The sequence below is a fragment of the Chenopodium album genome, chromosome 13 (assembly GCF_948465745.1).
Source record: "Chenopodium album chromosome 13, dcCheAlbu1.1, whole genome shotgun sequence".
Lineage (NCBI taxonomy): Eukaryota > Viridiplantae > Streptophyta > Magnoliopsida > Caryophyllales > Amaranthaceae > Chenopodium > Chenopodium album.
In genome coordinates, this window is record NC_137846.1 from 19,831,106 (window position 1) to 19,903,194 (window position 72,089).

General features: G+C 37.1%; 3 protein-coding genes, 1 long non-coding RNA gene and 1 pseudogene across 7 annotated transcripts; 4 read left to right on the plus strand and 1 right to left on the minus strand.

Annotated features, from left to right (window-relative positions):
* The first annotated feature begins 17,437 nt into the window (after positions 1-17,437).
* Positions 17,438-18,316, plus strand: LOC145575352 (uncharacterized). The gene has a single exon (XM_081633233.1). The coding sequence runs from the start codon at positions 17,438-17,440 to the stop codon at positions 18,314-18,316; it is 879 nt and encodes a 292-aa protein (XP_081489359.1).
* Positions 18,317-18,528: 212 nt separating this feature from the next.
* On the plus strand, positions 18,529-19,827 carry LOC145575353 (uncharacterized). Its single transcript, XM_081633234.1, has 2 exons — positions 18,529-18,686; positions 18,906-19,827. The coding sequence occupies exons 1-2, from the start codon at positions 18,529-18,531 to the stop codon at positions 19,825-19,827; spliced, it is 1,080 nt and encodes a 359-aa protein (XP_081489360.1).
* Positions 19,828-19,833: 6 nt separating this feature from the next.
* LOC145575354 (CRM-domain containing factor CFM3, chloroplastic/mitochondrial-like) lies at positions 19,834-28,355 on the plus strand (annotated as a pseudogene). Its single transcript, XR_014098264.1, has 9 exons — positions 19,834-19,938; positions 24,778-25,655; positions 25,919-26,368; positions 26,460-26,820; positions 26,938-27,098; positions 27,174-27,455; positions 27,534-27,600; positions 27,699-27,791; positions 28,254-28,355. The product of XR_014098264.1 is annotated as a CRM-domain containing factor CFM3, chloroplastic/mitochondrial-like (transcript).
* A 945-nt stretch (positions 28,356-29,300) lies between these two features.
* LOC145576474 (uncharacterized) lies at positions 29,301-33,123 on the minus strand. Its single transcript, XM_081634231.1, has 5 exons — positions 32,966-33,123; positions 31,797-31,868; positions 30,974-31,140; positions 30,119-30,230; positions 29,301-29,832 (listed from the first exon to the last, which is right to left on the minus strand). Exons 1-5 carry the CDS (start codon positions 33,002-33,004, stop codon positions 29,614-29,616), a joined length of 609 nt encoding a protein of 202 aa, XP_081490357.1. The 5' UTR covers positions 33,005-33,123; the 3' UTR covers positions 29,301-29,613.
* A 31,780-nt stretch (positions 33,124-64,903) lies between these two features.
* On the plus strand, positions 64,904-68,211 carry LOC145576473 (uncharacterized). Of its 3 annotated transcripts, none has more exons than XR_014098399.1 (4): positions 64,904-65,173; positions 65,558-65,771; positions 66,758-66,907; positions 67,465-68,211. It is a non-coding gene; the product is annotated as an uncharacterized LOC145576473 (long non-coding RNA). The 3 variants fall into 3 exon arrangements; XR_014098398.1 differs by having other exon boundaries at positions 65,558-65,702; XR_014098400.1 differs by having other exon boundaries at positions 65,558-65,702; positions 67,604-68,211.
* Positions 68,212-72,089: the final 3,878 nt, after the last annotated feature.

Below are 72,089 nucleotides of genomic sequence, written 5' to 3' on the forward strand. Positions count from 1 at the left end.
GTTTCAAAATATTATTGATAACCTCGCTTACATAGCAAAAACAAACGAGGAAGATTCCCAAAAAAATTAAATAAGTTAGATTGCTTAAAGAAACGAGTAGATAAACATGACAAAAGATGCAAATGGTCTACATTAATTAAAGTATAAAGTCAGGTCTACAATTGTACAACTTAAAGGTGAGGTTACCTCCATGTTCATACAATTGGAAAAGATGATCGATCGATCTTCACTACATGCTAAGGAAAACTACGTACGCTATCGTTTGGATACTAAGCCAGGAAACTAAGAAAGCTAAGAAGAAAGCTTAGAATTGATTTGCCGATGTCTTTCATGCGGTCCTCTTGCCCCTATTTATAGACAAATTAGAGCGGTTATGGCTGACTCCCATAATTTTTTACAATTACTTCTTTATGACGCCAACTCTCTTTGAAAATTAGATTGTCTACTTTTGTCTCCAAACCGGTCCTTTTTCATATTGGGTCGTTTATTATGTCCAGCCCATCTTTAATTGTTATCACCGGCTGATGACTCAAACCTTTTACTGACTCTAAAATTTATTTCACTCGGTCAATTGGGTTAAAGTAAAGGAAAAGTCAAGAAAAATCAAAATTTTAATTTTTGGGTGTAAGGTGTAACAAGTATACAGGACAATTTTCCTTAAAATTATCATCAATTACAATCAAAACATTTAAAATCAAGTTTATATTCAAGACTACGTTATTTAGGCCTTGTTTGGTAAAGAGATTTTTAAAGAGCTTTTAGCTTATTTTGCCCAATTAAAGATTTAACCAAATAAAAAAGCTAATTTATGTGTTTGGTAAATATCTTATTAAAAGAGTTTTTTGGGCTCAAAAGGCTCTTTTAGAAAAGGCTTCCTATAAGAGCTTTTTAAAATTAGTTTATTTAACAAACTTTTTTGCTCTTAAATACACTAAAACAGCTAACAATTAACATCTATTTACCAAATACTTTTACACAATTAGCTAATTATAACCAGCTAGTCAAATAAGCTGATACAATTAGCTATGTCAACCAGCTACCAGTTAATTACCAAACAGGACCTTAAACAAGCATTTCATGCATAAAAAAAGATTATAATAAAAATAAAAATATAAGGATTGACATCCCTTGAAACAAATAAATAGACAACGATTAACATGATTTTTGTTATTTTTTGAAACCGGATTAACATGAATTAAGAGCTCAATATCATTAGTTTATTACATTCAACATTTGTAGTAACGCGGTTAGAGTTTCTCTCCCGATTCAAGAGATCTTGGCTCTCTAAACACCAAAAAAAGGTAGTAAAAAAAAACAATAATATAGTTCAAGAACGTCCAATCACCTCCAATATCTGGTCATGACCCGCTTTGATATTTGTATTACACGTTCGGAATACAATAATAGTCGCCCCAGAAAACCCATTGCTGTCTACAAGTAAAACCTTCACAACAAGGGACGCTATCACAAGGATCATGATAAAAACCACACTCTTGCAATTCTCTGCGTTGCCCTTCTTGAGTAATCAATGCACTTGGTATACCCATCACACCTGCACATAAATACATAATACATGATCAACAATAATGGGAAATGATTATTTAGTTAGAAATTCAAATTTTCATTATTAGTATTACTGATCATCTACTAGTTATAAAGTGTCATGCTTGTGAACTCGAATCATGGATGATAAGTAGATTGTGGAATATATATATATATATATATATATATAGAGGTTTCAAAACCCAAAAATAACCATTAGTTTTGAGCTGTAACCGATTCAATTTGATCCGAAAAATTCAAGACCCAAACCCGATATATAACCAAACTGAACTACCCCCGAATCCGAATTTGACCCGAGTCGAACTTGACTCGTCACCAATTTGACCTGACTTTAACTCAACCCGAGACCGATTTGACCCGGTCTTCAAACCGAATTGATTTGACCCAACCTAAACTCAAGTCGAACCAAAATTGACTCGACAGTTACCCGATTTTATCTGATATATTAACCCGACCTGATTTTGACTTGACAGGATTTCAAACCAACCATAATTATAAACCCAATCTATTATTTACCTTTTTTTACTTAAACATATATTAATGACACGATAAGGAAAAAGGACACATGAATGACCTGATATCGACCCTGTAATAAGATTTAAAAAATAAAAAACAAAAACTCAATAATTACACTACTTTTAACAATGCACCTATTTGATTATTCAATTTGGTCAACCCAATCAAAATTCAGCCAAACATGAAAAGTATGTGAATCATAATTGATCGAATACTGAATCAACCTTAGTAATCAAATCGAACTTAATAGAATCGAAATCAACCAAACAGGAACCAACTGGATCCAAAGTCATCCGACCCGAAATTAACTTGGTCAAATCCGCTTTGAACTCGATCCAAATATATCCAAACCGAATATGAATCAATTTGAAATTGATCTGACCCAAACCAGATCTAGACCTAACGGATCTTGACTCGATCCGACCCGAGGCGGGTTAAAAGGGTACTTTTGAACTGAATATACCCGACCCAAACAGATCCAACCCGTCATTGATCAACCCAAATTCTATCCGGTTATCTGATAATAAAAGTACGAAAGTATAATTTGTTTAACTAAATAATATTTGACCTTGTTTATCCGATATATACATCTACTTCATCTAGTCAATCAACTCATCATAAAAGTATGCCCTCTAATAGTGGCGGAGCCACGATTTTAATTTTCACCTGAGGGGCCGAACTACGGAGGCCAGACAATATTTAACAATAAAAGATAAAATGTTACTTTAAGTTAAAAACCATTTTTGACAAAAAAAGGACCTAGATTGAAATTATAGTTGAGTTTGATATCCGAGAATTAAAGTCAAATCGTACGTGTACTCCCTCTGTCTCATATTATAATTCCTATTTTCCTATTTGGTAGACCTAAAATATTGTTTCTGTTTTTAGTTTAAGATAGTATATAAAGATCATTATATACTTATTTTTTAGCTTTAGACTTTAGATAGCTGATCAGTCCCTTTTTCATCTTTCAAAGTAGGAGAGCATAATTTTATTAACTAAATAATACAAGGCCTTATTCTCTTCGCATAAATTAAGACTAAACCAAACTGATACAACTGAAATACAAAAGTTTACCTGAAGAATGAAGCAGAAGAGTTCCTAAAAGCACGAGCTTGAAAAACATGATTGAAGCTCTTTCCATGAGTTTACTTTGTTGACTAAATTACTAGACAGCGGAAACCTTTATTTTATTATAGTGCCGATTGGATTGGTGTCTGTTATTCTAAAAATCATTCATATTTATAACACTCAAACAAACCATTGGATCACTTGAATTGACATGGGATAATAATAAACAAAGTATAATTTAAATTAAAAGTTAGATCAAGTCGTTCCTTAAAGTCTTTAATTATAAGTTAGATCAAGTCGTGCAGTCGTTAGATCAAGTTGTGCAGTCGTGGCACGTTCCTTCATCAAGCCTGCATAATTGATAATTTCACTTGAAATACAATAAAAACATCAAATACACAAATAAAAAGTATTAGAGCACATATTAGATAGATAGATGTCACCCTCTCTAACTATATCTTTTTTTTCATTTACAAAAATTACTTTTTTTTTTTTTTTTTAATTTTGAAAGTAAATTCAATTCATTAATAAAAAGTCACTAGCATGGTACCCGTGCGATGCACGGCTTACAAATTTAATACTTATATTCATTTAACAAAATTTTAAGATAAAACGATTTAATGAGTAATAATGAATTTACTTACATAGGTGTCTTAATCATACATTTTACACCACTCAAAATAATGATATACCACTTTATAATGGGGGATTTTTCTATGTAGCTAGAGTTACTCAATCAGAGGTTACTAGAGTTACTCCTAACCGAGTAACCCTTGACCGATTAACCCCAGACCGAACCCCACAAGTATCCCCTGACCTTCGAGTAAACCCTGATCGAGTAAACCCTCAAGTAACCTCTGACCGAGTAACCTCTCAAGTAAGCCCTGACCGAGTAACCCCTCAAGTAACCTCTTATTGAGTAAGCCCTGACCAAAACCCTCAAATAACCCTTGACCGGATATACTCTCGATTAACCCCTAACTGAGTAACCCCTCAAGTATGTAACCCCTAAGTGAGTAACCGCTGATCGAACCCATCAAATAACCCCTGACTATACCCCTCAAGTAACCCCTGACCACGTAACCCGAGTAACCCCTAACCGAATCACTAGTAGAAAAAAGCAAAAACGCACCCCTTAATTGCCACCGGTTCAGTCCAAACCGGTGGCAAAAATAGGCTAAAAAATGGGTGGGCAAATGAACCAGGAATAATGGCACCGGTTCAGTTCAAACTGGTGGCAAAAACATATATGTGAACCGGTGGGTTTGTTATTTAAAAAAAAAAACTGCTTTTTTATTCTCCCCCAACCCTAACTCTCCTCTCTTTCTCTCTCCTCTCCTCCTCTTTCTCTCTCCTGCTCTCCCCTACTCTCCCTGTCTCCTGTTCTCCCTTCTCTTTCTCATCTTGATCTCCTTCTCCCTCGTCTCCTTCTCCTTCTCCTTCATTCAAAGGCCATCACGAAGACCACCACGAACACATGCAACACCGAATTTTCCACCACCACCAAGACCACCACGAACACATGCATGAGCAAGGTTAGGGTTTAATTTTTGGGTTTAATCCAAAATTATTCGAGGTTAAGGTATAATTTCTTGATTTTTCTGGGTTTAATTTCTTGATTTTTCTGGGTTTAATTAATTGATTTTTCTGGGTTTAATTAATTGATTTTGGTATTTTTTGAGTTTTTTTAAATCGATTTTAATTCGATTTTTTTTTCTTTTAATCGATTTTTATTCGATTTTTTTTATTTTAATCGATTTGAATTCGATTTTAATTATGGGTTTTTTTTTCTGAGCTCTTGAATTCGATTTCAATTTCTAGTTTTTTTTTCGAGTTCTTGAATTCGATTTGAATTTCTGGTTTGTTTTTTTTTCTGGGTTTTTAACTAATTTTTGGGTTTTAGTTTTTATTTTTGTGGGTTTATTTGTGGGTTTTTCTGGATTTTTTTTTTCTTTTTCTTTTATTTTTGAGTTTTTAACTAATTTTTGGGTTTTTAACTAATTTTTGGGTTTATTTGTGGGTTTAATCGATTTTATTTTTTTTTCTGGGTTTTTAACTAATTTTTGGGTTTTTAACTAATTCGATTTGGTATTTTTTGTTTTTTATCCCCATTCACTAGGAACGGTTATGTTCAAGTATTTCTAATTAACACCTAATCTAGGTTGAAGTAAAGGTGAAAAGGTAACACTAATCAACTACCTAAACCAAGAACCAAACAAACATAAGAAACACTAGGGAATGGGGATCAACATGCATTCATAAAAATAAAGATAATTAGGGAATCAAGCAATCCAAGCAATGCAAAGACAAGTAGTAGGAGCAATTAGGAGCATCCAATTAATCATCCTCTTACTCTCTAACCTAGATTTCTCTAGTGCTAAGCAGTAAGAAGAAACATAATTAATTACTCAACCAATTATGATCAAATTGATATCAAGTGGTCATGTCAATCAATCCAATCATGCAATCAATGTTAGCATCATGGTTACACTAGTAGAAAAAATAAAAAAGGCACCCCCTAATGGCCATCGGTTCAGTCCAAACCGGTGGTAAAAATGGCCTTAAAAATTGGTGGGAAGCTGAACCAGGATGTATGGTACTGGTTCACTTCAAACCGGTGGCAAAAACATAAAGCCCACCGGTTTGAACGAACCGGTGCCATTAAATATTAAAAAAAAACCGGCCCATTTAACCCCCCAACCCTAATATATTCTCTATTATTTCTCTCAGTTGTTTCTCTCTCCTCTCCTCCTCTTTCTCTCTCCTCTCCTCCTCTTTCTCGATCTCCTTCTCGATCCCCTTCTCCTCCTTCTATTTCTCTTTCTCGATCTCCTTCTCCCTCATCTCCTTCTCCCTAGTGTCCTCCTCCTTTCTTTCATTCGAAGACCACCAACATGCAACATCGTCCTCCTCCTTCTCGATTTCAATTTTGATTGTTTTTTTTTTATTTTGATTTTTCTTTTCGATTTCTGGTTTTTTTTAATTCGATTTTAATAGATTTTTTTTTTCGATTTTGTTTTTTTTCGATTTCTGGGTATTTTTTTTCGATTTCAATTTTAATTTTTCTGGGCTTTATGTTAATTGATTTTTTTGGTTAATTGATTTTTCTGGGCTTTATGTTAATTGATTTTTCTGGGTTTCTTCGAAATTTTTTTTGGTTTTATCCACCAAGAACACATGCATGAGCAAGATAGGGTTTAATCGATTTTTGTTTTTATTTTAATCAATTTTTTTTAATCGATTTTAATTCGATTTTTTTTATTTTAATCAATTTTTTTTATTTTAATTAATTTTAATTCATTTTTTTTGGGTTTTTAACTTATTTTCGATTTTCTGGTTTGTTTTAATCGATGTTTTAACTTATTTTAATTCGATTTTTTTTATTTTCTGGGATTTTTAACTTATTTTAATCGTTTTTTTTTTTATTTTAATCGATTTTTTGTTATTTTAACTTATCAAGAATATTGATTTAGATGTTGTATGGGGTTTTTTTGATTGTGATGTTGTAATTTTTTTTTTGATTTATATCGTAGTTTTTTTTTATTATTATTATTATTTATATGTTGTAATAGATCAATTTTATAGATCTATATTGTAATTTTTTTTTATTATATACTGTAAATTTTCGATTATATTGAATGATATTCGATTTATATTTTGTTGTTCATATTTATTTTAGTCAATTTAATTTTTAAGTAAAAAAAGACAAAAAAAAAAAATAAAAAAAAAAAAAAAATTGATTTTTTGGGTTTTTTTGGCACCAGTTAACCGGTGCCAAAAACTTTGAACTAATTTTTTGTGGGCTTTTATGGCACCGGTTAACCGGTGCCAATTCCGACTTTTGCCACCGGTTCAAACCGGTGGCCTTTTCATCCACTAATTGGCACCCCCCACATTGGCACCAGTTCAAAACCGGAGGCATTGAGGGGTTTTGAACCGGTGCCAATTTAATTTTTTCACCTAGTGTTAGCTACTCCAATCAAACTTAACAACATGCAAACCTCTATGAATCAATTTAATTAAAACACAAGAACTACTCAAATTCCCAAATCAATCTCAATCCATCAATCATACAAGTTTACCCAATCCCTAGCAAGCAACTACTCACTATAATCCATCATCAAAACAACAAGAAAGTAAAATCATCAAACATCAACAAATATTGGAGAACAACTACACTAATCAAAGATCAAACATCAAATCCGAATCAAACAATTAAATTAAACAAAGCAATAAAGAGGAGAGAGAGTGAGAAATGCTCATTGATTGATTATGGAGATCTTCAATACAATTGCCACCTTGAATTTTCAATCTCTCAAACCACCATTGAAATCCCTCACTTTAATTTCTCTCTCTAAAACTACTCCTAAACTAGAGAGAGAAACGCGAGGTGCTCGCGGCCACACCGGTGGTGGCAATCTACTAGTTTTGGTGCACGCGAGCCCGCGCCCCCGGCAGGCAGACCCGCCCCCGCGGCTGCTGGCCCGAGCCCGCGGTACTTGGACTGCTGCAGTGCGCTGGCTGCTCGGGGATGCGGCCATGGTGCGCGTGCTTGGCTCCGAGCTTGCTTGCTTGGCTTCCCGAACTTGGCTCCGTTGACTTCCTTGGATGCGCTTGAGCTTCCTCCTCGATAATTGAATCTCGGGAAACTCGATACACCTACAAAACAAGTCAAAGAAACGGAGAAGCGAGAGAAATAGCTGAGAAATGAATAAAATAATAAGAAAACCATTAAAAGCACGCATTTCGCTAAACATACACACAAGCATGTAAATCAAGCATTATTACCTAAAAACACGACACAAAAGACTAAAAACGAGCATAAAACTACGAAGAAAACCTACCCTAAGAGTGCCATAAATGGCACTCATTAAATTCCCCCAAGTTAAAATTTTGCTCGTCCTCGAGCAAAACAAAATCAAACCCAAGGGAAAATTGATGAAATTATTCAAATCAAGAAAAGAAGAGGGGATATGAGAATATACAATAACTCACTTTCGTAGGAAACACGATCAATTATAGCAACTGAAGACAAGCCATTTAAGCCCCTAGATCGCCCTAGAGAATGAGTGATTCTCTCGTAAAGGTTTCCTAAGAGATTATCCCATAACTCTCATAAACAATACAAACAAGGAAAATCATGAAAAGGAAATGTAAAGAAAAAACAAATGCTCTTGTATGGGCTTTTGCAAATGGACAAGCACACATGGATGCAATTCTTTCTAAGAAAATAAGGGAGTGTACGTTTCAAGATATCCAAGGTTGATTGAAACATAGAATATGCTAAGCGTAGAGAATTGGTAGACACAATTCACCTTCGTCCCAAACAATCTTACCGCGTTCTTCCTACTAGTTTCAAATCCACCTCTAGTGAGTGTAGACACCCATTTGTGTCTCCCCAAAACCAAACCCAGTGATGAATGCCTTTCACGTCGAATGGTCATCGAATGAAGTGAAAGTGTGAAAAGTCTAGTGTTGCGGTAGTTTTTATTTAAAATCCTTCTTTTTGTTTTCGAAACCTGCTCTATTTATGAAAATATCCAGTCCAATTTAGTTTGGTCCATGATAAAGGTCAAATAATAGTGTATTTGGATAGGGCTCGAAAAGATCTTTCCAACGATATATTATAAGCCCAATTCCGATGAATAATGAGGAAGTTATGGCTAAAATACTAAATTGGGCCCGATTTGGTTCTTACATGCGGCCCAATGATCTAGAGGAGGGCCTATTATTAATTATCATTCCTAAAGCAATTAGGATTGATTATAGTTTTCCATAATTATCTATAAGGTTCTCTTAAATCCTAATGGAATTAGGATTGATAATTATGTTTTAAAGAGTTTTACTTGGAATAAAATAAGTGTTTTTGTGAAAACACAATTTTAACCTTAAACACGGATTTTACGACTTAATCATATTAAGAAGTGGATTCCGCGTGGAAAACTTGTGGATTTTCTAACACAGCGCCTGGCGCTAAACCTGTCGCCTAGCGCTGGAGTGCAGCACCTGGCGTTGGTCCTGTCGCCTGGCGCTGATCCTGTCGTCTGGTGACAGGATGTGTTTTATTTCGTTTGGAACTTGATCTCTTTTCTATTGGTTTCCGGACTATTTTTTCTATAAATAGGGTCCTTGGACCTCCGTTTTCAATAATCAACAACTCCCATCAATTCTCTCTATTTTTCTCTCTCTTGAGCAATATAGCTTTCCTTCTCTCTCTCTTTCTAAACCAACCCTTTTACAATTACAATTCCGCATTCACAAGATCTAGACACACCTAGCCAAGTTCGAAGTTGCCTTCACCCCAGACGTGAAAGGTTGATAATTTCTGAGGGTTTGGTCCCAAATCCAGTCTAAACTTTTTAACTCTTTAATTCAATTACTTGATTTAATTCTTTAATTATTATTGCTCTTGAAGTTTACTAACGCGTGTATTTTGTTATTAGAAATAGGCACGAGGCTTCAAAGTAAGTAATTAACTTACTTCCTATTATTTCGATGTAGAAAGCATGCTTAGATTTGATTAATTCCTAGTATCATGTTAGGATGTCTTTATTGCTTTCTAGAACCATGTTTAGGGTTGCCTTTTATTCTTTCTAATGTCATATTAGTACCATGTTAGGTTTAACGCTTTGATATTTATTGTTTAGCGACATTCTAGGGTTTGTTATTAATCATGTTAGTATCATGTGTAGGATCTTGCTATTAATATTATGCTCTATTGAAATTATGATTATAACTGTTATGCTTGTTATAATTATCTATAATATTATGTTTCTTGATACCTTATTGTTGTTATTTCTTGATCACGCCTTTTCTGCGGGTTTAAAGGGAATTTGTACTTGAAATCACGCCTAATAAGATAATTAATAATTTGGTTTAGGCTAATATGATTTTAATTCAAGTGATCGCCAATAATAGTTTTATTAGTGCATTAATGATCAAACAACATAGATTAAACAGGTTTAGGATTAATATAATGATTGCATGTTAGTCAAAAAGCGCACATGAATACGAGCAGTATAAAGTAGAGGCCTATTTTATAGGGCGGGCTCTTTCTCTTTTAGATTGAATTCGTACCCTCATCCCCGAACATCTAGTCATGGTTCCAGTCTTATTGGAGTTGACGATCTCATGGATCGTTAAGGGGTGTAACCTTCACCTTGTGAACAGTTTACAAGTTCTTAAAACTTGTTGGCGACTCTTTTGCTCTCGTTTCCTTCCCTTTGGAAGCCACCATGCTTAAGTGTATGATTACAGTGGGGTTCAAGTTTGGGATAATGCTTGAAATATTCCCTATAGTTTTTGGCGACTCCGCTGGGGAGGATTTCTATTTTAATTCCTAAAATTTATTTTGGCAATGATTTAGAATGAGCGGATGAGACTCGAAAAGTTCTAAGTATTTCATGTGCGTAATTTTGATTAACATTATTGACATATGCATAAAAAAGGAAGATGCTAGACCCGTTAGACAAAGGAAAAGGGTGCTTAACCCTTCCATGCAAGAGGTTATGCGGAAGGAAGTGGCTAAGCTTTTTGATGCGGGAATTATCAACCCAATTGCTCATAGTGATTGGGTATCTCCCGTACAAGTTGTGCCGAAAAAGGGTGGCATGGCGGTAGTGAAAAATGATCATGATCAACTAGTTCCTACTAGGCTTGTTACCGGTTGGCGCATGTGTATTGACTATCGCCAACTCAACACAAGTACATGCAAAGATCATTTTCCATTACCGTTCATTGATCAAATGTTGGAAAGGCTTACAAAACATTCATTCTATTGTTTCTTTGACAGTTACTCGGGATTTTTCCAAATCCTGATTGACCCCAAGGATTAAGAGAAGACGACTTTCACATGTCCCTATGGTACCTATGCGTATCGTAAGATGCCTTTCGGGCTTTGTAATACCCCTGCAACGTTCCAACGTTGCATGATGTCAATCTTTAGTGATATGATTGAGGATGAGATAGAAGTTTTCATGGATGACTTCTCCGTTGGAGGAGCCACCTGTGAAGATTGTCTATCCAATTTATCTCGTTGCTTTGAAAGATGTGAGAGGGCTAACCTCGTGTTGAATCGGGAGAAGTGCCATTTTATGGTAGGAAGTGGGATTATTCTTGGGCACAAAATCTCCCATGCCGGCATCAAGGTATATAGAGCCAAGGTAGAGGTCATTGAGAAACTTCCTCCCCCCACCAATGTGAGGGAAGTGAGATCCTTTCTTGGCCATGCCGGGTTCTATCGGCATTTCATAAAAGATTTTTCGTTGATTGCCAAACCTCTCACATCCCTCTTGCAACAAGATAAGTAATTTGTATTTGATGATGCTTACCAAGAGTCTTTTCGTAGGTTGAAAGAAGCACTTTGCACCGCCCCTATTGTCTAAGGACCGGATTGGTCTCTCCCATTTGAACTCATGTCCAATGCAAGCAACGAGGCTATTGGATCGGTTCTTGGGCAACGAAAGGATGGGAAAATTCATGTCATACACTATTTGTCTAAAACTCTCAATGATGCTCAATGGAATTACACAACTACCGAGAAGGAGTTCTTAGTGGTTAGAACCTACCTCATTGGTTCTAAGACAATTGTGTATACCGACCACTCGGCTCTCAAATATTTGATAAGCAAGAAGAAAGCTAAACCAAGATTGTTGAGATGGGTTTTAGTTCTTCAAGATTTTGACTATGAAATGAGAAACAAGAAGGGGGGCGAAAATGTGGTGGCGGATCACCTTTCAAGGTTAGGTGGTGCAAGGTTTCAAGATGATGGTTTGCCAATAGAGGATGCCCTAAGAAATGATATGCTATATGCCCATGAGGTGAAAATGGAGTCGTGGTATGCGGATATAGTGAATTATTTGGCTTGTAGTGCCATACCTCCGGATTTCACTTCACAACAACGTCGAAGACTCAAGCATGAGGCCAAGAGATATATTTGGGATGATCCTATTTTGTTGAAGAGAGGGGTCGATGGTTTGTAGAGGAGATGCATCCCCAACGATGAGGTTCAAAATGGTCTCCATATGTGTCACTCTTCTTCTTGTGGTGGGCATATGAGTGCCCAAAAGACCGCCACCAAGGTTTTGCAATCTATGCTCTTTTGGCCTTCTCTATTCAAGGATGCTTGGCAATTTGTCAAAACTTGTGATAGATGTCAACGGATGGGGAATATTTCTAGGAAGGATGAAATGCCGTAAAACCCCATCCTTGAGCTTGAAATTTTTGATGTGTGGGCTATAGATTTCATGGGCCCTTTCATTTCTTTGCATGGAAACAAGTATATTTTAGTTGTCGTTAACTATGTGTCTAAGTGGGCGGAGGCCGTGGCTTCCCCTACAAACGATTCTAAGGTGGTTGTTAATCTTTTCAAAAAGGTGATTTTTCCGAGATTTGGTGTCCCAAAGGCCATAATTAGTGATGGGGGGTTACATTTAAAGAATCACACCTTTGCTAGACTTCTTGATAGATATGGTGTATCTCATAAGCGAGGGCTCGCTTACCACCCTCAAACGAGTGGTCAAGCGGAGATCACCAATAGGGAGCTCAAAGTGATTTTGGAAAAGACGGTAACGAGAACAAGGAAAGATTGGTCATCAAATCTCATTGACTCCTTATGGGCGTATAGGACCGCTTTCAAGACTCCAATAGGGACTACTCCCTACAAGCTTGTCTATGGGAAGAATTGCCACTTGCTCGTAGAGATGGAGCATCGAACTCATTGGGCTATCAAGCAAATCAACTTTGACCTCCATAGTGCGGGTGAGCAAAGACTTCTTGAGCTACATGAATTATAAGAGTTGAGGATGAATGCCTATGATAGTGCAAGCATGTACAAGGCAAGGACCAAAGCTTGGCACGATGCTCAAATTGTCAAAAAGGATTTTGTTGAAGGCCAAAAGGTCCTCCTCTACAACTCTCGTTTGAAGCTTTTCCCGGGTAAGCTTAGATCGCGATGGAGTGGTCCATTCATCATCATAAGAGTGTTTCCCTATGGCTCTTTCGAGATCTCTAATGATGAGTACCCCCGGTTCAAAATTAATGGTCATCGTCTCAAGCCTTACTATGAAGGGCATTCCATTGATAAGCCAATCACATGTTCACTTCTTGATGTGCATCATCAATTTGATCCTCCTTGATTAGTTCAAGGAGCGTCGAGCTAACGACGTAAACCAAAAGCGCTTTCGGGAGGCAACCCGTGTTTCTAACCCTTTTTGTTCTTGTAATCTATTTCCTTCTTCTTATTTTTCTTTGGGAAGTCTTACCTTTGTTCTTTTGATTGATAGGTATTTGGATTGTTTGGTTGTGACTTTTTGATTTCAAAGATGAGAGATGAAGATTAGAATTCAAGGTCTCTTGAAGTCCCTTGCGCGGGCGCGCATCCCTGTGAGAACCCGCGCACAGGTAAAGCTCAAGAAAACAAATCGAGGCAGAAGGTTTTGTGCGCCCTCTACGCGACCTGTGTGTAGGCGCGCAAGGATGAGGAGCGCGGGCGCGCAGCTCTGTGAGGACCCGCGCACGGAAGATGGATAATTTCATAATCAAAACAGAAGGTTTTGCACGACCTATGTGTGACCTGTGCGCGGGCGCGCAGATCGCGTGCGCAGGCGCGCATCGCAAGGTTTATCGGGGATTAATCTTTTTTTTTTCCCCAATGTTCCTTCATTTCTCCATCCCCATTTTCGAACTCTCTTCTCTCTCCTCACAAACTGAAACCCTAACTCATCAAATTCACTCATAACTCACAAATTACCTTAATTTTCCATCAAATCCATCACATTTCTTCATTTTTCTCACAAAATTCATCACTTTCTCTCTCCAAAATACCCAATTTTCCACCATTTTCGTGGTTGAGCAAGGTTGGTCGACGGTGGTGGTCGTGGGTGTTCTTGGTGGTGTTCTAGCTTCTTCTTGGTGGTATAACTCTAAACTTTGTTACTTTGTTGCTTAATTTCATTAGATTATGCAAAGTTTTTGAGTTATTAAGCATGATTTAGCTTAAGTGAATTTTGTGTGATTTTGGGTATCATTGTTAATGATTGTTGGATTTTGGTGTGATATTATGTGATTTTGGAGTATTGTTGTTGGAATTAATTGTGTTGATGTTATTCCCATAGAAGTTGCTTGGGTAATTTGATATTGTTGTTGCCATGCTTTAATCTTTAAGATAGAATTATATGATTTTGTGCATTGTTGTTAGTACTAGGTGTTCTTTGGGATATTATTGTGTGGTTGGTTGTTGCTATTAACCTCTTTGCAGATTGTTAATCGGAAGCTCAATTTGTTGTTGTTGTGGTTCAACTTTGGTTGGTTTGGAGTGTTGAGTTCCTTCTTTGGTTTTGGTCATTGGTGTGTTCCTTGGGATATTTGTGTTGTTGTGGTCAAAATGAGCAAGAGGAAGAGTAGAAAGGAACCCCGGTTGGTGATTGAGGAACCTCAAACCCATTCTCAAAATCAAACACAACCACCCATCTCTTTTCCTCCCATTAAATTCATCAACAAACAACATTCGCCCATCCACCAAGACCACATGAACCGCAAACCAAATCCCACAAGGCATTATCATCAATGCAACATGAGAGCTTTGGGGATAGATGACGATCTTAGGTACCTCCTTGAAAACCTCGGAATGAGTGAGTTTATCAAACATCACTACCGAACTTACAAAGAGCTTACCTACGAATTCCTCGCTTCATTTGAAAAAGAACCTCTTGGGAACAACGAATTCCAAATCTCCTTCCAACTTTTCAACACCCACCATATCATGAACCTTCGTAAGCTCAATGAATCGTTGGACTTTGATCCTGACGCAAATCTTCTTGCCCCATCCTCAGAGCTCTTCTCCGAGTATGATGCGTTCCGTTGGTGGCAAACAATTGCTGATATTGACGAGTTCAGTACTCGGTATTCGGTAGCGAGCCAAATCATCCACCTTGCTCTCCGTATTCTTCACCGCATCTTGGGGTATGCGGTGTTTAGCAAGCAAGACTTGAGCAAGCTCTCGCATGAAGAGCTCTTTACTCTTTGGGTCGCCACTAAGGAGGGGTTGAGAGGGCGGCTCAACATGGGCTTTTGGTTTGTTTTATGTTGCGAAGCGATCAAGTCCGGCAACAAAACAGGTGAGATCGCTCTTGGTGGGATGATCACAAGAATTGCTAAAAATCTTGGGTATGAGCGCTTCTTTCCCGCTTGTACTCAAGTTGGGAGTGATAAGGACCTCTTCGTTGACATCAAGCACATGAGAAAGGCGGCATTCATTCAACCAACCTCCGATGTCAACAACTTCCATGATTGGTGTGTCGGGCGCGAGCACCATTGGATTGCCTAACCCTAGCCGCACATCTTTGGGGCGGAATGTGTGGAAGGTTCCACAAGATAATGGTGTGTTGCCCAATGCCTTGGGCGGCGCGCGAAACTTGATAGTGGAAGGGGAACAACAATAACAACAACAACAACAACAATATCAGCAACATCAACATCAACAAGGCATGAGTAGCCTTGAGCAACAAATGATGGGCATGCAACTTGGCATGCAAAGCTTGCTTGAGAACCAACAAGGTATGTTTTTGCAAACTTAAGCTCTTTATGGTGCGACCGTGGAGAGAGGTGAGGTCACCCTCCCGGTCAATTATCCTTATTGGCCACCTCAACAAGGCCCGATCCCTCAATAGGAGGGATCATAACCTACTTGGCCCTATTGGCAAGGGCCTTCCTCCCAAGGCACCCCTTGGGTAGACTACCCGACAGAGATCGGGTACGATTATCGTGCCCTGGGAGGGAGTGATTTCGGGGTGACCCCAACTACCCACAAGTTGATCCTTCGCACCCCGCCCTTCTTCAGCTTTCCCCTCCCTTTGACCCGTTGCCTCAATGCCAACAAGACCTCTTTTGAGGTCACTATGGTTGGCCCTCGGGTTATACCGGTGGTTGGGACCCTCATGGCGTTCCACCGGACGGGTTTTCTTATGATTCGGTAGGGGGTGGGAATGATGATGATGATGGTGGTGCCAGCCCTAGTGGCCACTAGCTTGCCCCTCTTGTTTATTTTTTCCCCCTTTACCCCCATTCCCTTTGTTTTTTGTGTCACACCGAGGACGGTGCTTTGTTTTAGTGTGGGGGGGGGGGGGGGGATTTACGTGACAAAGGGATGTTTCGTGTGGTGTGGGGGGAAAGCTTGGTACCATACAAGTGTGGGGGGATTTCATTTTAGGTGGTAGAGTTTGCATGATTTGGTTGGTTCTAGCATGTATTGATGTTGGTTGTTGTTTCTCTTGATTTTGATGATGATTTTTATTATTTTGATGAGATTTTGATAATGAGCTATCAATGTTGATTTGACAAGTTTTAAGTGTTTGTGTAAAGGAAGATGCTCCCAAGAAAAGAATCTAAATTCCCGATAATCCAAACTCCCTTGATTCAAACTTTGTAGATAGCATTTTGTTTCTTCTTTTCCTTTTTGTTTATAACTTTAGTATTTTCCTCTGTCTACTAACTTCTTATTTAGTTGTAGTTTCTTTTGTCTTGGCTCGCTTTTCATATAGCTTGAACAGGCCCGGCTTATAACCGGTTTTTCCTCACACATGTAACAGGGCCCCCAAAAATCAGGGACCCATAATTTAAAAAAAAAAAATCGCTGACATATATATTAAAAAAAAAAATATCTACTTTACCCTTTCATCATCTTCCCCGTAAAACCTCCATTTCCAAACCAATACCCAAAAAATCTTCCTATCCAAAATTCAATCTTTGACTTTTGCCTTTTGATTTCCCAAACAAAATTAAATTCACTCAATAATTATCTCTCCTAAACGGCTAATTTGCCTAATTATCTCCCATTCACTTAATTTTTTTCTCTATTTTTTAGGCAAAATTGAAGAGCAATTTATACTCTTATAAGAATAATGACGATTCAATTGATATTAATGGCCAAATTTTTATTTATTTATACCAATTTCAAGATCAAGCAATACCCACAAAATATTACAATCTTCAGTTTTCTTTCAATTTTAAATCAATTCAAAAGGAGGAAAAAACGTAATTGGAAGCACTCAAAGTCTGGCGAATTGTTCTTGTTCGGTGGATCTGGAGTAGTGGAGTGCTTGATTAAAGATCAGGTTGTATCTATCTATATATATATATATATTTTGTTATTTTAATTTATGCATAAATTTTTTTATTTCTGAAATATAAATTGTTGTTTTTTTAATTATGGCTCCTAAATTTAGAAAATATGATTCTGGTTGTGAAAAACGTAAAAAAAAAAAACAACAAAAAAAAAAAAAAAAAAAGAATGGAAGAATTGACTCAATCTCAAAGGGGAGCTCTTGATAAGTTTATTATAAAAGAACCCCAAGTTTCAGTTGAAAATAATTTAAATAGTAATGATGATATGAATGATTCAATTTTGAATGATGGTACTTTGAATGATAATACTGTTGGTATTGATGATGATGGTGTGCCTTTAAATAAGAATAATGCTACTACTAAGAATGATAATGTTGAAAATGACAATATTTTTGAAAATGATCCGGTTGATCCAACTGGAAACATTGATGATATTAATGTTGATTTTAATAATATTGGTGTCAATGATAATGTAAGGCAAACTGGTCAATCTGAAAAAAATTTCACGCTTGATATATTTGATCCGAGAAATTGGGATGCTCTTGATTCTAATATGATTGATGTTTTGGTAGCCAAAGGTCCAAAAAGAGATTTATCCATTGATAAAGGCCCTAAAGGTAGATTTAATAAACGTTTTTCAGCAACTTTATATAATAGAGTGTTATCAAATGGAGAAAAGTGTGATAGAGACTGGCTTGTTTATTCAAAAGATCTTGATAAAGTTTTCTGTTTTTGTTGTAAAATGTTCAAAAAAGGACCTGGAAAAGGCCAATTAACTAATGAAGGATTTGGGGATTGGCCACGTGCAAGTATAAGATTAAGAGAGCATGAGACTATTATGGAACATTTTAAGAACATGGCTATTTGGTATGAATTGCGATTAAGGTTGCAAAAGAATGAGACTATTGATAAAGTTGCTCAAAAACAAATTGAAAAAGAAAAAGATCATTGGAAAAAGGTGTTGTTTAGAATTGTTGCTGTTGTGAAATTTCTTGCTAAACATAATTTGGTATTTCGTGGTACTATAGTAATGGTAATTTCTTAGGCTTGATTGAAATGCTAGCAGAGTTTGATCCATTTATTCAAGAGCATGTTCAACGTATTACTAATGATGATATCCATGTTCGTTACAAAATGAGTTAATACTTTTGCTTAGTTCTGCTATAAGATCTGAAATCATTAAAAAAAAAAATAAAACAAGCAAAGTATTTTTCAGTGATACTTGATTGTACTCTTGACGTGAGTCATAAAGAGCAAATGTCTTTAATTATAAGATATGTTGATGTTTCTTCAAAACCTGTTATTATTGAGGAGTCTTTTTTGGGTTTTTTAAATGTGAATGATACAAGTGGTCAAGGACTTTTTGATGTTTTACAAAAGGAGTTGAATGATCTTGGTCTTGACATAGATAATGTGTGAGGTCAAGGTTATGATAATGGAGCAAATATGAAAGGAAAACATCAAGGTGTACAAAAGAGACTTCTAGATATAAATCCTAGAGCATTTTATACTCCTTGTCGTTGTCATAGCCTTAACTTATTGATATGTGATATGGCTAATACTTGTAGTAAAGCTAGGGATTTTTTTGGAGTCATACAATGAATTTACACGATATTTGCACATTCTACTAAAAGGTGGACAATCTTAAAAGATAATGTTAAAGGATTGACTCCTAAATCATTATCATCCACTCGGTGGGAAAGTCGTGTTGAAAGTGTTAAAGCAATAAGATTTCAAATGGTTGATATACGAGAAGCTTTGTTACAAGTAGGAGATATAACAGAGCTTGACTCTAAAACTAGAAGTGAAGCTAAATCTTTAGAGCTTGGTGATTTTGAGTTTTTAGTGGCAATAATTATTTGGTATGAAATTTTAGCTGATGTTAATTTGGTTAGTAAGAATTTACAATCAAATGATATGCTAATTGATGTTGCTATTGAAAAGATAAAGAAGTTGACTTCTTTTTTTGAGCAATATAGAGAGACAGGTTTTAATAATGCTATGGACAGTGCTAGGGAGATTGCTTTAGAGCTTAATATTGATCCTGTTTTTCCACAAAGACGTGAAATTCGAAGAAAACGTTTTTTTGATGAGGATACTAATAATGATTCATCTATTTCACAAACACCTGTAGAGTCTTTTAGAGTTGATTATTTTTTGTACATTGTTGATCAAGCCATTGTGTCTCTTAAGAAGAGATTTGAGCAATTTCAAGAATATGAAAACATTTTTGGCTTCCTATTTATTGCTTACAATCTGCAGTCACTTGATGATGCTAGTTTAAAGTTTTGTTGTTCTCAATTTGAAGGTGTACTTAAGAATAATAATGAACAATGTGATGTTGATGGTAATAAATTGTTTACTGAGTTAAGGTTACTTAAGGAATTCTTGCCTCAAGGAAACATGGGACCATTAGATATTTTAAAGTTTTTGAAAGATCATGATTTTTTTCCCAATGCAATCATTGCTTATAGAATTTTGTTGACTATTCCGGTGACTGTTGTATCTGCAGAAAGAAGTTTTTCAAAATTGAAGTTGTTGAAGTCATATATGTGATCGACGATGACACATGAAAGACTCAATGGGTTGGCGTTGATGACAATTGAGAATGAAGTTTTGGAGAAAATTGACTATGAAGATATAATTGAGGATTTTGCTTCAAAGAATGTTAGAAGGATGACACTATTTAAATAAAAATGTTTTTGTTATTTGTTCTTTTATTGAATTATTAGTAAACTTAGTAATATGAATATTTTGGGTTTATAATATTTAGTACTGTACTAAAAAAAAGTCTTTTATAATAATAATATTTTTAACCTTTTATAAATAGTTTTAAGGGCCCAATTTTTATAATTAGAACAGGGCCACCACATTGCCGGAGGCGGCCCTGAGCTTGAAGAATGGAGACAAAGGAAGCTAAGGAGCAACACGAGCTCCCTCGGTGAGATTGTATAATTTTCTTGTCTTCCTATTCAAGCGGCGTTTGGTGAGACCTTTTCTCTCTTTTATTTTCTTTTCTGTGCATAGTTAGTTAGAATAGGATGGAGTTGATTATTCAAGGTTGTATGCATTTGATTCTACGGAATCTGGTGATCGTTGGTATGATGCCGAACGATCTTTGTTTGTCGATTGGGAATTAAATGTTTACTTGCCTCCTATCACTTTTATTCTCCTTCCTTATTATTAAAAAAAAAATTGAAAAAATGAAAAAAGATTTGCCCTTTTGTTCAAGACAAACCACGAAAACATTAGTTGTTTCATCTTCATCTTGAGCGTAATAAAAGTTAACTTGTGTGTTTGAATGTCTTTCTTCCTAAGTGTTAAAAGTTCGCACGCTTTGGGATTGCCATTGGTTGAATCTAGGATAGGTCCATGCTAAGGTAGTTGTTTAGAACTCGTAAGGCCCATCGAACCTAATTTCACTTGTTTGTGGTAAGAAGGTGTTGCTCTCATTATGGGATTTGAAGCCTTAGAGGTCGTTTTTGCAACCCGATGTGAGTTTCATTGTTCAAGCCTCCAACATATCCTTGTATGAGCGGCGTAGGATCCTTACCAAGGCATGTTTAGATCTAGAAAACGGGGTCTATCTCCCAAGATCGCGGCCGAACTAACTTAGGGATGACAAAGAACATTCTTCATTCGGTGACTATTTTTATTTTCTAGGCTTAGTTTTTATTTTATTATGTCTTGTATTTTTGTTTGCATTTGCCCTTTTGCTTCCCATGTTGAGCCTTTCCCCTCCTTGATTTTACCACATTACAAGCCCATGGCCTTTTGTTTTACTTTCACCCTTAGTATCGTGAAACTCAAGTCGAGGAAGTTTATGGAAGTTTTGATTTGAAATGTGGAAGGTGATGGTTCTAAATGGAAGGTGAAATAGTGATGATGTAAATATTTGTTCAAACAAAAGCAAGTGCATATCCTAGAAAAAGCCGTCCATAGTTATAAAAGGCAAGGACATTGGAATAAAGAAAAAAAAAAAGGGAGAGAGAGAAAATTTGCAAAATGAAAAAAGAGAGAATAAAGAGTTGTTGAATGAGGAAAGTGAAAGTTCAAAATGTTTGGCATTGTACTTCAAGTTTGTGGCAATATAATTTGAAATTGGTAGTTGTTTGATTTTAGAAAGGAGGCTTGATCACCCTTTGTTTCACGATTAGGCTAAGCACCAATTTCCAAATTTTACGACACCTTTACCCCCCTAGCCAACGCTACAACCCTCTCAATGTTCTTTTGACCTAAGTGGTTGAGTCTATAGTTGGTGGAGGGAGTTATATTTCAAGTATAGAGAAGAAGCATGACTTGGTAAGATGTTGGGTTCCCCTACTTTATATTGTCTTATCTTTGTTCCGGCTCCTTTGTGGAGTCATGAGATGCTACCTCTAAGGGTGGATTTGAATCTAGATGAGGGAACGTGGTAAGAATGTATGGAATGCGGGGGGAGTGGAGCATGTTAGAGTTCTCTATGCTTAGCATGAGTTATCCTTCAATCAACCATTGGCATCCCCTTGCGTGCTTACTTTCACTATTTAGGAAGCTTGGCATCCACTTATGCTTGTTGACCTTAAAAGCTTGATTTGATTATGATTTGCATGAGCTTTTTATTTCATCTTCTTGTGTTCTTATTTTGTTGGTTTGTCTTGGATGCTTTTTGTTAGCTTTGTCTTCTTTTAGCTCTCTTTGCTTGAGGACAAGCAAGAGGCAAGTGTGAGGGAAGTTGATGAGTGGCATTTATGCCACGATTAAGAGCTCATTCTAATGGGTTTTCCCCATACTTGTAGCTTGTTTGTACCCCTTTTTCTTACCTTTAGTTTTCCTTTCTTTTGACCGTCGTCTTTCCTAGTTTTACCCCTTTTGTGTATTTTCTAATTTGGTTTTGTTGTTTGTGTTCTGTAGGAACCATGATGTTGAAAGAAGGAAGCCTTGGGCCAAGGAGATAGTGCTGCGCGCCAGCTTGAGAGAGCGCGCATGGTCCATGCGCGGGCGCGCAGCTCTGTGAGAAGGCGGTCAAAAACGGGGAATTCAAGGGGCTGAGCAGAACGGTTTTACGCGACCACCACGCGGCCACTGCGCTGGCGCGTGTCAAGTACTGTGCGGGCGCGCAGCCCTGTCAGAACCCGCGCAGCCAAAGCTCGAGAAGTAAAGCCAAACCAGAGAGTTTTGCGCGCCTGTTGTGCGACTACTGTGCGGGCGCGCAACACTAGTGCGCTGGCGCGCAACATTTGTGTGCGGGCGCGCATCTGAGGGTTTCACTTTTCCGTACCCACGAATTTGCAGGCGCACGGCATTCTGAGAAGGCGCGCATGATACCTGCGCAGGCGCGCAGTATCGACTGTGCGGGCGCGCACCGCTTGGTTTTAGTTTTTACTCCGCGTTTTTGCTTCTTTTTATTCCTTTTTAGGAGGACCTATATATATGGTCCATACTCTCTTTTGGGAGGTAATTAGATTAACTTAGTTTTAATTTTCTGATTTTTAGCTTAATCTAGAGAGAGAAACCTTCTTAGTTTTCATTTGGTAGATAGAGAAAGTGTGGATTTCTCCATTGATGAGTTTGGATTTTGAAGAAGGAACTCATTCAACCTTTTGTAGATCTTCAACTTCAATTAATGAGCAATTCCTTACTCTTTTAGAAACTCTTCTTCTCTTTGTATTCCCCCTGAGGAACTCAAGCACGATCCATACATTGTACGCTGGGAACCATCTTCGATAATGATCGAATCTGTTCTCAACAATCTTCATGCTTCATGGCTTGTTCATGCACATCTTAATACACATATAAGCTAGATAATCATCATTTTTTCACAATCATCAAAACCTTACAACATCCTACTTCTGAAAAAGTTTTATCTAAGTACTAAAAGCTTGTCTATTAGTTGAAGTTTGTTTATGATTAGGATTCAATTAATAAACTATTCATTGACTAGTTGTTCAAGGACACTATAACCTATTAAATGAGTCGTGCCTAGTTTATCTTTCAGATAAACAAAAATTTCTTTATCTGGGGGTATGAGCGTCTTTTCATGTACTAGTTAAGGGATATATGCGTAATTTGCTAAATGCAAGTTGCAAGCAATAATTGTACATATATTAAAGTATTAAATAAATAACCACGCTTTTTGAATATATTTACAGAAATTGCCACCAGATTAACGAATTTGTTAATCTGACAAATAAACTTGTATTTGCCCCTATTAAATGAACTGAGACTAAACAAATATCTAAGTTTAGTTGAAAGCTTCGGTTAGTGTTGGGGCTAGCAATCTAGCATATGTTTTACGAACATGAACTTGTAACATACGAAGTAGTATAATAATTTGCATGAGATATTCATCATGTACTATAATTAAAAAATATTACTCCTTCCGTTTCACTTTGTTAATCCCATATAGAATCAATCACAAAAAATAAGAGAATGAATAATATTTGGAATCTTACATTTTAGTACAAAAAATTGCTTAATTAGTTCTATCTTGTTAAATGTTCTATTTTTTTTCTTTGGAAAACATCAATTACAATGCTTGTTTAACATGAGGAATATCAATCAAATGCCATGTCATTAATCCACTAATGGGATTGATGACCAATCAAAATATTTAATTACAGCCATGTCATCAATCCACTAATGGGATTAGTAATTATAAGATCGAATTAGGAAAATAAAATAAAATAAAAAAAGAATAGATTCAATATGGGTAGATTATTTTGAAACGTCCAAAATAGTATTTGAGACTAACATTATGAAACAAAGGGAGTATTGTTTTTAGAGCTGACAAAAGTTAACACGATATGAATTGAACACGAAAAACCGGGGTAATGCTAATAATTTACCACCCATCTAATTAAACAGCCACTGGTCAATATGACACATTTAATAAAACCTGAAGAATCAATAAATGTGGGTTAACACGACATGACACATCTAATAAAACGAGAAGAATTAGTGTTAGGATTACTCAACTGCCTTATCTTTGATACGAATACAAAAACAATACACGACACATTTTCCAGCCTTATAACTAGTTTAGTCACCAAAATAACTAGGTTTTGTGTTTGTTCGCAATTTAGCATCTCAAAGTCTCACTCAAACTCAGTGTGTTTAGTTAGGTGATTGGATCGATTGTCATAAGCCATTAAGCCCCGAACACCCTTTACTCTTTATCAAAGTTATCACCGATAGGCAAGACTACCACCGCAAAATCAAATACCTGCCCATGTTGCTTTGTGCCCACAACCCCATCCTTTATCACCAATAGACGACAAGAGCGCACCGCACGACACGATATCAAAACACTCGCATTATATGTCATTCGAGACCGCATCTAGGTACCGGGTCAGCCCAAGCCCATATGCGATCTCTCCAACTTCATCTTCTTCCTTTCTCTCTCCTAAACCCCTTCACACCAATTTCCCTCTCTTCCTCAATTCTTTCAACTTCAAACTTCACTGTTCACAGAACAGTACAATTCTACTAGAAACCCAGAAATCCCAACCTCTTAACACTTACTAGAAGAAAAGGAAGCCAAAACCAAGCTTTTCTTATCAAATTCGTGATAAATGGTCTGTCAAACCTGTTTCTCATACCCAGAAATTTCCATGGCAGATTCAGCAACAACAAGATGAAGAAGATGAGGAAGAAGAAGAAGAACACCCACCTTCAATTTCATCGTCAGAATTTGTGGGAAATCATCATAAGGAGGTAGAATCAATTGCTGGGGTTGCTCAAACTCTTAAATTTGATGTTAATTTCAATAATAGAAGCAAAATTGAGGAACCCATTTCTGATTTTAGTAGAAAATTTGATAAAAAGTTGAGTAATAAAGCTAATAATCATGTTAATATCGAACTGGGTAATGTTTCGATTTCATCTTCAATTGCTGAGAAAAAGGAATTGACAAAAACTGAGTTAATTAGTGGGAATTTAGTGAATAATTTAGCTCCTGAGAAAGTAGTTGAATTCAAGGAAAATGTTGAGAAAAATGCTGCAACTGTTAGGTTGCAGAAAGATAGTAGTAGTAAAGTAAAATCATCAAGCAGAAACTATGATGATGTTAATGGTGGCGATTTTCGGAAAGTTAAGGCTGTTAGTGAGAATGATGTTAAAGAGAAAACTAGAAAAGGTTAGATAGGTTGCCATGGGTACCTGATCCTGAGAAAGCTGATGAAGATAGGCGGTCGAAGAGCAAGACCTGGTTAGCCGAGAAATCGATTCCGGAATATGAACTTAATAGATTGAGGATGAAAGTGAGGATAAAAGTTGGGGCAGCAAGTGTTACACAAGCCTTGGTGGATGCCATTCATGACAAATGGAAGATTGATGAAGTTATGAAACTCAAATTCGAAGGGCAGTCTACGGTTAATATGAAAAGGATGCATGAGGTTCTTGAGGTCAGATTGCTTTTCTGTATATTTGTTCTTGATTCCAGTATTTTCATTCATGTTTGTAGACTAAAATTTTAAATATGGCATGATTATGCATAGGATAGCTGCTTGTAGTTTTTCATTATATTTATGCTTCTAATAAATGTTTTCATAATTTCATTGTTAAGTTGTATACTCATGCTTCATATTTGAATGTGTGATGTAGTTGGTTTAGGCTTTTCGAGTGTTTGAGTATGTAAATTTAAGATATGTTTCATATTATTTGCTAGAGTAAAACAGGAGGCTTGGTGATATGGAGATCAGGTAGTTCCGTGGTGCTATGGAGATCAGGTAGTTCCGTGGTGCTATTTAGGGGATTGACCTGAAAAAACTAGACTGTGTACAAACATATAAGGAAGTGAAGAAAGTAGATTTAGATGTTTCAAATCATCCAGAAAAACGCGTTCCTGATTCTGCGAGAGTTCAAAGGAAACTGTCTGAAGAAGAGTCGATGGAGATAAGTGAGCTCAACAATCTGTTGGATGAGTTGGGTCCACGATTTGTCGACTGGTCTGGCCCTCCTCCATTGCCTGTTGATGCAGATTTGCTTCCAGCAGTAGTTCCTGGCTATAAAACTCCATTCAGACTTCTTCCTTATGGTGTACGGCCTTGTTTAAAAGATTCGCAAACAACTGAAAACTGTAGGATTGCAAGGAACACCCATCCACATTTTGCTTTGGGTATGTCAGAAATGATTACAGTGTTCACAATATAGATTATAAAATCTTACTGACTCAATTGAAAGCGATATTATTCAATTGATTGTGGTAGGGAGGAGCAGAGATCTCCAAGGTCTGGCTGCTGCTATGGTAAAGTTATGGGAGAAAAGTGCTATAGCCAAAATTGCCATTAAACATGGTATCTTAAATACTTCCAATGAGAGAATGGCTTGGGAGCTGAAGGTAAGACTTATCTTGTTTGTTTGCTTGGTGAATTGCCATTAGCTTTGGTTAACTCAAACTCTAAAAACTACAAGGTTCCTATGGTCGCGGGGACTCTTGCAGAGACTGTTGCTGCAACCTGTCGTTGGGGAAAGCAAGTAGACGATGAAGATGTGGAGAAAATGATAAAAGATTCAGCTCTTTCTAGACATGCTTCACTGGTTAATTATCATAAAAAGAAATTAGCTATCGTAAGTTTTTGTTACTTTATAAAGTATCTCACAACTCGATTTCAAAGATATAATGAGCTGTTTAGCCCTCTCAAAAATGCTCTCTGATTCACCATTTCTCGTCTTAATTGCTTGCAGGCAAATCAGAAGCTCAAGAAGGCTGAGAAGGCATTGGAAAAGGTGCAAGGATATCTAGAACCAGAAGAGCTCCCTAAAGGTTTAGAAACGAGAACTGATGAGGAGAGATTAGTATTCCGTAAAATTGGCTTAAGCATGAAGCCTTTCTTGCTTGTGGGTAAGCATGTGAACTTAATTCTTAGGATATATATGCATCCTAAAGAACTACTTACAAAAGCTGCTTCTTTTACTGGGAGGCGAGAAGTTTTTGATGGAACCATAGAGAACATACATCTGCACTGGAAATTCAGGGAGTTGGTGAAGGTAATTGTGAGGGGCAAAAATTTTGGACAAGTTAAACATCTTGCAATATCGTTGGAGGCAGAGAGTGGTGGTTTGCTTGTATCAATAGATAAAACTACTAGAGGCTATGCAATCATTCTATATCGAGGAAAGAACTATCGGCAACCTCTTCGGTTGAGGCCTAGGAATCTACTGACAAGAAGGCAAGCATTAGCTCGGTCAATCGAACTGCAGACGTGAGGTGAGCTCTGGTGATCTGTCTTTTATCATTTTGACATATTGAAAACATTCCTCTTACATTTGTTGTACTGACTCACACAGGGACTGAAGCATCATATATCGAGTTTACAGGAACAGATGGAGTTGCTGAAGTCTGAAATAGTATGTATTCTTATTTATACGTATTATATACATATATTTTATTGCATCTTTGAAATAAAGTTTTAAGGTTGACCCACTTTTTTTATATAATTTTGCAGGAAGATATGAGAAATGGAAAAGAGATTGATGATATGGCGTTTTATAAAAAATTGGACGATACTTCTATTCCTTCTGATGATGAGATGGAAGAGGTAAGACTAAGAGGGGTTTTGTATGCTTGTACAAACACTATAGGATAATTTTGGCACTTATACAGTGTCTTGATAGGGGGGATTTGGAGGGAAGGGAAAGAGAAGGAGATTGAATGATGCATTTTCACTTAGACATAATATGGGGAAGAGTAGAATATTTTCCTTTCCGTTTAATAAACTAAATCCATTTAAAAGCTCGAAAGATTTGGAAGGATATAAATGTCCAACTCTCTCTGCCCTCACTTCAATTCTCTATCCTGTCTTTCCCTTCCTTCAATGGTTGCTAAGAACACTAAACATACATATCATTAGTGTGGGAGGTAATAAGGCATTCAAGCACAATTTTGGGTTGGAAAAGACTAAGAGTTGAGTGCTGACTTTTGGAATGGATGGGATCTTGCCCAAGGGATCCTAACGTCACTGAGTTCTTGCTGATTAATTATTCAATTTTCTTAATTGTAGGATGAAGATGAAGAGGCCTACTTGCAAACATATGACTGTGGAGATGAAAATGGTGCTTTCATAGATGCCGAGTCGTCTTAAGATGATGATTTAGAAGCATAGAAGTTACCAGAGTAATTATCCAGATGTATGAAACCTACCAATGTACTCTGTATATTATATCTAAGATATATACAAAAATTAACTTAAAGCAGTTCCATTCCTTTGGTATGACAATCATCATTCATTCATTTATTAGCAACTGTGTGCGTCACAACATCGGGACGAGTTTTAAAGAAGACTTTCCATGAATAGTTGTTTAAGCTATAAACAAAAATTCAAAGCTTTATACGAAGTATAATCCTGTAACGAACTATTTTCAGTCTTAAAAGCTAAAACTATTGCTTGTGCAGTTATAATGAAACCTGTCTTTATCACAGAAATATGACATGCTGGTACCAGCTACCAAGTGAACTATGAGCTTAAAATCGCTGCGGAATAACTATGTTTTCTTAAAATGTGTTGCTGGATTATACAGCCAAAGCTCATCACCATTACAGCCTTTTTTTCTCTGGCTTCCGCATGTAGTTTACGTTTATGGAAGCAAAGTAAGCCATTGTTAAATTGCTCCTGAAGTTTTAATGACAGAGTACTACCACAGATGATTGATTCTGCCTGATTTCACAATTTTAATGGTTGCATCAGAAAATTTAACTTCATTATTTATTCATAATTTATTCCAACATGTACCCAGCAGTCAGCAAGTACTGAACATTCTTGATGTCAACCCAACCAGAGTTAGCAGGCTAGGTCCTTTGGGAAAAGGGGGGAAAGGGTAAGGAAATCCCCACCCCAAAGTACTGCTAATGGAGAGGTGAGATGTTGGTAGTTGGTGCCATTGAAAAATCAATTGTCATGATAGTTTACAATGTAAAACTAGCAGGTAAATATCTGTAGAAGACATATTAGTTGGTGCATGTTGCGATCACTAAATAATACAGTGCGAGGAATCCTGAAATGTCCGAATTTGCAGGACCCTCTGTAAGACCTTAGCAGAAAAGGAAGCAGTTAAACTTGAAACATTGAACGGGTTGAAATCATCAATCAGACAGAAAATTAGTCCACTTAATGAACATCAATGGGACCTGTTATTACCATTGTTGTCCAGCTAATACAAGTCTTTGATTTGGGGCATCATTTTTAGAAAATAGTACATAGCAATCAATACAAGTAGAAATGAGAACAAAAACAAAGCAAAATTTCTTCTAATGCCACACAAACCACAGAGCGGTTATTATCCCTCCTTTCACGAGTGAAACCCATGATTGTGGCATTCAAAATATACATCAGTCTATTAATTAATAAATAACATGCCACAGAATCACGCACTCACTTCTGCCTTTTCTTCTTCCTTCTTTCCATTTTTGCTCATTGTGTTAACACCTTGTTGCTCTGTCTTCTTTTGGGCACGAATCAAAGCTCTTCTAGCACGGGGCCTCATTTCTCGCACTTGTCTAGGAGGCATAATGTATGGCTCAAGGGGTTTATCAGCAAATGGGTGTTCATCGCCAGTAAATATCCTAAGTTTACGGTCTCTATCCTGCATCCATTAGAGTCAAAAGTAAGCAGGTTTTTATAATTGATTCCTTCACAGATCAGCAAAATGGTTGATATTAGCTGTACCATACAAAATAGGCATCATGTCACAGAATATAACTAGTACGAATAGAATACAAGGCAAATACGAAGTAATAAGAAGGTAAACAATAGAACATACAAAACTAGAAGGGAAAGTGTAACAACTGTGAGAAAATAAACAACTGTAACATAAGATCTCCCTATGGACTTCATAAAATAAGTGTTTAGGCTCAAGAAGTAATACTTACATCACGTAATTTATTTCTAGGAAGCATGCGCAGGACAGCTTTACGAATAACTTCAGTAGGATCCTTGGACATCTGATCCTTCAAACTTCTTTCCTTGAGGTGACCCACATGCCTATAAAACCAATATAGACAAGCATAAGCATAAAAGGTTCCAAAAAAAAAAAACGCAAGTACATCAGTAAAGCATAAAATCAGACAAACTCTGATCTCAAATTCCCCACTTTGCAGACCAATTTAGCAAACATCTAACACCCATCTTCATTTTCCCTTCTTGCATCCTATACAACCTCCATAGAAACACACCCCCCACGCCCCCCCAAAAAAAAAAAAGTTTGAACTTTGAAACTATATCTATACGATCACTATTACAAAGTAATCTACTAAACTTGCAAGACAAAGCATCAGACAAAGTCATTGCCATCTACAAAACTTTCTACGTTAAGCAAGTAACACTTCTGAAAAGAATTCATCACCCAGCATAGTGTAATAGAGTGAACTTCTGACTTAGTATTTTCTGATTTAAAGACTAATTAAGAGATAAAAGCTTGAGACTTTGATTAATAATGGCAGAAATTTGGGTACAAAAGTGATAGATTAATAGCTTTAGGCTATTACTCTCTTGATAACTTTAGATTATCACTCTCCTAGTAACTTGAGGTTACTACTCTCAACATTTTTCCTCATAATATACTATCTCTATTTAACATTTTTCCTCATAATATACTATCTCTATTTATACTAAGGTCAAGGACTACTAACCTAAAAGTACTAGACTTCCCAAATTGCCCTTTCTAATGTTAGTCTATTACACATAGTATCCATCATATTCATACCCAAGTTGTCCAAGGAGCTTACCCAGTGTGCCATCGATAATATTTATCAGTAAGTTTCCTCCCTGTAACGCAGATGTCTTTAGCATTGAGGACAATGCACATATCTCCATCATCACGATTAGGAGCATATGTAGGTTTATCTTTCCCTTGGATCACAGTAGAAATTTGAGATGCTAACCTCCCAAGAACCTAAGCAAAAGCAACAGAATAGTTACAGAAAAACCAACACAAATTCATAATACAAGACAGCACTGAGCTAAAACAATAATGTAAGCCAACATGGAGTATTAAAAGATAGTAGATCTGAGCTTCCTTCAAAATTGGAGGAAGGGAGCCTGAAGATGGTTAAGCAAGATAGATACAATAGAGGAAAACTAAGCAGATCAATTGATGAATCATCTATTGTTTTCAAGGGTCCGACTCAAATTATAGATCTTACCCATACTTTCTATTTGTTTGAAGTATGACTATTAAATATTTTTTTTTTCAAAGATGCTGAAACTGATACTAGTATGTTTATAAATAAGGATCCAACAACAAACATAACTTTCACCTAAATATATAAGATTGCCAAGCTAACCTCGACAAAGTGCACATTCAATAGGAATCAATATAAAAATAGTACATAAGTAACACCCTCATACTCCGTCACATAAAACTCAATAACCTTATATTACTTTCCACTATAGATTACTAATATAGATGATCAAATTCATGCAACAAGAAAGAATGAAAATAATGCATAGTTTTTCAATTATCCATATGAGGCAAATTCATTTTCTGTAGATATGCAGAGGGTACAGCATTGGGGGGGCATCATAAAATGGGACAAAATAGATCGTCACCTGGCCTTTGGCATCAAATACCCTCCAACGCAAACCATCCAAATCAATATGCCTCAAGCCAGCAAGGGCTCTCTGCAAAAAGAAAAAACACGGTATGTCAGCAAATGCAAATAAGTTGACTATACTACTCGAATCTGCATGGTAAATCAGAAACAACAGGGAACTGTCTCGATGAAGACGATAAAGAAAATCATCCCTTCAATACATTGGAAATGCAAATCAGTCTAATAGTGAACAAGCAAGGACTTTTTAAACACATTCAAACAAGATAGCCAAACACAAAATCAGCTAAGAAATTCCAGGAACAATATATGCCTACCAAACTCTAGTCTAAAATATTTTGTGTATGAATAAAGCATGAAAGTACTTTGAATTAAAATAGGCCCAGACTTTGCATAACTACATGACTTGAACATCCAAATATAACCAGATACAACTGGGAATTTTCTCGATGAAGGCTATAAATACAACTTATCTCCTCAAAACATTGCAAATGCAATCAGTCCATTACTGAATGATCCCAAATTCTTAAACACAATCAAGCAAGACACATAGCTAAACACAGCATCCACTACCAAATTCCAAGAGAAGATATGCCTACTAAACTATGGTTTCGAAAAGTTCCTATCAGCATGACAGTACTTTGAAAGAAAACAAGCCCTGACTCTGCAGATAATTGGATGCTGAAGTTTAATCGCAAAGCCTACAAATGACTCCTCAATCGACACAAATGTCGCATCAATGATCAACATTATGTTTCGACAACCGATTAGCTTTCTCCATATCCTCATTCGCTAATCACCAAGAAATTCAACAAAAGCCATTCCCAAATCAATTCAAAAAGCTACCTAATTTACCAAAACACATGAATTTCTAAGCCTTACCCTCTTTTTCATAGTTCAAGTAGTACAACTAACAATCATCAACCAAAGCAATGATACATCTAATTACACCACAGTTCTTTTGGGCATTTTCACAAACACATTGCGCGCATTCAATAGTGGGTCGTTTCAACTTTCAAGTACCAAAAAACAACATGGGTACTTAAATTTTACCCAGAAATCATAAAGGGCACCCCAAAAATCCCAGAATTGGAAGTTATAATTTACAAATTGAAGCAAATGATAAGTAAAAGTAAAAATCAGAGGGAATAGCAGAGATTAGATTACCTTCATGTTGCTATTGAAGGCTCCTGTAACCATCTTCATATTGAATGCAAAGGTAAGAACAGATCTTGAACGAAATACAATAAGGAGGAGAAAGCAAGCTGGTTGAAGAATGGAAGGTTGCTGCTTTGAGAGGACTGTTAATTTGTTAAACCCTTGAAGAGAAAGAGAGAAGTAGCAGTAAGGGAGAATTAGCCTGATATTCCGTATTAATTTTTATACGAGTATTTAATTTAATAAATACTTCGTATATACAATTTTCTACTTCATATAGTATTTTTTCCCAATAGACGGGAGTTAAACTAAAATACGGTCCCTCAACTTTGCCATTAGTAACATATTTGGTCCCTCATCTATGAAATGAGGCAAAAAGGTCTCTCAACCTACAAATTCTTAAATGGATCTGGTTCACACTAATTTATTGTGGACCACTAACAATAGAGACAATATAATTGTTTTATTAATAAATAAAAAGTTACTATATTAAAAAAAAAAAGTTACTATATTAAAATAAAGGTTAGTGTGACATTAAAAGTTATAAGAGGTTAATTTTTTAATGAAATTTTTAATATAATGGTCAATATGAATAATAAAGACCACTATGTTAAAATTAGGTCACTATTAATATAATGTTGTATTTTAAGTTCATAATAACATTAAGGTCACACAAATTTTAAAAAAGGTTACTATGTTAAAAATAAGGTTATTATATTAAAATTAGGGGTTACTATGTTGAATATAATGTCAATTATATGTGTATAAACCTTAGATCCACAATAATATTATTGTGGACCAGGTCCACGCAAGATTTTCTGCTCTCAACCACCCTTGCCTCACCATTTCTGGTCAGTGTCAAGTTTAGGGATGTCAATGTCAACTAAGCCAAAGTTCAAGGACTTCCAGCGATGAGTCAGCAAAGTTTAGGAACTATACTTATTTTTTTCAAGTAAAAGTTTAGGGACTTGTTAGATCATATTTAATTGATTAAATTAAATACAAACAAAAGTTTTTATTTTTTATTTTTATTTTTATTTTTGAAAGAATATAAACAAAAGCTTAGGAATTCATAAAGTGAGTTTTTTTAACCAAATATTTATAAAGTAAGTTGGCAAGAATAAAAATTGCTAATTAAATTTGATAATCATGATATATTTTATATTTTTTTTTTATCATTCCTTTACTTCCTACCATTTTTTAGTAATCAAATTTTATACAATATATCCCACCTAAACTCATTAACCACACATCCTCAAATCCTAACTCCTAACCCCTTGTATATTTCACACACCAAAATGAATTTAAATAAAAATAAATAAAACCAAAAAATATAATGTGTTTTCGAAGTGAGTAAGACAAACCCAAACTTTGTAATATAAAACTAAATAAATTTATGAAACTAGAATAAAAATAATACCACCCCACTTTTCTCATTAATTGACAATTTATTTTTACATGAGTTTATGTTCTCAAAGGTTTTCAATTTTTTGGGTTTTTGTGTGTCAATTTCAAGGTTTTTTTTCTATTTGTTTTGTGTTCTAAATGATTTTCAATTTTTTTGGGTTTTATGTGAGACAATTTTAAGGGTTTTCCTTTTTTTCTTCTTTTTTCTTGTGTTAATTTCTAGGAGAAAATAATAATTTCCTTAGATCATTAACTAAATGTGTTTAACTGAAGTAAATGACGACGACCATACATTCACACGCTTAAATTATCTCACTTATATATTTTTAAAAAGTAAATAATTTTTACTAAAATTAAATTGGTTTAGTTAAAATGAAATTAGTTTTATTGAACTGAATTACACTTAGGGGTTAAAACTTATAATCACTCTTGTATGGCTTAAGGTCCCTAAACTTTGGCTTATAATAATTACATTAGCCACCTCACCATATAATTGTCCCTAAACTTTCATTTCTAATTTAATTAATGCCAACTCATCAGCTAAAGGTCCCTAAACTTTGCATTTAAAATCATTAAATTTATTGCCACATGTGCACCAAGGTCCCTAAAGTATGCTTAGTCAGATATTTTGTACTTGAAAAGTGAGTCATTGGTGGTTGAGGGATTATTTTGCCTCATTTGAAAGTTGAGGGACTAAAATGCTACAAATACCAAAGTTCAAGGACCGTATTTTAGCTTAACTCCAGTAGACGCTGTAGACCTCAGGGCTCAGGCCTTAGCTGATCATGGGCGAGGTGGCCCGAGAGCCTATTTTGTACACCTAGGGTCATTTTCTCATTCAATCAACAAATGAGTAAAAATATTATTTGCTCATTAAATGAGCAAATAACCTCGGGTGTATGGTAAACCAGGTATATATAACAAATTCTACCAGGGACAAGGGCAAGTGATGTGAATTGATCCCCAGATCTTTGAAATCGATAAGGATAATAATAATAGAGTTTTTGGGTCATGTTCGGGTAGGATCAAAGTCATTTTCCTATTTATTCCAATTATCCTTTTTTTTGGTTTGTGAAGGGATAGAAAACAATTTTCCTAGTTTTTTTTTTTTTGGGTGCAGACGAAAGGCTAGGCCCCAAATAAGAAACTAAAAAATAAAAACAGAAAAACTAAGGTGGAAAAAACCGTGGCACAGCCATACCCACCACATCATTATGTAAAATACGACCTAAAGCTAAAGGGGGGATTTGAATCAACTCAAATTTGTTATTCTGATTAAGTCCTTGGTTGGCTTGCCAATCCGCAGCTTGGTTCGCTTCACGATAAGTACGCTTTACTTCAACTTCCCACTCTGGCCTTCGGATTAGATTCTTGCAATGCTGGACATCGTGAAAGCATTCCCCTTGATAATCACTTGTATTATTAAGGATTTGAGATATTGCTTGATTGTCTAGTTGAATTTACAACTTACTTACATTCATTCTTTTCGCAAGCTCTAGCCCATATTCAATCGCAAGAACCTCTGCCTTGAAAGCACAACAACTTCCAAGCTTCAAAAAGTAAGCATACTTTAGCCTTCCAGTTTCATCTCTTATTAATCCCCCTCTCCCAGCTGGTCCAAGGGACCCCTTTGCTGCACCGTCTGAGTTGAGGGATAGCCAGCCACTTGGAGGAGCACACCATTTGATGTAATTTTCCCTTCGAGCAGTAGGGGCCTGAGATGTGCTTGTAACATCATCACCTAACACCCTCCAAACTTCTTCAAATTTTCCTAGTGGTAAAACATTACAAGTGTTTTCTTAATAATGTAAAAAATATCACTATTATGCATTAAACTAACTTTAATTTCCATTTTATTAAATTTAATATTTGAACTATCAAGCACGGGTACTATACTAATTTTATTTTATAAAACAAGAGAAGCTACATTTTTCTCCATCCTCCTCTCCGACTTTTTACTTTTCACTCATCCATTCTCACATTTTCACTCCTATTTTTTATTTCTTTATAACTAATTAACTATTTTTGTAAGGAATCAAACAAAAGAAAACTAAACAATTGTGGTTTTCCTTGTAATAGAATTTTCGTGAGAAACTAAACCTAAATTTTTTGACATTCGTGTTTAGAAATGTAAAACAAGGTAAATGAAGATATTGATTGAAATAATTTTACTACCGAAAATTTGTTATGTTATTAGATTTATACCTCCCGTGCGTTTACTCTTTCTAATTATTTCCTTAAGTAACATGGTAAAAAGTTGTGTTGCAAGTGAATTTTTTTTTTTATTTTAAAAATGCAAATGTTATTTAAACATAAAGGAAGTGTATTTTACGCACCCAAAACAAAAGTATTTTGGGTGCTTTTGTCCCTAGGGAGAGTTACGTCACCAAGACTAGTCTGGCGCGGTCCGTATTTACAAAACACGGAGACTCTGGTTGGTTGGAGCTCCGCCTCCAACGATTAAGTTAGAACGCGCTGGAGAGAGTGAAAAGTGCGGAAAGGTAAAAGTGAGATCTTCTTGGATTACGAGATCAGGTGTTTTCTCTGATGAGAGAATGTAGGGTAGGCTGTAATAAAATGAATTGTAGATGTCCCCAAAATGGGGGGAATCTCCCTATTTATAGGGTCATTGGTAAATGTGCCCCTCATTAGGTCACTCTGACCTAATTCTGATGGGCTACGCCGAATTACAGCTTTCTTGGGATTTGGGCCCTGAAGGTCGCCTTTTCTCCTGAAATCTAGGAACGCCACGTGTCAGATGGGGGATAGGTCCAGTTTGGGCAAATTCGGGGCTGAGATGTGTCGTCATCTAATTGGCCCACATGGCTTGGGTAAAAATTACCCAAAACATTTGCCCCTCACAGATGTGACGTGGCATGCCACGTGGCATCTGTGACACGTGTCACTCTGCCACTGGTTGAATTTTAACTGTGAAATTTAACTTTTCACATTCTGGGGAAATTACGGAAATGCCCTTGTATTTACCCCTCTATAAATACAGGTTTTACCCTTCTCATTTTTAGACGCTTCCAAAAAGTTTTTAGAGAGTGAAAGTCAAAGAGTTCTGAGAGAGAAACTCTGACCAACGTTTGTGTGTAAACAAACGGTTTTCGCTTTCCGCTCGTCTGCTCAGCCGGTCAGAAACCGCTTGTGCTATATACAAGCAAAATCACCTTCAACCCGCTTGCTACAGCCGGTCAACGCTTAACCCTTTCTAGAGTCAAATCTAAAGGTACCGTCTCTACCCCCTTCAACTCATTCTTACTTTTTCCGTTTTTATACTTTCATTCAATAAATGGACTCATCACCAACACACAAGACACATCTTAGGTTAGTAGTCAGTCGGTCTCCTAGTACGACTGAGTCTGGGACTGGGGGTGCCGGCTCAAGGTGTATGGAGCAATTTTGTACATCCCCTAAACCGACCGTCTCTATGTCTGTGCAGGACACAATGACTAGAACCAACAAACAGCCACCAGACGGTGAAGGAGAGACGGTACATTGGAAGTACCGTCTGATGAAGTGACCCCGGTTGAGGGGGAAGAGATGCAAGTTGACTCGGGGGAATACTCCTCGTCTGGAATCCCCAAGACCCCAAGTGACGGGATCTTATATGAGACCGAGGGTAGAGACGGCGAAGAGGCCGTCTCCCATGATGAACTTGGAGATTTTGATTCCAAAGATAGAGACGGGGAGAAAGTTGCGTCTTCCTTAGGGTTAGATGGTGAAGAGGTCTCCCAAGAGAGAGACAGGGCAAGCACCACCTCTAGGTCTAGCTCTGAGGACAGCAGTGATGCCCCCCCTTTAATTTCCCCGCTTGAGGATAGTGAGGTTAAGGAGAGAAAGAATTGGAGTGAGAAAGCAGATCCCTTCAAAATTCACGTCTTTGCTAAAGAAAGAGTGAAGGGTATAAAATCCAGGTGCCACCTGAGTTGGGCACCATTGCCTGGAAGGATGACCAAGAAAATTCCAACAGTTACTTCGGCTACTATAAGGCGGCATTTTTGGCTGGTCTCCGGTTCCCCTTGCATGATCTTGTGAAAGCCATCTTGCGGGGGTATGACTTGGGTGTCTGGAAGTTGTCCCCAAATTCCTGGGTTAAAATTTTGGGGTATGTCGCCGCTTGTGAGATGCAGGGTCTGCACCCCCGCTGGGAGGCATTCGCTCACATGCACTATCTTAGCCGCAACCCAGGCTATTGGAGGGCGTGGTATACTTTGACCACCTATCCCCAGTATTAGATGACATTAGACAAACCGTCAAAGTGGGACAACTGGAAGCACTGGTTCTATCTGGTTTCTACCCCCACACGGCGTGAGAACTATAAGCTCCATTGATACAATAAAAAACCTGACCTTCTAGGTCAAAAGTGCAAGTTCCCCGCCATCCCGGATGAGGACTATGAAAAGATCATAGAGGCGGGGTTCTTCGAACTCACAACGGACACCCTCTCAACCGGGGAGTTAATAAGTGTCCCAAAAAACTGGATCCCGAAACATGACTGGTTGAGGGATGAGGCGTTCTTATCTACCTGTGGACTAAGCACGATGTTCACAAAGCATAGGTTTTTTACTAAAGGCAAGCTCATTGGCCCTATCGGTTGCCTCCATTTTCCATAACACAAAGTCCCCAACTTTCAAGGGTTGTTTGTGTACTCTTTTGTTGTAGGCACGGGTCATTCTCAGACGGTAAATCTCATGACGCAAGGCAGCATTGCCCCTGCGTTCTGGGAGTGAATCCAATGCTAGCCGCATGGCCTCCCAGTTTGCCTCTTTATCGTATAGCATGACTTGTAGAGTTGGCTCATAATGTTCGATGGGCAAGACGGCTTCAGCCCATAAACCACCGGCTCTTTCTATTTTCTTTTTGATAGGGTTTCACCGGTTGCCCCTTTTTCAGTTGTCTGGATGACCCATAGGATGTGAATCAATTCTTCAGCCCATAAACCACCGGCTCTTTCTATTTTCTTTTTGATGCCGTATGAGATGAGTTTGTTGAAGGCTTCAACTTGGCCGCTGGCTTGGGGTCGGCCAACCGATGAAAAACAATGTGAGATCCCTTGATCTTCCAACCAAGTCTTGAGTTGAGGCATTTCAAATTGAGGGCCATTATCAAACACCATAGACACAGGTACCTTAAATCGGGTGATGATGTTCTTTCAAATGAAAGAGATGACATCCTTAGTCTTGATGTTCTTGACCGCCTCTGCCTCCACCCACTTGGTGAATGATCTACAGCCACCAGAATATATCGTTTTCCGCCTGGTGTAGGCGTGTAAGGACCCAAAATGTCCATGCCCCATTTAGCAAACGGGACTGGGTTGTGAATTGCTGTCAGGTCAGTTGCTGGTTGATGAATGAGTTTTCCAAATCTTTGGCACTTGTCACATTTTTTTACCATCTCCATGGCGTCTAACTCAAGAGTGGGCCAGAAGTAGCCCTGCCACCTGGTTCTGATAGCCAGGAATCTGCCGCCTATGTGAGAGGCATAGTATCCCGCATGCAGCTCTTCGAGCACTTCCTGCCCCTTTTCTGGGGTAACACACTTCAACAGAGGTTTTAAGAAACCCGCCTTGAAGATTTCTCCGTTTCTTATCTCGAAGTTTGCTGCTCGCTTCTTCAGGACAGCCGCTTCCTGAGGTGAATCAGGCAGCGTGCCGTCTTGAAGATATGCCTGGATGCCATCCATCCAGGTAGAGCTTCGGTCAAGTACTCCAATGGTCTCTTCTTCAGTTATGCTTCGTTTTTCCATAACTTCCCAAAAGACTAATTGTAGGGAATATTTCAAGCATTATGATAACCCCAAACTTGAACCCCACTGTGATCATACACTAAAGTATGGTGGCGTTCTAAAGGGAAAGAAAAGAGAGCAAAAGAGTCGCCAACAAGTTTTAGGAACTTGTAAACCCAAAAGACAATCCAAAAGGACCATCAACTACTCCATAAGGTCTTGAACCAAACAGGGTCCGGGATGAGGGTACGAATCCAATCTACAAAAGAAAGGACTCGCCCTATAAAATAGGCCTCTACTTTGTTCTGCTCATATTCATGTGCGCTTTTCGAATAACATACAAACATTATATTGAACCTAACCTGTTTATCTATGTTGGTTGAATATTAATGCACAAATAAGACTATTATTGGCGATCACTTAAGTTAAAATCACATTAGCCTAAACCAAATTAATAATTATCTTATTAAGCGTGATTTCAAGTACAAATTCCCTTTAACATCATAAAAGGTGTGATCAAGCAATAACAATAAAATATATCAAGCAACATAATAATAAGCAACAACAATAATGATGATAATAGCATAATAAGGCATAATAAAGCTTAATAATAATAGCAAGATCCTAGGCATGATACTAACAAGATTAATAACAAATCTTAGCATGTCACTAAACATCAAAGATCAAAGCTTTAAACCTAACATGGTACTAACATGATAACATAATATTAGAAATAATAAGAGGCAACCTAAACATGATACTAGAAAGCATTAAAAACATCCTAACATGATAGTAGGAATTAAACATTAATAAACATGCTTTCTACATTGAAAGAGAGTAATAAGATTACATACTTTGAAACCTCGTACCTCTTTCTAATAACAAAATACACAAGTTAGTAAACTTCAATGAAAATAATAAAGAACAATTAAATAATTAAATTGAAATCAAATTAAATAAAGTTTTGACTAGATTTTGGACCAAACCCTCAGAAATTATCAACCTTTCACGTCTAGGGCGAAGGCAACTTCGAATTGGCTAAGAGACTCTAAGTCTTGTGAATGCGGAATTGTGTTTAATAAAAGTTGGTTTAGAAAGAGAGAGAAAGAATAAGCTATATTGCTTAGAGGGAGAATAGAGAGAATTAATGATGAGAGTTGATGAAAGTTGATGAAAGTTGATGAAATAAAACGGGGATCCGAGGACCCTATTTATAAGAAAATAGTCAGAATTTGAAGAGGAATAAAACTCCACGCTGTCGCTAACAAACCGACCTTGTCGCCAGAAATTTATCCTGTCGCGAGGCGACAAGCCTGTCGCGAGGCGATAGAGACAGTTTTTGCGGATTTTGGTTTTATCATATCTTTTGATCTAGAAGTCCAAATAAGTTATATAATATGTCGTTGGAAAGCTCTTGAAGTCTACTTTCTAATGAAATTAGAATCAGATTAAAATATTTTGTAGATAAAAAGATATGGCGGAAATAGTGGAAGGGTGTCAGCTTTGGATAGAGTTTCGTATATCTTTCATATCTTTTACGTTATAGCTCGGATTTAATATTATAATATATCATTGGAAAGATAATTTCAAGATCTATCCAACCATATAAAATTTGGATAAAATATATGAGGCACAAAAATAATATCTGACTATCTTTGAACATCTTTAAATCCGAATAGAATTAGGAAAGTTTTAAAAAAGGAAAGTTTATATTCAAATCAAATTCATTGATCTTATCTTTTCAAAAAAGGATAATTAAGATATTTTAGAAACTTATAGAAGATTCTAATCAATCCTAATTAGTTTAGGAATAGGATTAAACCTTTGGACCCTCCTCATGATCATTGGGTCGTAGGTAAAATCCGGTTTGGGCCCAATTTAGTATTTTGGCCATAACTTCCTCATTATTCATCGGAATTGGGCTTATAATATATCGTTGGAAAGGTCTTTTAGAACCCCATCCAACTAAACCATTATTGGACCCTAATTATGGACCAAACTTAACTGGTTTGGCTATTTTCAAACAAATAGAGTTATTTTCAAAAACAGAGAGAAGAGAATTTTAATAAAACTAAATCGCAACACTTGACTTTCAACCACTTTCACCTCATTCGATTATGGTTCGACGTGAAAGACATTCATCACTGGGTTTGGTTTTAGGGAGACACAAATGGGTGTCTACAGAAGCCCCCACTTTGACTGAGTTTGAAGAAACTTATGTTTCGAAAAACGAAAGTCAAAGTAGCGATAGGGACGGAGAATGATTCAGAACGTTCTGCGATTCCAAATCATTCTTATAACGCCGATACCTATAAAACAATCATTAGTTAAACAGATAAAAGAATTAAGAAACGCGTATCTTGCACCGTCGAGCACACGTCTCTGAAAGTAACCATTCTGTTGTTGCTTTTGTTGTTTGTGACAACGTGAACGCCATCATTGAAAATAACCGTACGTCGTCATCTTCAATATTCTTGGTGACAATCCTCTATAGTATTTCGGGAATATCGTCGAGAATAACTGTATGTCGTCATCTTCCAGGTTGTGGCAGTATGTCGCCACGGCAGTACGTCGCCGCTATAGACAATCTCTTCTTTACCTTGAGGGACCGTCGAAGGTGACCTTGCTTCGCCATCTTCAAAATTTGAGACAACACTCCACATCCTAGGGAACGTTGTCTATCATTGCTGCTACATCTCGAGCTTTTCCTTGAATCATGGTGACAACCTTCCCAATCATAGCGAATGTCGTCGAAGACCGCCTCATCACGAACCGCTCTTCTCAAATATAGGTGACAACTTCCACAATCTTAGTGAATGTCGTCGAAGACCGCCTCATCACGAACCGATCTTCTCAAATCTAGGTGACAACTTCCACAATCTTAGCGGACATTTTCGAAGATCGCCCATCTTGTGCTATCTTCTCAAATCTTGGTGACAACTTCCACAATCTTAGCGGGTGTTGTCGAAGATTGCTCATCTCGTGCTATCTTCTCAAATCAAGTGATAACCTTCACAATCTTAGCGAAAGCTATCAAAGACCGCTTCATCTTGAATCGTTCTTCTCAAATAATAACCTCCCCAATCATAGTGAAAGCTATTGAAGGTTGTCACTTCATCTCAAACCGTCCTTCTTAAATCCAAGTAATAGACTCTTTTTAATCTTAAAGCCCCCTGTTGAAGGCTTCGTCATCTCGAATCTTCAAATCTTCTTCCATCCTAGGAAATCGTTGTGAACCATTACTTTGGTGCTTGCGATGAGCCAATACTTAGGCGCTTTAAGCTAAGTGAGACGATCTTTTGTCAGGTCGATCACTTATTGTTGTTGTAATCGAGCTGATCACTAAATCATGTCAAATTTCTTAGAGGGGCTAACTGGCGTACCAAGGAACCCGAAATTTCTGTAAAAGGTCCGCATAATCCAATATGGGGCCACACATTCTGTCGCAGCAATATCGTTCTGTCGCCAGGCGACAAACCTTGTCGTTTGGCGACAGATTTCTTTTTCATTTCTACCGCTGCTGCTGCTGTTCATTGCTCGGTTTCACTCCGAACTTTCAATTTGGTCGTTTCCTTACGACTAAATCTGCTCAAATCTTTTGGAAATTAAATCTCTTCATAATTTTGCTCAAACTTCTCTTATCTTAGAAGAATCTCATATATCTATATTCGCGGTTTTTTTCGAAAAAATCCGGGAATATTCTTGCTCGCTGGAATGTACCTGCATTTATATTTTGGACTATAGGACTTTGCTTATTTGTTTGTTATCTTAAGGTTGACCTAAGGCTTAGTGTTGCTTGACTCATTGACTTGTCATGACTCGACTCAAAGTGTTTGACACATGTGTTAGACTCAACTCGATGTGAACTTTGACTTAATGATGACTTACTATGTGTGACTCGTGTGTGCACTGGACTTGATGTGTACATGACTCAAAAACAAAAATTTTCCGTCATTTTTGTGGAGGTTACCAACTTTCTCCCGAAAAAGAAAGACGCGAAAAAGAATCGAAGTGTTTGATGGTGCATGTTGAATGAGCTTAATCAAGTATATGCGTTCAATGCTGTCCCTCAAGGTGCAAGGATTGATTCCTCCTAAACTATCTTAGTTGACTTGATTATGAAAGTATTTAGGTAACTTAGGCACGGAGGCTAAGCACTTCATACTTTGATACAATGATGATTATAAGTGATGAGTGATGTGTGATATGACAAAGCATGCTTCAACGTTATGCTAAGACTTCATGACAAAGGGTTCCTAATTGGAAGTCTATTTGGTCATGTATCCGTGCAGTGTGTGAAAGTGACACTAAGGTTAGGCTGCAAAGGCTAACGGTGTGGAAAAGTATTATTTGATAAGAGTCAAATAATGATGACTCTTAGGCTAGGTAGGCTAATGATGTAAGGATCAAGCCCCCAAGTCTAGCTCTAAGTAAATAGGGATGAGCATTGGAGATCCCTTGACATGATCATGGTGTAAGTGTGTGAATGTGAAAATGAATGCATTTTTATTATGGCCGCACCTCAATATGAGGTTGCCTACGTATCCGCTAGGAATCAGGCCAAACGTAGCTCTAGCCGAACCTCGCACAAGTATGTATACCTCAAAAAGGTCTTTTTAAGGGTTGTAACGTGGTTAGGCTAAAGGTTAGAGAAGAAGGGATAAAGGCTCAAGACCCTAGATAAGCCCCCAAGGTGTGCAACCTTGCTTTTGAATCTTTGTATTTTTATGCTTGAGGTTTCTCATTTTTGAGCTCTCTCTTTTTTTTGTTTGCTCTTCTTTTTTTGCTTTTGCATTTTTTCATATTCGCATTTTTTTTTTTATAAGTGTAGGCAATCCCGATCATGCGGTCTATCACTCACTTGGCATTCATGTTTCTCAGGCACGGTACCGAGCACTCGATAAGAAACACAATCTGAGACATGTTCTTATCAAAGATATTTTTATATCAAAGACATTGAAACACTTGCCCTTTTGTACACTTTTATTATTTTTATATTTTTTTTATTTTATTCTTTTGAGATCACTCAAGCTTTCATATTTGTAAATTGCATAAGTTACACACCATCCCATCCCAAGGTTAAGTAGATGTGGGTTGAAGAAAAAAAAGGTCTATCGTTAGACGAGGCTCAAAGTGGTTTATCAAGAAAGGGATTATATATTTGAAGGGTAAGAGATATGATATGGCTACAAGAGGTGCCTCTAATCATGGGTATACCTTGTGCTTAATTCGACATGGATTTTTTTTTTTTTTTTAATAATGCAATGATCATATGCAAGAAATTAAAATGCTCATTTTTTTATTAAAAGGAAAAAAGTACATGAAAGTCCTACAAAGTAAAAACTAGGGGAAAATGAAAGGTGCCTATGCTAGACTTTATTGGGGAAAGGAATAAAAAAAGAAATAGAAAAAAGAGGTCACGAAATCTTGTCGTTGAAGCTCGCCTCTTGTCTTGTGCTTTATCATCACCCGGTCTTCTTGCCGACTGGAGGTATAGGAAGCTTGTTATTGTCGATCAAATATTGGATGGCCTCCTTTAGCTTCCAACAGCTCTCAGTAGTATGACCCCTACCTTGATGGTACTTACAATGTGCATCTGGATTCCAACTAGGTAATCTCTTTTCAGGTGCGGGATCTTGAATAGGTCCAATGGGAGTAATGAGCCCCTTAGTATGGAGTCGATCGAAGGCAACATCATAGCTCATCCCAATAGGAGTGAATTCTTTCCTTAATTCTTTCTTAGATTCTTGGTTATTCATGGCTAAGACTTCATTGAGGTCAAAGGTACTAACATTGTTACTAGAGTGGGTGTTTTCAGAAGAAGGAGGATTGTCGTTCTTCTTTCCTTTCCAGCCACTGTGGTTACTATTGTTAGTAGCTTTTTGTTTTGCAAGGTCATCTTCAATCTCTATGCTTATGTCGTAGACTGCCTTGAAAGTGTTCAAGTTGTGTTGATATCTCAAATGCTTCGAATACTTCTCTTGTAAATCCTTGATAAACAACCTCACAGACTCCTTCTCAGTAGGGACTTCAATCATATTAGCGGAAGTTTCCCTCCACTTGTTGAAAAAGGAAGTGAAACTTTCATTTTCTTTTTGTCTTAGCATCTCAAGTTGTCTATGGTCAGTTTCAACTTGAATGTTACATTTATATCTATTGATGAAAGCATTTTTTATTTCTTCCCAATTGGAGGTCTTCTCTTTGTCAAGAGAAAAGTACCATTGTTGACATATAGCTTCTAAAGACAAAGAAAATATAGAATGAAAGGCTTCCTTGTCTATCCCCTTAATATTCATTATAGTTTCAAATGCTCTTAAATGAAAGTAAGGGTTATCCATAGGCTTAAATTTAGGGATGTCATTGGGATTGAACTTCTGCGGGAGAAGGTCCTTATCCACCGAGACCCCTTGTGAGCTAATTCCTTGGAATCTAAAGTCGTTGGACAGCTTGTCCAACCTTTCCTGGATTAGGTCCATTTGTTTTTGTCTCGCAGGGTCACTTATTTGCAGAGATAAGTTTTGCAATGTCTCAGCCAAGTTGGCTACCTGTCCCTTGACTTCATTAAGCTCTTCTTGACTAGCCATTATCTTCTTAGCTTTCCTTTTCCTACCGATGGGTTTGTCAAAAAGTGCTACTTGAATGAAAGTGTTGTCCTTTATTAATCGCCCTTCTCTCCTTGACCAAGTACTGTAGAAAGGGAAATTAGGGATAAGTTTTATACCAATTATTTTGACTCAAGCTTTATTCAACATGCAATAGATGGGAAAAGATTATGAAAGAATAAAGGGAATGATATGTGTGGAGAAAGAATGTGGTGGGAAGATGATGTAGATGGAGAAATATGGAAGGAAGGTATGTGGAGAGTAGGAAGAAGATGTAATTGAAGACATATGGAAGAAATAGGAATAGAATGGACCCTAACTTAAATGACGGAAAAATCGACTCATGTATGAACCTAAGACATGGTCATGATGACATATACAAAGTATGTGCTAATACTAATGAGTGTAGGTGACATGTTAAGACTTGTGTCATGACAATGTGGCTAGACTATGTGACTAGACTCAAGCAAAGACTAAAGTTAAGACTTCGCGTATATGCATTAAACTGGACAGGCTGTAGTATTTTAGTCATAACTTTTGATCTGTGAATCTGATTGGGACTAAACCAACGCCAAATTAAAGATAAAACTCGGGGCTACAGATCCATAGGTTGTACGACTCGTGGTTCTTCCTAGAACTCCAGCTATGCCCAAAACAAGTTGACGCATGTGCAGTATACGGGAATAAAACTCCGGGTTGACTTAAAGGAACTATGACTCGATTTTAGGCTTATTTATTAGTTCAAATTAATTAATTAATTAATTAAACAAAGTCCTTTAGTCATTGGTTAGTTTATTTAGTCTTAACCACAAGTCAAACAAATGGTTAACACAGATATAATATGCACAAGCAAGGATGTACAAGTAGTTCACATAGTCACAATATGATGCAATGAGTTTGCAATCTAACCATGGCTCTAGTTCTCTAGAGTTCAAGGATATGGGTTAAGTCAAAAGGTCCATGGTTATGAATCCATATGCATTGCACACAAGCCTACCGTGAGGGTTGGAGCGAATGGACGGGACCCCGCGAGTTCGTGATGAAATCGAACTCGACTCCATGGTTTGGTGGATTCACAAACTTTGCACGTACCTAAATTTGAACTTTGCACATGATAGTGGGATATTCCATTGGGCAGGTGAAGCAGGAACCCCCAAAGGGCTATATCCATATGTAGAACACATATGGGTTCAGAAAAGTGAGAAAAGGACTCAATCAATAAGTAAAATCAAGCCAACAATGCTAGAAATGGTCAAAGCAAGAAGGCAGACCCCTGGCTCGGTATTGGAAGAACTTGGCACCAGACTACAGGGACTGTCGCCGCGAAAAAGCCTCTATCGCCAAGCGACAGAACTGTCGCCAGGCGACAGAAACTTTTTATGGGCGACAAGCCCTATTTTCTAGACGCTAGTTCCTACATGCCTTGGCAAGTTTCTGTGTTCTTAGAATTTTCCAGATTTCGCATCATTTTTTCGATTCTAGTCATGAAAGATATTTCTCAAATTTCCTACGTGTAAAATTCCTAGGTATTGACTCATGGGGCTCTCCCATGAGAACCTTTTAATGCATATGACAATGATGTTAATCAAATCACGCACATGAAATACTTAGAATTTTTCGAGTCTCATCCGCTCATTCTAAATAATTGCCAAAATAAATTTCAGGAATATAAATAGAAATCCTCCCTAGTGGAGTCGCCAAAAAACTGTAGGGAATATTTCAAGCATTATGATAACCCCAAACTTGAACCCTACTGTGATCATACACTAAAGTATGGTGGCGTTCCAAAGGGAAAGAAAAGAGAGAAAAAGAGTCGCCAACAAGTTTTAGGAACTTGTAAACCCAAAAGACAATCCAAAAGGACCATCAACTACTCCATAAGGTCTTGAACCAAACAGGGTCCGGGGATGAGGGTACGAATCCAATCTACAAAAGAAAGGACTCGCCCTATAAAATAGGCCTCTACTTTGTTCTGCTCGTATTCATGTGCGCTTTTCGAATAACATACAAACATTATATTGAACCTAACCTGTTTATCTATGTTGGTTGAATATTAATGCACAAATAAGACTATTATTGGCGATCACTTAAGTTAAAATCACATTAGCCTAAACCAAATTAATAATTATCTTATTAAGCGTGATTTCAAGTACAAATTCCCTTTAACATCATAAAAGGTGTGATCAAGCAATAACAATAAAATATATCAAGCAACATAATAATAAGCAACAACAATAATGATGATAATAGCATAATAAGGCATAATAAAGCTTAATAATAATAGCAAGATCCTAGGCATGATACTAACAAGATTAATAACAAATCTTAGCATGTCACTAAACATCAAAGATCAAAGCTTTAAACCTAACATGGTACTAACATGATAACATAATATTAGAAATAATAAGAGGCAACCTAAACATGATACTAGAAAGCATTAAAAACATCCTAACATGATAGTAGGAATTAAACATTAATAAACATGCTTTCTACATTAAAAGAGAGTAATAAGATTACATACTTTGAAGCCTCGTACCTCTTTCTAATAACAAAATACACAAGTTAGTAAACTTCAATGAAAATAATAAAGAACAATTAAATAATTAAATTGAAATCAAATTAAATAAAGTTTTGACTAGATTTTGGACCAAACCCTCAGAAATTATCAACCTTTCACGTCTAGGGCGAAGGCAACTTCGAATTGGCTAAGAGACTCTAAGTCTTGTGAATGCGGAATTGTGTTTAATAAAAGTTGGTTTAGAAAGAGAGAGAAAGAATAAGCTATATTGCTTAGAGGGAGAATAGAGAGAATTAATGATGAGAGTTGATGAAAGTTGATGAAAGAAAACGAGGATCCGAGGACCCTATTTATAAGAAAATAGTCAGAATTTGAAGAGGAATTAAACTCCACGCTGTCGCTAACAAACCGACCTTGTCGCCAGAAATTTATCCCGTCGCGAGGCGACAAAGTCTGTCGTGAGGCGACAAGCCTGTCGCGAGGCGATAGAGACAGTTTTTGCGGATTTTGGTTTTATCATATCTTTTGATCTAGAAGTCCAAATAAGTCATATAATATGTCGTTGGAAAGCTCTTGAAGTCTACTTTCTAATGAAATTAGAATCAGATTAAAATATTTTGTAGATAAAAAGATATGGCCGAAATAGTGGAAGGGTGTCAGTTTTGGATAGAGTTTCGTATATCTTTCATATCTTTTTCGTTATAGCTCGGATTTAATATTATAATATATCATTGGAAAGATAATTTCAAGATCTATCCAACCATATAAAATTTGGATAAAATATATGAGGCACAAAAATAATATCTGACTATCTTTGAACATCTTTAAATCCGAATAGAATTAGGAAAGTTTTAAAAAAGGAAAGTTTATATTCAAATCAAATTCCTTGATCTTATCTTTTCAAAAAAGGATAATTAAGATATTTTAGAAACCTATAGAAGATTCTAATCAATCCTAATTAGTTTAGGAATAGGATTAAACCTTTGGATCCTCCTTATGATCATTGGGTCGTAGGTAAAATTCGGTTTGGGTCCAGTTTAGTATTTTGGCCATAACTTCCTCATTATTCATCGGAATTGGGCTTATAATATATCGTTGGAAAGGTCTTTTAGAACCCCATCCAACTACACCATTATTGGACCCTAATTATGGACCAAACTAAACTGGTTTGGCTATTTTCAAACAAATAGAGTTATTTTCAAAAACAGAGAGAAGAGAATTTTAATAAAACTAAACCGCAACACTTGACTTTCAACCACTTTCACCTCATTCGATTATGGTTCGACGTGAAAGGCATTCATCACTGGGTTTGGTTTTGGGGAGACACAAATGGGTGTCTACACTAATCGAGGCATATCACATGAGGTGGAGGGTGCTAATTTTGACAGTGCATCCGCTTGATTGTTTTCAGACCTGGGCACTTGATTCAGATGGAATTCTTCAAGTGTCCCAGTTTCAGCTTTGACCGCCTAAAGGTATTTGATTATTGCCAGATGGGTGGCTTCATAGTCACCATGGTATTGGCTTACGACCAACTGTGAATCAGAGCAGGCGTTAATTTTTGTACCCCTACCGCCTTACACATGCGAATGCCGACTAGCAGGGCTTCATATTCTGCCTCGTTGTTTGAGGCCTGGAACTTGAATCGTAGTGCATATGCATATTTGTCCCCTTCTGGAGACTGACAGATAATACCTGCACCACAGTCGTTCATGGTAGAGCTCCCTTCTACATACACTTTCCAAACCTTATCTGGATTGTCCAGAGCAACCGACCTTGTCATTTCGACAATGAAGTCGGCAAACGCCTGACCCTTCACTTCCTTTTTTGGCTCGAAAGTGATTTCAAGACTTTGCATTTCAATAGCCTATTTGAGCATTCTACCAGATGACTTTGAGGTTGTCATCTTCCGCTTAAGAGGTTGGTCTGTGTAGATAACAATCGGATGTGCCAGGAAGTAAGGTTTCAACTTCTTGATAGCCATGTAAAAAGCGAGGCCAAATTTTTTAACCATGGAGTACCGTAGTTTAGCATTTCTGAGTACATGGATAATGACATAGACCGAGAGCTGAATGCCGTCTCTCTTAGCAAGGAGAACGGCACTGAGAGCATGATCTTAGACGGCTAAGTACATGTAAAGCGTCTCTTTGGGCAAAGGGCTAACAAGCCTTTGCAAAGAGTGTAAGTGTTCTTTTAGTTTCTAAAAGGCCGCCTCAGCATCATCTTCCTATTCAAACCTTGTCTTCTTTCTGATCGCTTGGAAGAAATAGAGGCACTTGTCACCTGACCGGCTGAGGAATCTCCCCAAAGCCGCCAGGCAACCGGTAAGTTTCGGGACTTCCTTTACAGTATGGGGTGACTTCATGTCAATGACCGCTTGTATTTTTTCCGGGTTGGCCTCTATCCCCCTTTGATCAATTAGGAATCCGAGAAACTTCCCAGACTCAACACCAAAGACACACTTATTGGGATTGAGCATGACCTTGTGCCGCCTGAGTGTGGTGAAGGTTTCTCGGAGGTTAGCAAGATGATCCATCTATTGCTTGGATTTGACTATCATGTCATCAATGTACGCCTCTACATTCCTCCCAATCTGATTAATGAAGATAGTATTAATCATCCGTTGAAAAGTAGCAGGCGCATTCTTCAAGCCAAACGGCATCACAATATAACAAAATAATCCCTGATCAGTGACGAAAGTCGTCTTCTCTTGATCTTTTTTCCACATGAGTATCTGGTGGAAGCCCGAGTAAGCATCCATAAAACTCATCAAGGCATGCGCGGCTGTAGAGTTGACTAGGCTGTCGATCTTTGGAAGTGGGTAACTGTCCTTTGGACATGCCTTGTTCAAGTCAGTGTAATCTACATACATGTGCTAGGTACCATTCGGCTTCTTTACGAGCACAACGTTTGCAACTCAGTCAGGGAAGTTACATGGCCGAATGAACCCAGCGTCTAACAGCTTTTTGACCTTGGAAGTTGCCGCCTGACTTCTCTTCTCGCCGTGATTTCTTTTATTTTGCCGGATAGGCTTCTTTTTAGGGTCCACGGCGAGATCCGAGCTGATGCCTGGCATCTCTTCCACTTCAAAGGCAAAGATGTCTTTGAATTCTTTCAGCAGGAGGTGCAAGTCTGCACCCAACCTTTCAAAGGCAGTCGTCTCCACCTTTAGAGTTCGCTCTGGATGGCTGTCGTCCAGAGGAATATCAATATGATCACCAGCCGGCTGGGGACGGAGTTCATCTGATCGTTCCCCGGTCAGTGATTGCTATTTCTTCTCTTTCTTCACCTCCACCAGCTGATCAGCTTTTCTTTTCTTTTCGGCTGCTGGTGGGGCTGGGTCAGAGTCCTTGACATCGTCAAGGTCTATTGGCTCCTTCATAGGGCCGGCTACAGCAGCCGTTGGTTTGACGTCTGAGAGGTAACACTCCCTTGTCGTCTTCTGATCCCCGTTCAGGGAGCCAGCAGAGCCATCATCCTTTTCATATTTTAACAACATGAAAGCTGGGATGATGACGTCCTTGCACTCATTCAGAGTGAGATGGCCCAGAATAATGTTATAGGCCGTCAGCTCTTCAACCACCAAAAATCGGACGATCATATGCCACCCTTTTCCTTTCTACCCCAACTGGATGGGTAAGTCAATTTGTCCGACTGGGTGCACACGACCCCTCCCCCGAAACCAACAAGAGGGTGGGAGACGTCGCGTAGATTGTCCAACTTGTAATTCAGCTTGGATAGACACTTGTAGCTTTGAGGTCAGAGGAGCTACCAGTGTTTATAAGGATCCGACCAACCAGTTGGTTGGCGACCTTACATTCAATGACGACCGGGTCGTCATGCGGTCGGCGGACCTTGCCCCGATCCTTCTTAGTGATGAGGATGTCTGGGAAAGTACCACTTGCAAACTCTTGACCATCATCAATTGAATGGATCATCTTCAAACTACTAGCAGGGTGGACAGTCTTAGACGACTGTCCCAGATTCATCTTGACAGTCACTTTGGACTACAAGACATAGGATTTCAGCACCCCTTGTCAGCCAAATGGTCCAACGTCCACTTGAGGCTATAGCAGTCGTTGGTGTCGTGGCTGACTTCCTCATGGAAGTAACAGTATTTATTTTTACTCTATGGCTGGACGGAACTCTTCATCGGATTCGGCTTCTCAATGGCAGCCGGTCCTTTATCTCCATGAGGATGGAGTAGCAGTCTTTATTAAACTCGTACCTCAGGACGTACAGTTTGAATTCTTTCTTTTTCTTTTTGGACGGCTGATTAGGCTCATCAACCACCCAAACTTCTTTTCTCTTTTTGCTCTTTTTAGCTTTCTGAGCCGGCTAAGAAGACCGACTCTCTTTTTGTTTGTCAGAATTCTTGGAGTCTAACTGATTGCTGGACGAGCAGAGGTCGGTGACTTGAATAAAGCTCTCCGCCTCTATCAACGCCTCTTGAAGGGTGAAAACCCTCTCTCTGACAAGGTCAAACTTAAAAGTTGACCCGTCCTTTAGACCCTTAAAGAAGTCTGCATAAGCTACCTCATCAGACAACCCTTGTATCTGGATTCTCACCAGATTGAACCGCCTGACATAGGAGCAGAGTCCTTTTCTCTCTCCTTCCCGTATGGTGCTCAACTCGAGACTTGTTTTCTTGGCAGGGATGTTCATCGAGAAGTTGGTGGCAAACAAGAAGGCAAGCCTCCTGAAGCTATCAATGCATCCGGCTGGCAGGTTGCCAAACCATTGTTGGGCTATTCCCTTCAAGGTAGCCGGGAAGCATCGGCACCACATAGAATCCTCCAACCCCTACATATGCATAAGAATGGTGTAGGCCATGAGGTGGTCCTTCGGGTTGGTGGTACCATCATAGGCATCAACCAAGACATTCTTAACCTTGGCCGGCTGTGCCACCTCGGTTATTTCCTTGGTGAACGCAGAGGTTTGTTCACCAAGTCTGAGCAGACGAAGCTACCAGTCCAGGGGCTGGACATTGTGTGCCGCCTGACCTCCAAAGAAGGTCGGCTGCATGAATGGTGGAACATACTGCCCGTATGGCGTCTGAGGCACATACGGGACTGCCCCAATCATCTAAGGGCCAGTATGGATGGTCTTGCCGCCTGTATGGCTTTCATGCAAGGATTGAGAATTCCTTGCGGATGTATTTATGAAGATGTATGGAAAGCTCGATTTAGAGGCTGACTTAGACAGCTGTTGGCTTCGGTTGTGCTCGATGATGTGTCGAGCATCGGAATGGTAAAAGTGAGATCTTCTCGGATTTCGAGATCAGGTGTTTTCTCTAATGAGAGAATGTAGGGTAGGCTGTAATAAAATGAATTGTAGATGTCCCCAAAATGGGGGAATCTCCCTATTTATAGGGTCATTGGTAACTATGCCTTTGATTAGGTCACTCTGACCTAATTTTGATGGGTAACGCCGAATTACGGCTTTTTAGGGATTTGGGCCCTAAAGGCCGCCTTTTCTCCTGAAATCTGGGAACGCCACGTATCAGATGGGGATAGGTCCAGTTTGGACAAATTCGGGGCTGACACGTGTCGCCATCTGATTGGCCCACGTGGCTTGGGTAAAAATTACCCAAAACAAAAAGATAAATAAAAATTAGGTTGGCAGGCTAAGCTTGGACTTCGAGCCTAAAATTCTACTCAAATTTGAGGATTTTTCAAAAGAATCTCAATATACGTACGACAAAATAGAGCATCACCTAGTCTAATTACTAATTTAACCTACATACAAAACTTCACCCTTAAACTAAACATCTTTTTATTCCAATTTTTGTTAATAATTTCATCTTTCTAACTTCATCTTTTTATTCCAATTTTTTTTTTTTTTTTAACAGGAGAAACGATTTACACTCGACACCACCATCATTCTTATTTATACCTAATTTAAAGGCATTTTTTAAATTTAAAATTATCAATTTATCCAAATATTAAAACAAAATTGTAGAAACAAGAAAAAAGTAATTTTAATTTCTATAGTCAATTTTCAAAATGAACAGAATTTGTATATGTATTACTGATTTTAAACTTAAAAATTTCAAAGTTGAAAACGGACAATGATATCGAATGCACCATACATCACGTAATATATTGATTTCTCCTTATTTAATTTCAAATTTCAAGTCCTATTATATGTGACTCCCAATCCTATATCCTATTACATGTGTCTCTCAATGTATATTACGCCAAAGCATATCATGCTCCATCCGTTCTTTTCATCTCATTTTATTTTGATCTTTTTTTCTTCCATACTCACTTTACTTTTTTTTTTCCTTGGCTTAATTGCCCGTTTACCATCTTTGGCTCTTTGCCTATTTACCCCCACAATCATTATACTTATTCACACACTCTTAGATTTTAATTTATTCACCCTTTTTAATTCTTAGCCTCACATGTTTTTGAGGGAGTTGAGATTACACACTTTAATAAACGTAAATGGTAATTCAGTAAATATTTTACTTTGTTTTCTGCAAAATGGCTTTAAAAAATACTTCGTATTTTTTGACTCTGTTGTCACATGGAGTGAAGGACTCTGTTTAGCGCCAATTTAACGTCTATAATTTAATTGGGTTACTTTTTCAAAAGAGATAGAGTGTAAAAAAAAAAAAGAGGTTTGACAGAAACTAATACTCCATCTTCTTCATGGATGCAGCAACAATTCAGCAGCCGGCGATTGCTCCATCGCCTTCAACTTGGTTTTGTTTTTGTCCTTTTCTTTTTCATATTCCATCTTTTTCATCCTCTAACTTCTTCCTCCTCCACCTTCTTCTTGCTTTACTGCTCCTCCACCTTCTTCTTGCTTTATTGCTCCTCCATTGTAGTAGCTCATGAACACCACTTTCACCAACCCTAATTAAAAAGGGTGAAAAGAATGGTATAGTTAACTAGACTTAGAAAATGGGTCATTCGGGTCGGGTCATTTCGGGTCGGGTCATTTCGGGTCAAAAAGTTATCGGGTCAAGTTAGGGTCGGGTCGGGTCAACTAATAATAGGGTCGGGTCGGGTTTCGAGTCAACATTTCGGGTAGAGTTCGGGTCGGGTCAAGTTTGGGCCGGGTCAGTTCAGGTCGGGTCAATTTTCGGGTCGAGTCAGTTCGGGTCGGGTCAATCTTCCGGTCCAATTTTCGTGTCAACTTCGGGTCGGGTCATATTTGGTTCGATGCATTGGGTTAAAATCAACTATGTACTCCTCCATTTCATATTATTTGCAACGATTTGACATAAAGTAGAGAGGAAAATGTCTAATCGTTGCAAATAAATGAAACAGAGGTAGTATATATTTATACTTCCTCCGTTCTTTTCTATTGCACCATAAGGGATTTCACGCTTGCCAATGCATTACTTTAACTATCAATATCTTAAATTATACTTTTGTAAAAATTATAAAAATTTGATATTTAAAAAGTAGAGATCGATACGAATCTAACTAGATTCCACATGACTATATTTTTTCTAATGTATAAATCACAAATGATGGTCAAAGAAGATTAAGTGAATAGTGTAAAAGTCCTAATGGTGTAATAAAATAAAAACGGAGGAAGTATATTTTTTGACGAGAAAATCACTATATTTATTAAGGCTACTTTTTTCATGGAATACAGTAATTGTTTGACTTTAGATTATTTTGTAATTTCATTTGGTATTGAACATTATGTTATGTACGCATTATTATTGTACTATTTTTTTTTCTAGACTTGTGAGAATTGTGACTTTTATTTCGAGCTTTAGTTAATTTTTTTAATCTTATGGACAAACTCCATAGAATAGTCATTAAATTTCAATCTTTTTATTATTTTTTAATAATTTATAGAGATAAAAGGCCGAAGAAATCGAGAAAAGTAATGCTCAAAATATGTAAACTACTTACACTGTTACACATTACAAATTAATAAAAAAAAATTAAGTCAGTTTGATTGCGGTTTTTTTCTATTTCGGTTTGCTCAAGTCAAGTCTTTAGCTTAAATAGATTCTGGTCATTTAAGGTATAAGATAATTTTGGTTAGGGTCACTTTGGGTTTCGAGTCTATTTAGGTCAATTAATTCAAGTTAAAGGTCGGGTCAGTTTGGGTATCGGGTCAACTTCGAGTCTCGGGTCACTTCGGGTCGGGTCGGGTCGGATTGATTCGGGTTTTGGGTCACTATTTTCGGGTCGATTTCAAGTCATAGGTCGGGTCATCTAGTCAGGGTCAGAATTGCTAGGTCTATGGTTAACCCTAAGTTGAAAGGCCAGGGTTGTGTCTTGTTACCTAACTACCACTTGAATGGTAATTGGCCACCTTCAATGGTTGAGTGTTCCGATTCAATTAGCTCCAATGGTTGATTACTAATGTTCGACTTCTCCACCTCCAAGGTTCGAGTTCTCTAGTAATTGCACTAATCCAATGGTTGGAGTTCTCAAGTAGTTGCCCACCACCAATTGGTTCTAATGGTGATTACTTGTTCTCTTCACCTGAAATTAGGAGATCTGATCTGATTTTAACAAGGTCTAATCTGGTCTGATCTGAATTTTTATTATCTGATCTGGTCTGATCTGATTTAATAATTTGACTAAATTTTGACCGCATTTTAATACTAATCTATAAGGAAAATCATTATCAAAATGGATCTTGTTAGATTCATCTCATTATGAACTTTTCAAATATATAATTTTCATAATTTTTTGTCATACGTAATTAATGATATTTAGCAATAAGTAAATGATAATTAAAAGTTATAATCTGGTCTGATATGAATTTATTAAGAAATAAGTAATAAGTTGAAACAAGTTGAAGAGAACATGTCCAATGGAGAGAGGAGGAGAGAGAAATTAAAGGAGGAGAGAGAAAATGTGAGTAGAAGCATTCTAACATCGCCAGTAAATACCATAAACCTAAGAATGTTCATTGCAAATGTCACCATCAGTGGCGGATCTTGGGGAAAAAAGTTTGGGGGCCCAAGGTTTGATCCTCCAATCTTTGGCTCAAAAATAACAATACTTAACCACTATGTTACAACTTTTTAAATGCATTTATTAGACATTATATAAACTATAACCAACAAATTAGAAAAATTTAGGGAGGTCGGGCCCTGACCCTCCATAACAAAGGTCTGCCTCTGCCATTGCCTTTACTTTTCAAGATGAAAGTACAACACTGCCCCTTGATAAACAACCCATGTTTCTCATTGTTATAAACTTGAATTTGCTTCATGCTTTTTGTACATTATCTCTTACACATTATCACTTTTTATTTTACACCCATTCACATTTTTCTATATTTTTAAAGTTGTGTATCTGTGGTAATTAAAAAAATATAAAAGAACGGAAGTACTTTATATTCCACAAAATGTGGTATGAAAATAATGTCTCAATTATATTTTATTTTTTGAGGAAAGTATCTCAATTATATTATCCGTACGTAATCCATTTCGATGATTTATTTTTTATATTTATAAATGATAAGAGAAAAGAAAATAGTAGTTGTTTCAAAAAAAAAAATAGTAGTAATCGGTTCTCAGTTCTCACTAGGGAATTTCTATTTTCTAATGCATTGGAAGAGAAAATGAAAAATAAGGAAAATTTATTACAACTTACAAGCTTTTCAATACTAGTCGTATGACTCGTGTCACTTACTAAATGATTATCTATCATGATGATTGGTGATTATCATTCATGCACCAACAAATTTAATGTAGTAAACTCATCCTTTTTTACTGTAAACACCATGACCATTTCACAACCAATCCAATCTACACTTAGAATGGAGGAGGGATATGGAGGTGATTTGGGGTTGACTGGGGTAGGGAGTAGGGAGGTGTCCCTTACATATAATAAAAAAAGAAGTGGCACGAGTGAGATGATGGAAATGTCAGTGGAGAAAAGAAGGAGACAGGATAGTGTCATTGATACTGGGGACAATCAAATCCAAGTAGTGGGAAGTGGTGCTGCCTACTCCCTTGAAGGCCAATGAAACTTTTAAGCTGGAACGTTCAAGGGGCTGGCAACCTTGGACGGAAAGCTCTCAGAACTTATGTTGGAGAGAACAGCCAGAGGTGGTGTTCTTAATGGAAACTATGATTGATGGTGGAGTATTGGAGAGAGTACAACGTAGATGTGGCTTTGATCATGGTGTTTATATCGGTAGCTCGGGAAGATCGGGTGGTATTGGTTTCTGGTAGAGAGGAGTGAATGTGTCAACGGTGTCCTACTCGGCACATCATTTTGCGGCATATATATGTTATAACGAGAGCATTCCTAGTTGGAGGGTGATTGGTATTTATGGGTGGCCGGAGACGGAAAATAAACATAAAACTTAGGAGCTAATAAAAATTTAAAAAATGAATGTACCATCCCGTGTATTATGTTCAGGGATTTTAATGAAATTGTGAGCATGAGGGAGAAGGAGGGGGGAGCGGTAAGGAGGGAAGCGCTTATGGATGCTTTTAGAGATACCATCGACTGTTGTGGGTTCCGTGCTTTAGGGTTTAAGGGTAATATGTTCACTTGGCAAAGGGGAAGAACAGAGAGTACGATCGTTCGGGAGCGGTTAGACAGATTTTTGGGTGATGATGAATGGTGCTCATTGCATCTGAATTACCCAGTTCAACATCTAGTCAGAGAGGAGTCTGACCACTCTCCCATTTTGCTTGATACAGTGAACTACTTTGAAAGGGGAAAAGGAAATAATTTGTTCAAATTCGAAGCTTTATGGCTATCTAAGAAGGAATGTGGAACTGTCATTGAGATTAATGAACTTCGGCAGGGGAGATTAATGAACTTGTGAGTGTGATACCGAGTATGATAGCAAATTGTGAAAGGTCGGCAAGGGAGATTAATGAACTATCATACATGGATGCGAGTATGATAGCAAATTGTGAAAGGTTGGCAGGGAAGATTAATGAACTTCGGAAACAAGAAGAATCCTATTGGTACGCTAGGTCCCGAGCCAATGACATGAGGGATGGGGACAAGAACACGTCGTATTTCCATAGGAAAGCAAGCCAACGAAAGAAGAAAATCACATTGATGGTCTGTTCGATGCACAAGGAACGTGGAAAGAAGAGGATGGTCAGATTCGTAAGGTGGTGGCTGATTATTTTTCTCGTCTGATTACCTCGGATTGCCCATCTGATTTTGACTGAGCTACTGCCGGTTTGAGTGAGTTGATTTTAAATGCCATGAATTGTTCACTTGATGCAGAACCTAGTGGTAAGGAGATCAATGAAGCGCTTTTTCAGATGCATCCTAATAAAGCCCTTGGTACGGATGGTATGCATGCCTTATTTTTTCAGAAATTTTGGCATATTATTGGTTCTGATATTATTCTGTTAGTGAAAAATTGGTGGAGCGGTTTAATTGATATTACCGAGATCAATAAAACCTATATTGTGTTGATTCCGAAATGTAATGAGCCAAAGAATATGAAAGAGTTTAGTCCAATTAGTTATTGTAACGTGGTTTATAAAATAATATCCAAGACCCTAGCAAATAAGCTGAAACCTTTTCTCAATGATATTATTTCTATAAACCAAAGTGCTTTTATTCCAGGTCGTTTGATTACTGATAATGCTTTTGTAGATTTTGAGATTTTTCATTCGATGAAGCGTCACGGGGAAGGAATGAATGGTTCCGTAGCTCTGAAATTGGACATGAGTAAGGCATATGATAGAGTGGATGGTGTTTTCTTGAAAGGGTGATGCTAAAAATGGGGTTTTGTCATGGGTGGATTCGGAGAGTCATGGATTGTATTTCTAGTGTATCTTTTTCTATTAAGGTGAATGGTGATATTTCAGGATAGGTTATCCCTTCTCGGGGTCTCCGACAAGGCGATCCTATTTCCACTGACCTGTTCCTGTTGTGTGCGGATGCTTTTTCTACTCTAATAGCTAAAGCTGCTTATGATAAGGAATTGAGCGGTGCAAAAATTTGCAACTCTGCACCTAGAGTTTCTCACTTGTTTTTTGCCGACGACAGTATTTTATTATTTGCACGTGCTACTCTGCAGGAATGTTTGAAAATTGTTAAGATTATCAATATCTACGAAAGAGCATTGAGTCAGAAAGTCAATCTGGCGAAGACAGAAGTAGCTTTTAGCAAGTGTGTGTCTATTGAGAGAAGGGCGACTATTGTGGAGACTCTTGGAGTAAGGGAGGTAGAGAAACATGAAAAATATTTAGGTTTGCCGACGATCATTGGTAAATCTAAAAATGCCATTTTTACCTTTTTGAAAGAGAGAATTTTGAAGAAATTAAATGGGTAGAAGGAGAGACTTCTTTCTAGACCGGGGAAAGAAGTGTTAATCAAAGCAGTTGCTCAAGCCATTCCAACATATATTATGAGTATTTTCAAGATTCTTGAGGGTTTAATTGATGAGATTCACTCTTTGCTTAGCCGATTTAGGTGGGGTTCGAGGGAGGATTCAAGGAAGTTGCATTGGCAGAGTTGGGATAAGCTATGTGTGCCCAAGAAGAAGGGTGGTTTAGGGTTCCGTGACCTCAAGTGCTTCAATCAGGCGCTTTTAGCTAAACAAGTGTGGAGGCTTCATGAGAACAAGACTACTTTGCTGCACAAAATCCTTAAGTCCAAGTACTTTAAGAATTTGACGGTGTTAGATGCAAACCGTAGCTATGATCCTAGCTATTCATAGAGAAGTATGTGGGGTGCTAAAGGTCTTTTGAGGGATGGGTTATGCTAGAGAGTGGGTGATGGTCGTAACATCAAAGTATGGAAAGATCTTGGATAATGAAGGAGGGTAAGATTCTGGTACTTGTTATGCCAAGTTCTGGTGAGGAAGATATGTTAGTGCGTGATCTGATGCTAGTAGGGGGGAGGGAGTGGGATATGGAGAAGATTGAACGATTGTCCCCTGCTGATGTGCGTTCTATTATCCTAGTTCTCCCTTTCTCGAACAGGGCTCGTAATGATGTGCTCTTTTGGAGCTGAGATGTTCGAAGGAGGGTCTATACACTGTCAGAACTGGGTGTTGGCTTGTGAAAATGAGCGGGGATGAGCAACAAGAGCAGATTGATAATTATGAGGTTTGGCGCACCATATGGGATGTTCGAGGTCCTCCAAAGCTACAACATTTTATATGGAATGCGGTGAAAGGGAACTTAACAATGAAGGATAGATTGATGCACAGACATATTTTGCAAGATGCTTCGTGCCACATTTGTGGTGATGACAGGGAAACCATCATACACTCAGTGTTAGAGTGTACTGCTGCTAAGGGAATTTGGGGTCCTAGTGAGTTTTAAGACTGCTTAGTTGGGGCACTAAGGTCTTCTTTTGCGGACCTTTGGATGTGGATGGTTCACAAGCATAAAGCTGAGGTTATGAGGTCAATGGTTACGCTGATGTGGGTAGCTTGGAGGTGTAGGAATCTTGTCGTTTTTTTAGAATGATCAGCCAAATTCTGTCATGCTAGTTGCAAGGTTTTTGGGGTTGGTGCACGAGTATAATGTGTATGAAAAAAAAGTTTTCATGCCAGCCCATACGAGGTATGGGATCAGCAGCAATAGCAGGTGGGTGAAGCCCTCCCAAGGGTGTATTAAAATAAACACTGATGCACATGTACTCGAGGTTGGTTTGGGTGGATTGGGGGTGGTGCTGCGGGATGAACAGGGGTCTATTGTTGCTGCTGCAACTAGGAAGTTCCATATAACTTCCCCTGAGGTAGCTGTGGCTTTGGCAGTTCGGTTTGGGCTGCAAGTTGCGAGGAGACTAGGATACTCTCATATATGGATTGAGTCGGATGCGGTTAATTTTGTTCAAGCTGTGAACAAAGAGGGGAGTGGCTTGGCTCCTATCCATGCTGTGAACAAGGAGGGGAGTGGCTTGGCTCCTATCCATGTTGTCTTTGATGATATTAGGAAAGATAGTTTGCTCTTTGATGTATGTACTTTCTCACATGTTAAATGTTCATGTAATTCGGTAGCACATCTCATCGCTAGATGGACACGGGGTACAATGTAGATGTATGTCTTAATTCCTTTCCACAAAGTATTGTTACTTTGGCGGATTTGGATCTAATTTAATAAAATGAGCTCTATCTTCACTTTCAAAAAAAATGAAGATATTGCTAAGCTCCTATGATAACTGGTTATGGAAATTTCAGGGCATCACCAACATTGTCACCCCTTCTTAAACCCCACTTCATCTTCTTTCTTTCTCTCTCCTAAACTTCACACCAATTTCCCTCCTTTCTTCCTTAATTCTTTCAACTTCAAATTTCATTGTTCACAAAACAATACAATCCAACTAGAAACCCAGAAATCCCAACCTCTTAACACGTACAAAAAGAAAAGGAAGCCAAAACCAAGCTTTTCTGATCAAATTCATGATAAATGTTCTGTTAAACCCGTTTCTCATACCTAGAAATTTCCATGGCAGATTCAGAAACAACAAGATAAAGAAGATGGGGAAGAGGAAGAAGAAGAACACCTACCTTCAATTTCATCGTTAGAATTTGTGGGAAATCATAAGGAGGTAGAATTAATTTCTAGGGTTGTTGAAACTCCTAATTTTGATGTTAATTTGAATAATAGAAGCTAATTTGAAGAACTCACTTCTGATTTTAGTAGAAAATTTGATAAAAAGTTGAGTAATAAAGTTAGTAATCATGTTAATATTGAATTGGGTAATGTTTCGATTTCATCTTCAATTGTCGAGAAAAAGGAATTGATAAAATCTTAATTAATTAGTGGGAATTTAGTGAATAAATTAGCTCCTGAGAAAGTGGTTGAATTCAAGGAAAATGTTGGGAAAAATGCTGCAACTGTTAGGTTGTAGAAAGATAGTAGTAGTAAAGTAACATTGTCTAGAAGCAACTATGTTGATGTTAATGGTGGCGATTTTCGAAAAGTTAAGGCTGTAAGTGAGAATGATGTTAAAGAGAAAATGTTAGATAGGTTGCCATGGGTACCCGACCCTGAGAAAGCTGATGAAGATAGGCGGTCGAAGAGTAAGACCTGGTTAGTTGAGAAATCGATTCCGGAATATGAACTTAATGTTGGAGGGTTTAGAGTATTTAATTGATTGTTATTCATGTTATGTTAAGTTTAAGTCATTTGGTTAACGTGTCATGACTTAGACAACATATGATTAAGGTAGTGGTGTTTAACTAATCAAGAGAAAGGAAGATAGTGGTTGATTCGTCACTAATTATGTTGCAACCGCTACATAAGGATTTGATATCTCTTGTATTAGTGTGGCAATTACGTTACTTAATGCATAGTAGCTTATGTTTCAATTGATGACTAATGCATTGTTTAATGCATGTCTTAATACATTGTTTAAGACATGTATTAATGCATTGTTTTAGTTTAATATCTATTGATAACATTTGGAAGTCAATGCATTGTTACTTTATGTATGTCTTAATCACTAGTGGAAAAATTGTCATTCGTAACAGGCTATTTGTAACGGACAAAGCTATGCCCGTTACAATAAACATATTCGTAATGGTTAAAATAATAGTCCGTTATAAATACATATTATTCGTAACGGGCACCATGTTGCCCGTTACGAAAACTATGTTATTTGCAACGGGCAAGATAGTGCCCGTTACGAATATGTATTTATTTGTAATGGACAAGATAGTGTTCGTTACAAATGTTTGAATTTCGTCCAGCGAGTGAGAAAAATCCCATTCTTATAACTAGGGTTTCACACTTTCACTCTCTTCAAGCCGTCATACACTCAAACCGACCCCTCTTTCCTCTCTCTCCTCTCTTATTTCACTCAATCTCTCTCTTCGCACCCACTCAATCTATCTCTTCTCCACATTTGCGGTTTCCTCCGCCGTAAATTCCACCTTCGACAACCTCAATCTCCGCCGTACATCGCCACTTATTCTGCCTCTCTCACTCTACCGGAAAATCCCTAGCGCTAAACTTCGGCGTCTTCTTCAAGCTAAACGTGTTCCTATTAATGCCCGCATGAATATCTTTGACGATCTCCGCTCTAATGGGTATGTATAAATTGTGAAAATCTCCCATTTTGTTTGTACTTCAATTTTAGGGGAAATTCAATAATTTTGGTGGTTTTTTTAGGTATTATACGACAAGATTGTATATAGGAACTCCACCGCAAAAATTTGCTTTGATTGTAGATACGGGAAGTATGTTATTTATGTTCCTTGTTTGATTGTGATCAATGTGAAAATCATCACGTATTTTACTTTTTTTTTAAAATTTAATTTTATGTTTATTTTTTATTTTTTTTATTATGATTAATTCATGAATGTGAGTGATTTGGTTGGGAGGAACTTAGTAGAATTTGGATTAACTTTGTTAGTGATGGTTGGTGGATCTGAAAAGGATAGATTGATAATGTATAAATTAATCTGGTGCAGTGTTTTACAAGCAATACTTTGAATTTGCTCGCGAAGATTCGGTAGATCGAAGCTGTAACTACGTTTTCTGAGCTTGAATCTCTCATGGAGAAGATTGCCAAGAAAATTCACCACCATGATTCTTCTTCTTCCAATTCCGATGACGGTAAATCCAAAATTTTTCGTCTTTTTGGTAGAGATGAGATTGTTCATAAGGCCCTTGGTGGTGGTAACCGTATGTTTCTTCAAATTTCGATTTTTGCATTTTGTTTTATTGAAATGTTGTTTGTATCTTCTGATTTTTCTTGTTTTCCGTACAATTTGTGAGAATTGATGATTGTTTTTAGCTTGATTATAGTTGATTAATGGAGATCGGGAGTGATTTTGATTGTAATTGTGGTTTTTATTGAATGATTTGTTTGTATGATTGTTTAGACTGAAGTTTGGGATTTGATCATATTTGATTGATTAATGTTGGTGTCACCGAAGGATAATTGTGACGTAGATCTAAGTCGGGCTGTTGGGTAGAATCTGTTTTGTCAGTATGAAATTCACCTGTGTTTTTTAATTGCATTTGCTTTCGAATTTCTGACTTCTTATTAATTTGGGTATATTTTCGTTAATTACTATTGCTTGTTTTTATAGATTAATTTTTCTTGGTTTTCTATTTTTCTTAGTTCATCTAAAATGAATAAAGGCATGGTAATCTTTCTGGGTCTTTTTGTTTAGTGTTTCATTTCCTCTTTCTCTTGTAATATGAGCTTGAAAGCTTAATTTTTAACCTAATCTAAGTGATGTATTAATCAAGTGCAATGTATTAGCAAAAACATCAATAGATACAAAATGGTAAAGCCATTATAGGCTTAGGGTAAGTCCATCAGCTATTTTGTGCACTTGTGTATGATATGAGTTGTGTAAGCCTATTGTGATTACACTTGGTCTACTTGACTTAAGTTTGAGCCTTTTAGTCACCTTGGTTGAAGTAAAATGCCTGGTGCCCATATATTTGTTGCATGAGTTTACAGATTTTCTAGTTGATTTCTTTAAAAGGGTGAAGAGATAAACTCATCTCATAATAGTCAAGGGCTATGTATTTTGAAGAGAAGTATAACTCATAATAAAAATTACTTTTTATTTGAAAAGAATTACTATGCTTGTTTCTTGTGAATTGAACTTTAAAATCATGATAGATTTAATTTTATCATAAGATTCTCTTTGCAGATTGCTTGTGATTTTGATGACCAAATTCAATTAATTCCCAAAACGCCTGTGCTATGTTCTCCCAAATCCCAATCCATTGAGGCGCTGTCAAAGGAAGAGATATGATGTAATATTATTATTCATAGCATAATGTTCCTCACAAGCACATAGGTAAGCTTGTTGATTTAATTTTTTTGAGTTTTTAGATATGATAAAATATTCTTTCTATTTTTTTTTTTTTTTTTTGGTTGTGAAGTTTTAATGTTCTGTAGTTAAAATTCTGGCCTTTCATGTATGTATTAATTGGTGCTATATGAAATTTTGTTTGAGATTAAGCTGCAAACTCAATATGAGTAATTGATTCTCTCACGAATTGTGTAGAGATGATTGAATGGAACTAGAAAAAAAAAAGGTGGCATAACTAACTTGTAGATTTGTAATGGTCTACATGAAATTGGACCAATCCTCTTGAGCACAAGATTTTCTATGTATGACCCATTTATCTACATATTTTTTACTGTGCTAGAAATTATCACTCTGTGCTTGAAGCCTTGCACTAGTTTTAATCTCAGGAAAATAAAGCTAATATAGACTAGTAGCTTACATTTTCTTCAATTTTAATCAATGTCAAGTATAGAGATTCTTCTATAAGTATATCTACTTAGTTGTCCTTCTCTGCGTGAAAGTGAGTTCATATCTAGCTGCTTATGCTCTGCTATTTTCAACAGATAACTGGGAGCAAACATGTTATATTGCACTATAGCCAATGGCATTAGAGTGGAGTTAGCTTGCCATTAAATATCTAGTGCCCTAGATTGCTGAAATAGTACACTATTTGTTTAATTGATGCAAGTTATTTTTGTGAAGGGGATTTCATGGGCGGAATTTTGGTTGGTGATACAAGTAGTAATTATTACGGTATAGATTATACTCGTTCTTCAATCTTAATCCCAATTATTATTATGGCTTTTCTACTAGAATATTATAATTCTTTTTTAACTATTTGATTGATTGATTTAAGGTAGTTATTCGATTAATTTTATTTATTCTTGATCTCAAATTGCAAGAACCAAAACGCTAGAATTCTAATGAAGCCTTGGAATTAGAGATCAAAGTTGCAGCAACTCGGAAAAATGGTGGAAGATGTAAATGATTCAACATTAATTTAGTGGAAAATAGATTAAATCTCTTATTACCATTGAGATTTGTTGTGGCTCTATTTTTTTTTACTGTAGTTATAACTTATTAGCTGATAATAAATGTAAGATTTTGGCCTTTTGCTGGTTGTATAATGTGTATCAAGTATATTTTTTACTCAAATAATTTTACTGTGCAAGCCAGCTGATCCAGCACATGTTGTGCTAGATTTTTTTTTTATTTTTTTTATTTAGGGAGCACATTATTTGTAACGGGCATATATCTTGCCCATTACGAATAACGAGGGTATTTGTAACGGGCATTTGAAATGTCCGTTACAAATAACGGGGTTATTTTTAACGGGTATTTGTTTTGCCCGTTACAAATAACTCGTTATTTGTAGCGGGCATTTATTGTGCCCGTTACGAATAACTACCTATTTGTAACGGGCAAGTGCCCTTTACAAATAACATTTTTATCCGAAACGGCTGTATATGTGACAGTCACTGCCCGTTACAAAAGGTCTATTTTTGCCCGTTACGAATAGGCTTTTTTTCACTAGTGAATGCATTGTTTAATGTATGTCTTAATACATTGTTTAATGCATAACTTTATGCATTGCTACGTTTGAAAAATGTAGTGACATACTACTATCTTTTATATATGAGAAACTTCTCATATGATGAATGGAGGTTGAGAGATGAAATATAATTTCTATCTTATCAATTTGGCATAGAGAAAAATTATCAGTTGTTCATTTTCACAAAATCACAAACACTTTTATACATTGAATTACAATAATCCTACAAGTTATTGTAATTGTTCTTCGTTGTATATCCTGAGTAATTTGCGTGATACCCGGTTGTAGTATAGGGTCGGAATTATACTTTTAGGAAAGTGATGCCTCGAAGGTTTTTTCAATAATTTCATTTCTATTTCTTTGTGATCCTTGTTTACTAGAAAATCCCTAACAATCCAAAAGTATAATCTCAACAAAAATGGCAAATGTGAAGGAAATGATGACCTATTTCCAGAAATTGGACAAGTTTGAGGATGTTGATTTTCGAAGGTGGCAAAAGAAAATGCATTTTTTCTTGACAACTCTCGGTGTGGCTTATGTTCTCACATCCCCAAAGCCATCGGAGGAGGAAAATGAGACATTGGAGGCTACTTGAAAGAGGAACAAGTGGGAGAATGACAACTACATATGTTGTGGTTACATCCTAAACGGTATGTCTAATGAATTGTTTGACGTTTATCAATTACATGAGTCCGCTAAATTACTTTGGGATGAACTACAATCTAAGTACATGGCCGATGATCCATCTAGCAAGAAATTTCTTGTTAGTAAATTTAATAATTTCAAAATGATTGATAGTAGGCCGGTTATGGAATAGTTTCATGAAATCCAAAGAATTTTAGGGAGTTTTAGGCAACACAATATCAATCTTGTTGAGACCTTTATTGTGTCTTCTATAATTGATAAACTACCATTATCTTGTAAAGATTTTCGAAATGCTTTAAAGCATAATAATGATGACATTAATCTTGAGGGCTTGGCTACTCATATTCGGATTGAGGAAGAAATCCGGGGCAAGAGGGACAAAAGGATGTTAATCCTAGTTCTACCACGATTAATGTGGTGGAGGATGCTAGGTCTAATGAGAGAAAGAGAGGAAATGACTCAAACAAGTACGAAGGCAAAAAGCCTAAAGTGGAAAGTAATGGTCAAACATCACGAGCTTGTTGGGTTTGTGGAAAACTCGGACATTTTAAAAAAGATTGTACCATTTGGAAGAAAAAGATGAGCAACAAGAAAGCTCAAGGTAGGAAAGGCGGTTCTAGCCAATCCCAAGACAAGCAAGGTAATTCTTGTGCACAAATTTATTTAATTCTTAAATGAATTATTTGAGTGTGATTTTTGAAATTCTATGCGTGTAGGGTGATACTTCTTGGTACATCGATTCGGGTGCATCGAGGCATATCTCCAAGGATTGTTCGGTTTTTAAATCCTTCGTTGAGGTGACCAATGGAAAGATTTTTGACATGGGGAACGACTCCACTGCAAAAGTACTAGGCAAGGGACAAGTTGAGTTAATGTTTAGCTCGGGCAAATCTCTTATTTTAAGGGATGTGTTTTATGCTCCCGAGCTTAGGAGGAATTTAGTGTCCAATGCTATCTTGAATCGTTTAGGTTTTAGAATGGTGATTGAGTTGGATAAATTTATATTGTTTATAGGTGGTTTATTTGTAGGACTTGGTTACTTGTGTGATGGAATGTTTAAGCTTAGTATTTCTAATGCTTTGAAAGACAATGTGTATGTTGTTAATGATTGCTCTTCTCTATGGCATGTAAGACTTGGACATGTTAATTACAAAAAGTTATATTTTATGTCAAAGCATGATTTAATTCTGTCTTTTGATTCAAGAATAGAGAAGTGTATGACATGCATGTTAACAAAAATCACAAGGAAACCATTTTCTAATGTTGTGGAAAAGAATAATGCATTGCTTGATTTAGTGCATAGTGATCTATGTGATTTTCATAGCACACCTTCCTTAGGCAACAAAAAGTATTTACAACTTTCATTGATGATTATTCAAGATTTTGCTATATTTACTTTTTGCATTCTAAGGATGAGGCCCTTGAAAAATTTAAAATCTATAAGAATGAAGTAGAATTGCCAACAAACAGTACAATCAAAAGATTATGAACTGATAAAAGTGGTGAATATTTTAATCCAAGTTATTTCCAATCGATAAGCATAGTACATGAAACTACCACGGCATATACACCACAACAAAATGGTGTAGCGGAAAGGAAGAATAGGACTCTTAGAGAAATGATTAATTCCATGTTGTCCTATTTGGGTTTGAGTGATGGATTTTGAGGGGAATCGGTATTAACTGCTTGTTACATTTTAAACCGAGCTCCAATGAAAAGGAATAAGGTAACCCCATATGAGCTATGGTATAAAAGGAAATCAAACTTGAGTCATGTTAAAGTTTGGGGTTGTAGAGCAATTATAAAAGTGCCGAACTTAAACGTAAAAAGTTAGATGAAAGAGGAGTGGAATGCATCTTTATAGGATATGCGGTGCATAGCAAATCCTATAGGTTCTATGTAATTGAACAAAATGACTATTGGTCGGTTCATACCACCATTGAGTCTAGAGATGCATTGTTTGATGAAAATAGATATTCATCAATTCCTAGACCAAAGGATATAACTCCAAATGCCGATGCTCAAAGTTTTGACCAAATTGAATTTGATCAAGAAATTGATGACCAAACTCATTTAGAGGAGGCATTAACATCATCATCTCAACCTAGGAGAAGTAAGAAGGCAAGGAAAGAAAAATTTTTGGCCCGGACTTTCATGTGTACTTAGTTGAAGGATCAAGGAATTCTGTTTTGACACAATTTTCATACATTTTTAAGGTGGAAGATGATCCTTTGACCTATGATGAGGCTATGAGGTCTCATGATGCTTCATTTTGGAAGAAATTCATTAATGATGAGATGGAATCCATCATGGGAAACAATACTTGGGTGTTAGCAAACTTACCACCAAAATGTAAACTTATAGGGTGCAAGTGGATCTTTAAAAGGAAATTGAGGATTGATGAAACGGTTGAAAAGTTCAAAGCCTGGTTAGTGGCACAAGGCTTTACATAAAAGCCTGATATCGATTATTTTGATACATATGCACCTGTTGCTAGAATCTCAACTATAAGGTTGTTGATTGCACTTGCGGCAATCCATAATCTTGTGATCCATCAAATGGATGTCAAGACAACATTCTTGAATGGAGATGTACAGGAAGAGGTTTACATGCAACAACCGGAAGGATTTGTTGTTGAAGGTCAAGAAGGAAAAGTTTGCAGGTCGATTAAATCTTTGTATTGGCTAAAACAAAAACCTAAGCAATGGCATCAAAAGTTTGATGAGGTTGTGCTGTCTAATGGTTTCAAGTTGAACAGTACATACAAGTGTATTTATAGCAAATTTAATGACAAAGGTCAAGGTGTCATAATTTGTCTATATGTAGATGACATGATCTTTGGAACGGATTTGTCACAAGTTGAAATGACAAAATTCTTCCTTAGTTCTTAGTTTTCCATGAAAGACATGGGAGAAGCTGATTTCATCTTGGGCATAAGGATAAAGAGGGAAAAAGGAAAGTTAATCTTGTCACAATCTCATTACATTGAGA

Bases quoted from the DNA above. Each gene is read 5' to 3' on its own strand.
- LOC145576474 (XM_081634231.1), bottom strand. From the start codon at position 33,004: ATGAAGATGGTTACAGGAGCCTTCAATAGCAACATGAAG. The intron at 31,869-32,965 runs GTAATCTAATCT...TTCTTTTTGCAG, and splicing joins CCTTCAATAGCAACATGAAG to AGAGCCCTTGCTGGCTTGAG. The intron at 29,833-30,118 runs GTAAGTATTACT...TAATGGATGCAG, and splicing joins CTAGAAATAAATTACGTGAT to GATAGAGACCGTAAACTTAG.
- LOC145575353 (XM_081633234.1), top strand. From the start codon at position 18,529: ATGTCTTTAATTATAAGATATGTTGATGTTTCTTCAAAACCTGTTATT. The intron at 18,687-18,905 runs GTGAGGTCAAGG...TTCTACTAAAAG, and splicing joins GGTCTTGACATAGATAATGT to GTGGACAATCTTAAAAGATA.
- LOC145575352 (XM_081633233.1), top strand. From the start codon at position 17,438: ATGGAAGAATTGACTCAATCTCAAAGGGGAGCTCTTGATAAGTTTATT.